General features: G+C 41.8%; 1 protein-coding gene and 1 long non-coding RNA gene across 2 annotated transcripts; one reads left to right on the top strand and one right to left on the bottom strand.

The window, feature by feature from the left end:
* The first annotated feature begins 36,911 nt into the window (after window positions 1–36,911).
* On the top strand, window positions 36,912–45,246 carry LOC127307739 (uncharacterized). Its single transcript, XR_007855803.2, has 5 exons — window positions 36,912–37,028; window positions 37,117–42,226; window positions 43,045–43,271; window positions 44,208–44,894; window positions 44,987–45,246. It is a non-coding gene; the product is annotated as an uncharacterized lncRNA (long non-coding RNA).
* LOC127307738 (U-box domain-containing protein 52) lies at window positions 39,094–43,580 on the bottom strand. Its single transcript, XM_051338498.2, has 8 exons — window positions 43,085–43,580; window positions 42,429–42,511; window positions 42,081–42,202; window positions 41,809–41,991; window positions 41,230–41,539; window positions 41,011–41,112; window positions 40,493–40,909; window positions 39,094–40,148 (listed from the first exon to the last, which is right to left on the bottom strand). The coding sequence occupies exons 1-8, from the start codon at window positions 43,275–43,277 to the stop codon at window positions 39,375–39,377; spliced, it is 2,184 nt and encodes a 727-aa protein (XP_051194458.1). The 5' UTR covers window positions 43,278–43,580; the 3' UTR covers window positions 39,094–39,374.
* Window positions 45,247–72,089: the final 26,843 nt, after the last annotated feature.

The following is a 72,089-nucleotide window of genomic DNA, read 5'->3' on the forward strand; positions in this document are numbered from 1 at the left end:
CTTAAATTTATTTATGTGTTTCAATCTATCTTCATAGATCTTGACACTAAATTTGTTTCAGTCCATATCCTTTCATTGAAATTAATTCTCAATGAAACCTTTTTAATCAAGTATATAATTACATCATTTATAACCAACTATATGTCATCTACATAAAGTATTATAAATATGTCTCAGCGCTCCCACTTAATTTCTTGCAAATGCAAGCCTCTTCATCGTCTCTGATAAAATCAAAAACTCTTTGACTATTTCATCCGGTGAAGATTCCAACTCCGTGATACTCATTTCATCCAATTGAAGTTTGTATACCTATCTAGTATTCCACGGACCAGCAAAACTCTTGGTTGTATCTTGCATACATCTTTAATACATACTTCTGTTAAGTAATATATTTTGCCATCCTACTAGCATATCTCATAAAAGAAATATGTAGTGATTACTAGAATAATCCATATAGACTATAAGCATTGCTACGGAAGATCTAATCTTATCGTAGTCAACTCTTTGAACTTTGTCGTAAACAATTTTTCGACAAGTCGAGCTTATTCAAGGATATTCCATCCAAGTCCAACAATTTTGTAGATCCATTTACTTTCAAAAAGTATTCATCTATCTTGGATTTCATAGCGTATAGCCATTTTAACGGAGTTAGGGCCCATCATAACTTCTTTGTTCGTAGTTGGTTTATCATTGTTAAAATTCAATCCTTTGTCCACAAATCATTTATTTGATCACAAAGTAAACCATACCTACAAGGTTCAATAAGTACTTCGATCTCCATGGCTAAAACACTTTGTAGTCATGGAAGCCATGATCGTTGTGGCCGCTTCCGAAACCATTTCTGATGCTGCGCTACTCTGATCATTATGCTCAGGTTCATAAACCATATCAAGTTCTATTGTCCTCCCACTCAAATACTTCGCTAGAAAACAATTTCTTTGAAATAAGAAACATTGACAAACACTTTTGTCTTTTATTTCATAGTGGAAAGAATTCCCAATCAATTCTTTGGGATAACCAACAAAGACATTTATCCGTTTTTGGTTGTAAACTCTTAGACCAAAAATTAAAGAAAGGACTATTAGGGTTTATACCCATGCCATAACTTGTATGGTGTCATTTCAACAGATCATGATGATGCTCTATTTAGTGTAAAAGCGGTAGTCTCTAAAGCATATTCCACAAAAATTATAATGGCATTAATCTTTTATCTCATCATTGACCCAACAAGGTTTGGATACATCTCTTGGATACTTCATCATCACTATGATACTTCAAGAAATGTGAGTTGTAGAACAATTTCATAACTCTCTTAGATGTTCGCTAAAATATTTCCACTATGATCCAATCATAGATATTTGACTTTTCTATTACGATGATTTCCACTTCATGCCAAAATTTATTTGAATCCATTCAAATGTTTCAAACTTCTTCCTTATCGAATATATCCACATATATATACTCAATTCATTGTTTGAAGTTTTCATGAAGTAGAAGAATCTCCCGCACACAACTATTCCCAGTGAACCATATACATCATCATGTATGTTTCCACTAAGTTAGTTGCCTGTTCAAAACTTGGCCTATGAACGAAATTTCAGTCATTCCTTTTAGAAGAGATTTGCAAGCGCCAAATGATTCATAAATCAAATGACTCCAATAATCCATTTGCATGGAGTTTCTTCATGCGTTCCTTTCCAACATGACCTAAATGGCGGTTCCACAAATAAGTGGAATTCAAATCATTTGCCTTACGGCATTTTAGCGTCAGTGTTATGTATGTGTGTTTCACCATTAAAATTTATAATAACTTATCCATCGTACATGGAGTAATGTCATAATTTGAACAACTCATTGTTTTTATTTGACAAGAGCAAAATAACAATTATTAAGTTCTTTATTATAAATTCTAAGGGCTAGATAGAATGCCAACGATGAACATAATAACACTTTATTTTTGTTCCAGACGTGCATTCCTATCATATTCCTTGTCAGTCACTTAGGCCATTGTATTCTTGTATTGCGTTGTTTTGTATGACACTTCATACCAACCAATATAGTACAAATACCCAAGAATTTGATTGTGTGACCAAACGAGGAATACATCCATAACATGTATATCTTTTATATACACCTGAGCTAGACTTTCTAGTCTTTTCTTTCTTTCTGCCAATAGTCTTTTGTAGTTTCTCTTTTAGCTTTCCTCATTATTCAGAAAGACACTTCAACATCAATAACTTCTAGGTTTGTTGGTCAAATACCAATAACTTTGAGGTTCTTACTTTGAAGTTAATCATCATATGACAAGTGTTCTGGATTTCACTATTAGTAACCTTGTAATATGATGAACAATTTCACTCATAATTTTATCCATTGTATCATGATGACTTTCCGAGACCATGTCTGTACATGCTAGACTCGTAAAGTTTTAACCTTAGTATTCGCATGTGCAAATCTGGCTTGCACCCGTTGTATGCACACGTAGAATCTATAACACCCGATCATCACGTGATGCTTCGATACGACGAGTCTTAGCAACGGTGCATACTAAGGACGATTACTTCATGGATATGCGAATATTGTTAGTGCCCCAATAGTTGGAGGATTGGGACGCCTTGCGTCTTCAACCTTCATACATTCCCATAAAACTTATGAGTTTATGTAGTCTCACCAAATTATATTCTATTATCTTGCAATGAAGTCTTAGATATCACATATATCTCATACCTTGATTATTTCTGAAAACTAAATTTTCAGCTCCTTACTTTTCAAACAAATTTGAACTTCAAGTTTCACGGAGACAAGATAACTTTAGGTACTAATTGAAACCATAGTTCTATGAATCAACAATGTGAGGTTTACTAAAAGTTTGCAATAGGACTTAATCATTTCTTGATTCTTAATCAATACGGTACCAGTCCGTAAAGTTTCTTGTCAGATTTTAACAGTATTTCTATCTCAATTACAAGACTAGCGCATGTTAGAAAAACGGATGCCAATACTACAAAATTAATTCAAAATACTACTCAGACTATGTTTATGATAATTAGTTCATGTTTTAATCTAATTGCTAATGAACTCTCACTTAATACAACATCCCTCATAGTTGTTAAGTGGTACACGATCCAAATCCACTACACCAAAACTGATCATCACGTGAGATGATGTAGCTTCAATGGTGAACATCAACATGTTGATCATATCATCCATATGACTCGTGTTCAACCTTTCGGTTTCCGTTGTCCCGAGGCCATGTCTGTACATGCTAGGCTCGTCAAGCAAACCCAAGTATTCCGCGTGTGCAACATGGCTTACACCCGTTGTATGTGAACGTTGAGTCTATCACATCCGATCATCACGAGATACTTTGAAACGACGAACTATATCAACGGTGCATACGAGGGGAGAACACTTTATTATCTTGATATTAATGTGAGGGATCATCTTATAATGCTACCGCCTTGCTCTAAGCAAAATAAGATGCATAAAGGATTAACATCACATGCAATTCATATGTGATAAGATATGGCCCTTTTGTCTTTGCGCCTTTGATCTTCATCTCCAAAGCACGGACATGATCTCCATCATCAACGGGCATGATCTCCATCATCGTCGGCGTAGCGTCAAGGTCCATGGCGCCGTCTTCATGGTTGTTCACCTCACGTAGCAACTATTACAACTACTTTGAAATACTACTCAACATGAAATTTAAAAACAACCATAAGGCTCATGCCGGTTGCCACAATACAATAATGATCATCTCATACATATTCATCATCACATTATGGTCATATCACATCACCAAACCCTGCAAAAACAAGTTAGACGTCTCTAATTTGGTTTGCATATTTTACGTGGTTTAGGGTTTTCGAGAGAGATCTAATCTACCTACGAACATGAACCAAAACGTTGATACTAGTGTTTTCAATAGAAGAGTAAATTGAATCTTCACTATAGTAGGAGAGACAGACGCCCGCAAAGCCTCTTATGCAATACAAGTTGCATGTCGAACGAGGAACAAGTCTCATGAACGCGGTCATGTAAAGTTAGTCCGAGCCGCTTCATCCCACTATGCCACAAAGATGCAAAGTACTCAAACTAAAGATAACAAGAGCATCAACGCCCACAAAACCATTGTGTTCTACTCGTGCAACCATCTATGCATAGACACGGCTCTGATACCACTGTAGGGATACGTTGCATAGAAAACAAAAAATTCCTACCGCGAACACGCAATCCAAGCCAAGATGCAATCTAGAAGATGGTAGCAACGAGGGGATTATCGAGTCTCACCCTTGAAGAGATTCCAAAGCCTACAAGATGAGGCTCTTGTTGCTGCGGTAGACATTCACTTGCCGCTTGCAAAAGCGCGTAGAAGATCTTGATCACGGCGCCACGAACGGGCAGCACCTCCGTACTCAGTCACACGTTCGGTTGTTGATGAAGACGACGTCCACCTCTCCGTTCCAGCGGGCAGCGGAAGTAGTAGCTCCTCTTGAATCCGGCAGCACGACGGCGTGGTGTCGGTGGTGGTGGAGAATCCCGGCGGAGCTTCGCTAAGCGTGCGGGGAAGAAGGAGGAGTGGGGCGGCTAGTTTTTGGGGAGAGGGGGGCGCCGGCCACTTGAGGGGTGCGGCCACCTTGTGGTTGTTGGGGTGGCCGGCCCCCTCCCCTTGGCCCTCATTATATAGGTGGAAGCCCCAAGTGTTGGACTACAAGTCTCCGAATAAGACCCGAACCCAAAACCTTCCATGTGATAGGGAAACCTACCCAAGGTGGGAATCCCACTTGGGGTGGGATTCCCCCCTTCCATGTGGGGGGTGGCCGGCCCCCTTAGGGGGAGTCCACTTGGGACTCCTCCCCCTCTAGGGTTGGCCGGCCATGGAGGTGGAGTCCCTTTGGGACTCCGCCTTCCAAAGTGGTTTCTTCCGGACTTTTCTAGAACCTTCTAGAACCTTCCATAGAACCTTCCGGATCATTTTAAATCTTATAAAATGACTTCCTATGTATGAATCTTATTCTCCGGACCATTCCGGAACTCCTCGTGATGTCCGGGATCTCATCCGGGACTCCGAAAAAATATTCGAACTCCATTCCATATTCAAGTTCTACCATTTCAACATCCAACTTTAAGTGTGTCACCGTACGGTTCGCGAACTATGCGGACATGGTTGAGTACTCACTCCGACCAATAACCAATAGCGGGATCTGGAGATCCATAATGGCTCCCACATATTCAACGATGACTTTAGTGATCGAATGAACCATTCACATACGATACCAATTCCCTTTGTCACGCGATATTTTACTTGTCCGAGGTTTGATCATCGGTATCACTCTATACCTTGTTCAACCTCGTCTCCTGACAAGTACTCTTTACTCATACCGTGGTATGTGGTCTCTTATGAACTCATTCATATGCTTGCAAGACATTAGACGACATTCCACCGAGAGGGCCCAGAGTATATCTATCCGTCATCGGGATGGACAAATCCCACTGTTGATCCATATGCCTCAACTCATACTTTCCGGATACTTAATACCACCTTTATAACCACCCATTTACGCAGTGGCGTTTGATGTAATCAAAGTACCTTTCCGGTATAAGTGATTTACATGATCTCATGGTCATAAGGACTAGGTAACTATGTATCGAAAGCTTATAGCAAATAACTTAATGACGTGATCTTATGCTACGCTTAATTGGGTGTGTCCATTACATCATTCATACAATGATATAACCTTGTTATTAATAACATCCAATGTTCATGATTATGAAATTAATCATCCATTAATCAACAAGCTAGTTAAGAGGCATGCTAGGGACTCTTTGTTGTTCACATAACACACATGTATCAATGTTTCGGTTAATACAATTGTAGCATGGTATGTAAACATTATCATAAACACAAAGATATATTATAATAACCATTTTATTATTGCCTCTTGGGCATATCTCCAACATGTCAATCTCACCGGCTTGCTGTAACAAAGGATTAGATTTATAGTGTGGATGATGATGTTTGTAGAGAACAGTAAGAACAAGTATTGCAGTAGATTGTATTCGATGTAAAGAATGGACCGGGGTCCACAGTTCACTAGTGGTGTCTCTCCGATAAGAAATAGCATGTTGGGTGAACAAATTACAGCTGGGCAATTGACAAATAAAGATGGCATGACAATGCACATACATGTTATGATGAGTAGTGTGAAATTCAATTGGGCATTACGACAAAGTACATAGACCGCTATACAGCATGCATCTATGCCTAAAAAGTCCACCTTCAGGTTATCATCCGAACCCCTTCTAGTATTAAGTTGCAAACAACAGACAATTGCATTAAGTATGGTGTGTAATGTAATCAACACAAATATCCTTAGACATAGCATTGATGTTTTACCCATAGTGGCAACAGCACATCCACAACCTTAGAACTTTCTGTCACTGTCCCAGATTTAATGGAGGCATGAACCCACTATCGAGCATAAATACTCCCTCTTGGAGTTACAAGTAACAACTTGGCCAGAGCCTCTACTAATAACGGAGAGCATGCAAGATCATAAACAACACATAGATGATAGATTGATAATCAACATAACATAGCATTCCATATTCATCGGATCCCAAAAAACGCAACATGTAGCATTACAAATAGATGATCTTGATCATGTTAGGCAGCTCACAAGATCCAACAATGATAGCACAATGAGGAGAAGACAACCATCTAGCTACTGCTATGGACCCATAGTACTGGGGGGAACTACTCACACATCACTCCGGAGGCGACCATGGCGGTGAAGAGTCCTCCGGGAGATGATTCCCCTCTCCGGCAGGGTGCCGGAGGCGATCTCCTGAATCCCCCGAGATGGGATTGGCGGCGGCGGCGTCTCTGGAAGGTTTTCCGTATCGTGGCTCTCGGTACTGGAGTTATTATCGACGAAGGCTTCTTATAGGCAGAAGGGTAGGTTTAGGGGCGACGCGAGGGGCCCACACAATAGGGCCGCGCGGCCAGGGGGTGGGCCGCGCCGCCCTGGCGTGTCGCCGCCTCGTCGCCCCACTTTGTTTCCCTTTCGGACTTCTGGAAGCTTCGTGGAAAAATAAGATCCTGGGCGTTGATTTCGTCCAATTCCGAGAATATTTTCTTACTAGGATTCCTGAAACCAAAAACAGCAGAAAACAACAACTTGCTCTTCGGCATCTTGTTAATATGTTAGTGCCGGAAAATGCATAAATATGACATAAAGTATGTATAAAACATGTGTATATTGTCATAAAACAAGCATGGAACATAAGAAATTATCGATACGTTGGAGACGTATCAGCATCCCCAAGCTTAGTTCCTACTCTCCCGGAGTAGGTAAACGATAACAAAGATAATTTCTGAAGTGACATGCTATCATAATCTTGATCAATACTATTGTAAGCACATGTAATGAATGCAGCGATTCGAAGCAATGGTAAAGACAATGGTTAAACAACTGAATCATATAGCAAAGACTTTTCATGAATAGTACTTTCAAGACAAGCATCAATAAGTCTTGCATAAGAGTTAACTCATAAAGCAATAAATTCAAAGTAAAGGCATTGAAACAACACAAAGGAAGATTTAAGTTTCAGTGGTTCCTTTCAACTTGTAACATGTATATCTCATGGATATTGTCAATACAAAGTAATATAACAAGTGCAATAGGTAAATATGTACGAATCAATGCACAGTTAACACAAGTGTTTGCTTCTAAGATGGAAGGAAATAGGTAAACTGACTCAACATAAAAGTAAAAGAATGGCCCTTCACAGAGGGAAGCATTGATTGCTATATTTGTGCTAGAGCTTTTATTTTGAAAACAAGAAACAATTTTGTCAACGGTAGTAATAAAGCATATGTATTATGTATAAGATATCCTACAAGTTGCAAGCCTCATGCATAGATTACCAATAGTGCCCGCACCTTGTCCTAATTAGCTCGGATTTACATGGATTATCATCGCAATACATATGTTTTAACCAAGTATCACAAAGGGGTACCTCTATGCCGCCTGTACAAAGGTCTAAGGAGAAAGCTCGCATTGGATTTCTCGCTTTTGATTATTCTCAACTTAGACATCCATACCGGGACAACATAGACAACAGATAATGGACTCCTCTTTAATGCATAAGCATTCAACAACAAATAATATTCTCATAAGAGATTGAGGATTGTTGTCCAAAACTGAAACTTCCACCATGGATCATGGCTTTAGTTAGCGGCCCAATGTTCTTCTCTAACAATATGCATACTCAAACCATTCAACTCATGATAAATCACCCTTACTTCAGACAAGACGAACATGCATAGCAACTCACATGATATTCAACAAAGATAGTTGATGGCGTCCCCAGGAACATGGTTATCGCTCAACAAGCAACTTAATAAGAAATAAGATACATAAGTACATATTCAATACCACAATAGTTTTTAAGCTATTTTTTCCATGAGCTATATATTGCAAAGACAAAGGATAGAAATTTAAAGGTAGCACTCAAGTAATTTATTTTGGAATGGTAGAGAAATACCATGTAGTAGGTAGGTATGGTGGACACAAATGGCATAGTTTTTGGCTCAAGGTTTTTGGATGCACGAGAAGTAATCCCTCTCAATACAAGGCTTAGGCTAGCAAGGTTGTTTGAAGCAAACACAAGTATGAACCGGTACAGCAAAACTCACATAAAAACATATTGCAAGCATTATAAGACTCTACACTGTCTTCCTTGTTGCTCAAACCCTTACTAGAAAATATCTAGACCTTAGAGAGACCAATCATGCAAACCAAATTTTAGCAAGCTCTATGTATTTCTTCACTAATAGGTGCAAAGTATATGATGAAAGAGCTTAAACATGATCCATATGAGCACAACAATTGCCAAGTATCAAATTATTCAAGACATTATACCAATTACCACATGTAGCATTTCCCGTTTCCAACAATATAACAATTAACGAAGCAGTTTCAACCTTCGCCATGAACATTATGAGTAAAGCCAAGAACATATATGTTCATATGCAATAGCGGAGCGTGTCTTTCTCCCACACAATGAATGCTAGGATCCAATTTATTCAAACAAAAACAAAAACAAAAGCAAACAGACGCTCCAAGTAAAGCACATAAGATGTGATGGAATAAAAATATAGTTTCACTAGAGGAACCTGATAATGTTGTCGATAAAGAAGGGGATGCCTTGGGCATCCCCAAGCTTAGATGCTTGAGTCTTCTTGAAATATGCAGGGATGAACCACCGGGGCATCCCCAAGCTTAGAGCTTTCACTCTCCTTGATCATATTGTATCATCCTCCTCTCTTGATCCTTGAAAACTTCCTCCACACCAAACTCAAAACAAACTCATTAGAGGGTTAGTGCATGATCAAAATTCACAAGTGCAGAGGTGACATAATCATTCTTAACACTTCTGGACATTGCACAAAGCTACTGAATGTTAATGGAATAAAGAAATCCATCAAGCATAGCAAAACAAGCAATGCGAAATAAAAGGCAGAATCTGTCAAAACAGAATAGTCCGTAAAGACGGAATTTTTAGGTGCACCAGACTTGCTCAAATGAAAATGCTCAAATTGAATGAAAGTTGCGTACATATCTGAGGATTACTCAAGTAAATTGGCAGATTTTTCTGAGTTACCTACAGAGAATACTACTTAAATTCGTGACAGAAAGAAATCTATTTCTGCGCAGTAATCCAAATCTAGTATGAACCTTACTATCAAAGACTTTACTTGGCACAACAATGCAATAAAATAAAGAAAAGGAGAGGTTGCTACAGTAGTAACAACTTCCAAGACTCAAATATAAAACAAAAGTGCAGAAGTAAAATCATGGGTTGTCTCCCATAAGCGCTTTTCTTTAACGCATTTCAGTTAGGCGCAGAAAGTGTGTATCAAGTATTATCAAGAGACGAAGCATCAACATCATATTTTGTTCTAATAATAGAATCAAAAGGTAACTTCATTCTCTTTCTAGGGAAGTGTTCCATACCTTTCTTGAGAGGAAATTGATATTTAATATTACCTTCCTTCATATCAATAATAGCACCAACAGTTCGAAGAAAAGGTCTTCCCAATATAATGGGACAAGATGCATTGCATTCAATATCCAAGACAACAAAATCAACGGGGACAAGGTTATTGTTAACCGTAATGCGAACATTATCAATCCTCCCCAAAGGTTTCTTTGTAGAGTTATCAGCAAGATTAACATCCAAATAACAATTTTTCAATGGTGGCAAGTCAAGCATATTATAGATTTTCCTAGGCATAACGGAAATACTTGCACCAAGATCACATAAAGCATTACAATCAAAATCATTGACCTTCATCTTAATGATGGGCTCCCAACCATCTTCTAACTTTCTAGGAATAGAAGTTTCACGATTTAGTTTCTCTTCTCTAGCTTTAATGAGAGCATTTGTAATATGTTTTGTAAAGGCCAAATTTATAGCACTAGCATTAGGGCTTTTAGCAAGTTTTTGTAAGAAATTTATAACTTCAGAGATGTGAAAATCATCAAAATATAAACCATTATGATCTAAAGCAATGGGATCATTGTCCCCAATATTTGAAAAAAATTCAGCAGTTTTATCACAAGTAGTTTCGGCAGTTTTAGCAGGTTCAGGCAGTTTTGCAAGCTTTGCATTAGGAGTGGAAACATTGCCAACACCAATTATTTCACCATTGATAGTAGGAGGTGTAGCAACATGTGAAGCATTTTCATTGCTAGTGGTGGTAATAGTCCAAACTTTAGCTATAATATTTTCTTTAGCATTTTCTTCTTTTTCCCACCTAGCACGCAATTCGGCCATCAATCTTATATTCTCATTAATTTTAACTTGGATGGCATTTTCTGTAGCAAATGACTTAATATCTTTATTTTCATTAGGCATAACTTTCGATTTCAAAAGATCAACATCAGCAGCAAGACTATCAACTTTAGAAGCAAGTATATCAATTTTCCCAAGCTTTTCTTCAACAGATTTGTTAAAAGCGGTTTGTGTACTAATAAATTATTTAAGCATGGCTTCAAGTCCAGGGGGTGTATTCCTATTATTGTTGTAATAATTCACATAAGAATTACCATAACCGTTACCATTATTATAAGGATATGGCCTATAGTTGTTACTAGAATTATTCCGATAAGCATTGTTGTTGAAATTATTATTTTTAATGAAGTTCACATCAACATGCTCTTCTTGAGCAACCAATGAAGCTAACGGAACATTATTAGGATCAACATTAGTCCTACCATTCACAAGCATAGACATAATAGCATCAATCTTATCACTCAAGGAGGAGGTTTCTTCGACAGAATTTACCTTCTTACCTTGTGGAGCTCTTTCCGTGTGCCATTCAGAGTAATTAATCATCATATTATCAAGAAGCTTTGTTGCGGCGCCTAGAGTGATGGACATAAAAGTACCTCCAGCAGCTGAATCCAATAAGTTCCTTGAAGAAAAATTCAATCCTGCATAAAAGGTTTGGATGATCATCCAAGTAGTCAGTCCATGGGTTGGGCAATTTTTAACCAAAGATTTCATTCTTTCCCATGCTTGGGCAACATGCTCATTATCCAATTGTTTAAAATTCATTATGCTACTTCTCAAAGATATAATTTTAGCAGGAGGATAATATCTACCAATGAAAACATCCTTACATTTAGTCCATGAATCAATACTATTCTTAGGCAAAGATAGCAACCAATCTTTAGCTCTTCCTCTTAAGGAGAAAGGAAACAATTTTAATTTTATAATGTCACCATCTACATCTTTATACTTTTGCATTTCACATAGTTCAACAAAATTATTAAGATGGGCAGCAACATCATCAGAACTAACACCAGAAAATTGCTCTCTCATAACAAGATTTAGTAAAACAGGTTTAATTTTAAAGAATTCTGCTGTAGTAGCAGGTGGAGCAATAGGTGTGCATAAGAAATCATTATTATTTGTGGTTGTGAAGTCACACAACTTAGTATTTTCAGGAGTACCTATTTTAGCAATAGTAAATAAAGCAAACTAGATAAAGTAAATGCAAGTAACTAATTTTTTTTTGTGTTTTTAATATTGAGAACGCAAACAAGATAATAAATAAAGTAATGCAAGTAACTAATTTTTTTGTATTTTGATATAATGCAGCAAACAAAATAGCAAATAAAATAAATCAAGACAAAAACAAAGTAAAGAGATTGGAAGTGGAGACTCCCCTTGCAGCGTGTCTTGATCTCCCCGGCAATGACGCCAGAAAAAGAGCTTGATACGCGTACAACACGCGTCCGTTGGGAACCCCAAGAGGAAGGTGTGATGCGTACAGCAGCAAGTTTTCCCTCAGTAAGAAACCAAGGTTTATCGAACCATTAGGAGCCAAGAAGCACGTTGAAGGTTGATGGCGGCGGAGTGTAGTGCGGCGCAACACCAGGGATTCCGGCGCCAACGTGGAACCTGCACAACACAACCAAAATACTTTGCCCCAACGTGACAGTGAGGTTGTCAATCTCACCGGCTTGCTGTAACAAAGGATTAGATGTATAGTGTGGATGATGATGTTTGTAGAGAACAGTAAGAACAAGTATTGCAGTAGATTGTATTCGATGTAAAGAATGGACCGGGGTCCACAGTTCACTAGTGTTGTCTCTCCGATAAGAAATAGCATGTTGGGTGAACAAATTACAGTTGGGCAATTGACAAATAAAGATGGCATGACAATGCACATACATGTTATGATGAGTGATGTCTACTCACGCTTCTTTTCCTGTAGACAGTGTTGTGCCTCCAAGAGCAGAGGTTTGTAGAACAGCAGCAAGTTTTCCCTTAAGTGGATCACCCAAGGTTTATCGAACTCAGGGAGGAAGAGGTCAAAGATATCCCTCTCAAGCAACCCTGCAACCACAATACAAGAAGTCTCTTGTGTCCCCAACACACCTAATACACTTGTCAGATGTATAGGTGCACTAGTTCGGCGAAGAGATAGTGAAATACAAGTGGTATGAATGAATATGAGTAGTAGTAACGGCGCCAGAAAATAGTTGATGTCTACAACTGGCGTGCATTCAATGGTGGCAATATTGCAGGAAGTACAAATGCAATAGAACAGTAAACAAGCGATGATTGCAGTATTTGGAAACAAGGCCTAGGGATCATACTTTCACTAGTGGACACTCTCAACATTGATCACATAATAAAACCACTCTACACTCTCTTGTTGGATGATGAACACCACTAATTGTGTAGGGCTACAAGAGCACCTCAATGCCGGAGTTAACAAGCTCCACAACATTCGATATTCATATTTAAATAACCTTAGAGTGCATGATAGATCAACACAACTATACCAAGTACTAACATAGCATGCACACCGTCACCACAGACTATGAAAGGAGGAATAGATTGCATCAATACCATCATAGTAATAGTTAACTTCATAATCTACAAGAGATCACAATCATAGCATATACCAAGTACTTCATGATGCACACACTGTCAACATTACATCATGGAGGAGGAATAAACTACTTTAATAACATCACTAGAGTAGCACATAGATGAATAGTGATACAAAGCTCATATGAATCTCAATCATGTAAGGCAGCTCATGAGATCATTGTATTGAAGTACATGGGAGAGAGACTAACCACATAGCTACCGGTACAGCCCTTAGCCTCGAGGGAGAACTACTCCCTCCTCATGGGAGACAGCAGCGGTGATGAAGATGGCGGTGGTGTCGATGGAGATGCCTTCCGGGGGCACTTCCCCGTCCCGGCGGCGTGCCGGAACAGAGACTTCTGTCCCCTAGATCTTGGCTTCGCGATGGCGGCGGTTCTGGAAGGTTTCTCGTACCGTGGCTTTTCCGTCTCGAAGATTTAGGTCAGGGGGCTTCTTATAGGCGAAGAGGCGGAGTCGGAAGGCTGACGGGGGCACCACACAGTAGGGCAGCGCGCCTGGCTCCTTGGCCGCGCCACCCACACGTGTGGGCCCCCTGTGGCCCTCCTCTGGTCCCTCTCGGGTGTTCTGGAAGCTTCGTGGAATTATAAGATGCTGGGCGTTGATTTCGTCCAATTCCGAGAATATTTACTTACTAGGATTTCTGAAACCAAAAACAGCAGAAAACAGGAACTGACACTTCGGCATCTCGTCAATAGGTTAGTTCCGGAAAACACACAAAATCATCATAAAGTGTGAACAAAACATGTAGGTATTGTCATAAAACAAGCATAGAACATCAGAAATTATAGATACGTTGGAGACGTATCAGCATCCCCAAGCTTAGTTCCTACTCGTCCTCGAGTAGGTAAACGATAAAAGATAATTTCTGAAGTGACATGCTACCAACATAATCTTGATCATACTATTGTAAAGCATATGAGATGAATGAAGTGATTCAAAGCAATGATAAAGACAATGATTAAACAACTGAATCATATAGCAAAGACTTTTCATGAATAGTACTTTCAAGACAAGCATCGATAAGTCTTGCATAAGAGTTAACTCATGAAGCAATAGATTCATAGTAAAGGCATTGAAGCAACACAAAGGAAGATTAAGTTTCAGCGGTTGCTTTCAACTTGTAACATGTATATCTCATGGATATTGTCAACATAAAGTAATATAACAAGTGCAATATGCAAGTATGTAGGAATCAATGCACAGTTAACACAAGTGTTTGTTTCTAAGACAGAAGGAAGTAGGTACACTGACTCAACATAAAAGTAGAAGAAAGGCCCTTCGCAGAGGGAAGCATTGATTGCTATATTTGTGCTAGAGCTTTTATTTTGAAAACAAGAAACAATTTTGTCAACGGTAGTAATAAAGCATATGTATTATGTAAATTATATCCTACAAGTTGCAAGCCTCATGCATAGATTACCAATAGTGCCCGCACCTTGTCCTAATTAGCTCGGATTACCTGGATTATCATTGCAATACATATGTTTTAACCAAGTATCACAAAGGGGTACCTCTATGCCGCCTGTACAAAGGTCTAAGGAGAAAGCTCGCATTGGATTTCTCGCTTTTGATTATTCTCAACTTAGACATCCATACCGGGACAACATAGACAACAGATAATGGACTCCTCTTTAATGCATAAGCATTCAGCAACAAATAATATTCTCATAAGAGATTGAGGATTGTTGTCCAAAACGGAAACTTCCACCATGGATCATGGCTTTAGTTAGCGGCCCAATGTTCTTCTCTAACAATATGCATGCTCAAACCATTCAACTCATGGTAAATCGCCCTTACTTCAGACAAGATGAACATGCATAGCAACTCACATGATATTCAACAAAGGGTAGTTGATGGCGTCCCCAGGAACATGGTTATCGCTCAACAAGCAACTTATAAGAGATAAGATACATAAGTACATATTCAATACCACAATAGTTTTTAGGCTATTTGTCCCATGAGCTATATATTGCAAAGACAAAGAATAGAAGTTTTAAAGGTAGCACTCAAGCAATTTACTTTGGAATGGTGGAGAAATACCATGTAGTAGGTAGGTATGGTGGACACAAGTGGCATAGTGTTTGGCTTAAGGGTTTGGATGCATGAGAAGTATTCCCTCTCAATACAAGGCTTAGGCTAGCAAGGCTATTTGAAACAAACACAAGTATGAACCGGTACAGCAAAACTCACATAAAAGACATTTTGCAAGCATTATAAGACTCTACACCGTCTTCCTTGTTGTTCGATCCTTACTAGAAAATATCTAGACCTTAGAGAGACCAATCATGCAAACCAAATTTTAGCAAGCTCTATGTATTTCTTCACTAATAGGTACATAGTATATGATGCAAGAGCTTAAACATGAGCACAACAATTGCCAAGTATCAAATTATTCAAGACATTATACCAATTACCACATGAAGCATTTTCCGTTTCCAACCATATAACAATTAACGAAGCAGTTTCAACCTTTGCCATGAACATTAAGAATAAAGCTAAGAACACATGTGTTCATCTGCAACAGCGGAGCGTGTCTCTCTCCCACACAATAAATGCTATGATCCAATTTATTCAAACAAAAGCAAAAACAAAAGCAAACAGACGCTCCAAGTAAAACACATAAGATGTGACGGAATAAAAATATAGTTTCACTAGAGGTGACCTGATAATTTGTCGATGAAGAAGGGGATGCCTTGGGCATCCCCAAGCTTAGATGCTTGAGTCTTCTTGAAATATGCAGGGATGAACCACCGGGGCATCTCCAAGCTTAGAGCTTTCACTCTTCTTGATCATGTTGTATCATCCTCCTCTATTGACCCTTGAAAACTTCCTCCACACCAAACTCAAAACAAACTCATTAGAGGGTTAGTGCATAATCAAAAATTCACATGTTCAGAGGTGACACAATCATTCTTAACACTTCTGAACATTTCTCAAAGCTACTGGAAGTTAATGGAACAAAGAAATCCATCCAACATAGCAAAAGAGGCAATGCGAAATAAAAGGCAGAATCTGTCAAAACAGAACAGTCTGTAAAGACGAATTTTTTAGAGGCACCAGACTTGCTCAGATGAAAATGCTCAAATTGAATGAAAGTTGCGTACATATGTGAGGATCACTCACGTAAATTGGCAGATTTTTCTGAGTTACCTACAGAGAACCCTGCCCAAATTCGTGACAGACAGAAATCTGTTTCTGCGCAGTAATCCAAATCTAGTATCAACCCTACTATCAAAGACTTCACTTGGCACAACAATGCAATAAAATAAAGATAAGGAGAGGTTGCTACAGTAGTAACAACTTCCAAGACTCAAATATAAAATAAAAGTGCTGTAGTAAAATAAACACATGGGTTATCTCCCAAGAAGTGCTTTCTTTATAGCCATTAAGATGGGCTCAGTAAATTTAATGATGCACTCGCAAGAAATAAGAGTTGAAGCAAAAGAGAGCATCAAGAAGCAAATTCAAAACACATTTAAGTCTAACCCACTTCCTATGAAAAGGAATCTTGTACACAAATGAATTCATGAAGAGCAAAGTGACAAGATTAGGAAGATAAAACAAGTGTAGCTTAAAAAAATTCAGCATATAGAGAGGTGTTTTAGTAACATGAAAATTTCTACAACCATATTTTCCTCTCTCATAATAATATCCAGTAGCATCATGAGCAAACTCAACAATATAACTATCAAATGAAATATTCTTATCATGAGTCTCATGCATAAAATTATTACTACCCACATAAGCATAGTCATTCTTATTAATTGTAGTGGGAGCAAATTCAACAAAGTAGCTATCATTATTATTCTCATCATCAAATATAGGAGGCATATTGTAATCATAATCAAATTTATCCTCCATAACAGGCGGCACCAAAAGACCACTATCATTATAATCATCATAAATAGGAGGCAAAGTATCATCAAAGAAAATTTTCTCCTCAATGCTTGGGGGACTAAAAATATCATGCTCATCAAAACCAGCTTCCCCAAGCTTAGAATTTTCCATATCATTAGCAACAATGGTGTTCAAAGCTTTCATACTAATATCATTGCTACTAGCATGCAAATAAGGCTCCATAGGTTTTTTAATTTTCGCAGCAAACAATCCATATCTTAACTCAGGAAATAGCTTCAAAAGCTCACTGTTACCTTCCATTATGCCTAACTAGTGAAAAACAAGAAACAAAAAGATGCAATTGCAGGATCTAAAGGAAATAGCTTCGAGCACTTACAACGGCGCCTGAAAATAGCTTAGTAGCCGAGATCTGGAGTGTGAGTGCCTTTTACCTTTCCTCCTCGGCAACGGTGCCAGAAAATAGCTTGCTGCCCAGGACTGGCGCGTGGTTGATGAGGGAGGAAATGGTGTAGCTTTCCTTCGTTCCCCGGCAACGGCGCCAGAAAATAGCTTGATGTCTACTCATGCTTCTTTTCCTGTAGACAGTGTTGGGCCTCCAAGAGCAGAGGTTTGTAGAACAGCAGCAAGTTTTCCCTTAAGTGGATCACCCAAGGTTTATCGAACTCAGGGAGGAAGAGGTCAAAGATATCCCTCTCAAGCAACCCTGCAACCACAATACAAGAAGTCTCTTGTGTCCCCAACAAACCTAATACACTTGTCAGATGTACAGGTGCACTAGTTCGGCGAAGAGATAGTGAAATACAAGTGGTATGAATGAATATGAGCAGTAGTAATGGCGCCAGAAAATAGTTGATGTCTACAACTGGCGTGCAGTCAATGGTGGCAATATTGCAGGAAGTACATATGCAGTAGAACAGTAAACAAGCGATGATTGCAGTATTTGGAAACAAGGCCTAGGGATCATACTTTCACTAGTGGACACTTTCAACATTGATCACATAATAAAACCACTCTACACTCTCTTGTTGGATGATGAACACCACTAATTGTGTAGGGCTACAAGTGCACCTCAATGCCGGAGTTAACAAGCTCCACAACATTCGATATTCATATTTAAATAACCTTAGAGTGCATGATAGATCAACACAACTATACCAAGTACTAACATAGCATGCACACCGTCACCGACAGACTATGAAAGGAGGAATAGATTGCATCAATACCATCATAGTAATAGTTAACTTCATAATCTACAAGAGATCACAATCATAGCATATACCAAGTACTTCATGATGCACACACTGTCAACATTACATCATGGAGGAGGAATAAACTACTTTAATAACATCACTAGAGTAGCACATAGATGAATAGTGATACAAAGCTCATATGAATCTCAATCATGTAAGGCAGCTCATGAGATCATTGTATTGAAGTACATGGGAGATAGATTAACCACATAGCTACCGGTACAGCCCTTAGCCTCGAGGGAGAACTACTCCCTCCTCATGGGAGACAGCAGCGGTGATGAAGATGGCGGTGGTGTCGATGGAGATGCCTTCCGGGGGCACTTCCCCGTCCCGGCGGCGTGACGGAACAGAGACTTCTGTCCCCCAGATCTTGGCTTCGCGATGGCGGCGGCTCTGGAAGGTTTCTCGTACCGTGGCTTTTTCGTCTCGAAGATTTAGGTCAGGGGGCTTCTTATAGGCGAAGAGGCGGAGTCGGAAGGCTGACGGGGCCACCACACAGTAGGGCGGCGCGCCTGGTGAAGGAGATATGCCCTAGAGGCAATAATAAAGTGGTTATTATTATATATCTTTATGTTTATGATAAATGTTTATATACCATGCTATAATTGTATTAACCGAAACATTAGTACATGTGTGATATGTAAACAACAAAGAGTCCCTAGTATGCCTCTTAACTAGCTTGTTGATTAATGGATGATTAGTTTCATAATCATGAACATTGGATGTTATTAATAACAAGGTTATATCATTGTATGAATGATGTAATGGACACACCCAATTAAGCGTAGCATAAGATCACGTCATTGAGTTATTTGCTATAAGCTTTCGATACATAGTTACCTAGTCCTTATGACCATGAGATCATGTAAATCACTTATACCGGAAAGGTACTTTGATTACACCAAACGCCACTGCGTAAATGGGTGGTTATAAAGGTGGGATTAAGTATCCGGAAAGTATGAGTTGAGGCATATGGATCAACAGTGGGATTTGTCCATCCCGATGACGGATAGATATACTCTGGGCCCTCTCGGTGGAATGTCGTCTAATGTCTTGCAAGCATATGAATAAGTTCATAAGAGACCACATACCACGGTACGAGTAAAGAGTACTTGTCAGAAGACGAGGTTGAACAAGGTATAGAGTGATACCGATGATCAAACCTCGGACAAGTAAAATATCGCGTGACAAAGGGAATTGGTATCGTATGTGAATGGTTCATTCGATCACTAAAGTCATCGTTGAATATGTGGGAGCCATTATGGATCTCCAGATCCCGCTATTGGTTATTGGTCGGAGTGAGTACTCAACCATGTCCGCATAGTTCGCGAACCGTAGGGTGACACACTTAAAGTTGGATGTTGAAATGGTAGAACTTGAATATGGAATGGAGTTCGAATATTTGTTCGGAGTCCCGTATGAGATCCCGGACATCACGAGGAGTTCCGGAATGGTCCGGAGAATAAGATTCATATATAGGAAGTCATTTTATATGATTTAAAATGATCCGGAAGGTTCTATGGAAGGTTCTAGAAGGTTCTAGAAAAGTCCGGAAGAAACCACTAAGGAAGGCGGAGTCCCGGTGGGACTCCACCTCCCATGGCCGGCCAACCCTAAGGGGGAGGAGTCCCAAGTGGACTCCCCAAGGGGGGCCGGCCACCCCCTCCCAAGGAAGGTGGGAATCCCACCTCTAGTGGGAGTCCTAGCTTGGGTAGGTTTCATGTGTTATGGAAGGTTTTGGTTTGGGGTCTTATTCGAAGACTTGTAGACCAACTCTTGGGTATTCCACCTATATAATGAGGGCCAAGGGGAGGGGGCCGGCCACCCCAAGCACCACAAGGTGGCTGCACCACTAGATGGCCGGCGCCCCCCTCTCCCCAAACCCTAGCCGCCCGCCTACTCCTTCTTCCCCGCACGCTTAGCGAAGCTCCGCCGGGATTCTCCACCGCCACCGACACCACGCCGTCGTGCTGTCGGATTCAAGAGGAACTACTACTTCCGCTGCCCGCTGGAACGGGGAGGTGGACGTCGTCTTCATCAACAACCGAACGTGTGACCGAGTATGGAGGTGCTGCCCGTTCGTGGCGCCGTGATCAAGATCTTCTACGCGCTTTTGCAAGCGGCAAGTGAACGTCTACCGCAGCAACAAGAGCCTCATCTTGTAGGCTTTGGAATCTCTTCAAGGGTGAGACTCGATAATCCCCTCGTTGCTATCATCTTCTAGATTGCATCTTGGCTTGGATTGCGTGTTCGCGGTAGGAAATTTTTTGTTTTCTATGCAACGTTATCCTACAGTGGTATCAGAGCTGTGTCTATGCATAGATGGTTGCACGAGTAGAACACAATGGTTTTGTGGGCGTTGATGCTCTTGTTATCTTTAGTTTGAGTACTTTGCATTTTTGCGGCATAGTGGGATGAAGCGGCTCGGACTAACTTTACATGACCGCGTTCATGAGACTTGTTCCTCGTTCGACATGCAACTTGTATTGCATAAGAGGCTTTGCGGGTGTCTGTCTCTCCTACTATAGTGAAGATTCAATTTACTCTTCTATTGACAACATTAGTATCAACGTTGTGGTTCATGTTCGTAGGTAGATTAGATCTCTATCGAAAACCCTAAACCACGTAAAATATGCAAACCAAATTAGAGACGTCTAACTTGTTTTTGCAGGGTTTGGTGATGTGATATGACCATAATGTGATGATGAATATGTATGAGATGATCATTATTGTATTGTGGCAACCGGCAGGAGCCTTATGGTTGTCTTTAAATTTCATGTTGAGTAGTATTTCAAAGTAGTTGTAATAGTTGCTACATGGAGGACAATCATGAAGACGGCGCCATTGACCTTGATGCTACGCCGACGATGATGGAGATCATGCCCGAAGATGATGGAGATCATGTCCGTGCTTTGGAGATGAAGATCAAAGGCGGAAAGACAAAAGGGCCATATCATATCACATATGAACTGCATGTGATGTTAATCCTTTTATGCATCTTATTTTGCTTAGATCGCGACGGTAGCATTATAAGATGATCCCTCACTAAAATCTCAAGATAATAAAGTGTTCATCCTTAGTAGCACCGTTGCCAAGACTTGTCGTTTTGAAGCATCTCGTGATGATCGGGTGTGATAGAATCAACACGTGCATACAACGGGTGCAAGAAAGTTTTGCACATGCGGATACTAAGGTGGCCTTGACGAGCCTAGCATGTACAGACATGGTCTTGGAACACGTGATACCGAAAGGTAGAGCATGAATCATATGGTTGATATGATGAACACTTTGAGTGTTCGCCATTGAAATCACACCTTGTCTCGTGATGATCGGACTTAGGTGCGGTGGATTTGGTTCGTGTGATCACTAAGACAATGCGAGGGATATTGTTTTGAGTGGGAGTTCACTGATACGTCTCCGACGTATCGATAATTTCTTATTTTCCATGCCACATTATTGATGATATAAACATGTTTTATGCATACTTTATGTCATATTTATGCATTTTCTGGAACTAACCTATTAACGAGATGCCGAAGAGCCAGTTGCTGTTTTCTGCTGTTTTTGGTTTCAGAAATCCTAGTAAGGAAATATTCTCGGAATTGGACGAAATCAACGCCCAGGGGCCTATTTTCACACGAAGCTTCCAGAAGACCGGAGAGCTAACGAAGTGGGGCCACGAGGCGGCCAGATGATAGGGCAGCGCGGCCCAAGCCCTGGCCGCGCCACCCTATGGTGTGGGCCCCTCGTGACGCCCCTTGACCTGCCCTTCCGCCTACAAATAGCCTTCGTCGCGAAACCCCCAGTACCGAGAGCCACGATACGGAAAACCTTCCAGAGACGCCGCCGCCGCCGATCCCATCTCGGGGGATTCAGGAGATCGCCTCCGGCACCCTGCCGGAGAGGGGATTCATCTCCCGGAGGACTCTACACCGCCATGGTCGCCTCCGGAGTGATGAGTGAGTAGTCTACCCCTGGACTATGGGTCCATAGCAGTAGCTAGATGGTTGTCTTCTCCTTATGTGCTTCATTGTCGAATCTTGTGAGCTGCCGAACATGATCAAGATCATCTATCTGTAATGCTATATGTTGTGTTTGTTGGGATCCGATGAATAGAGAATACTATGTTATGTTGATTATCAATTTATATCTATGTGTTGTTTATGATCTTGCATGCTCTCCGTTATTAGTAGAGGCTCTGGCCAAGTTTTTGCTAGTAACTCCAAGAGGGGGTATTTATGCTCGATAGTGGGTTCATGTCTCCGTGAATCTGGGGGAGTGACAGAAACCTCTAAGGTTATGGATGTGATGTTGCCACTAGGGATAAAACATTGATGCTATGTCCGAGGATGTAGTTATTGATTACATTACGCACCATACTTAATGCAATTGTCTGTTGTTTTCAACTTAATACTGGAAGGAGTTCGGATGATAACCTGAAGGTGGACTTTTTAGGCATAGATGCATGCTGGATAGCGGTCTATGTACTTTGTCGTAATGCCCAATTAAATCTCACTATACTCATCATATCATGTATGTGCATGGTCATGCCCTCTCTATTTGTCAATTGCCCAACTGTAATTTGTTCACCCAACATGCTATTTATCTTATGGGAGAGACACCTCTAGTGAACTGTGGACCCCGGTCCTATTCTTTACATCTGAAATACAATCTACTGCAATTGTTCTACTGTTCTCTGCAAACAATCATCATCCACACTATACATCTAATCCTTTGTTACAGCAAGCCGGTGAGATTGACAACCTCACTATTTCGTTGGGGCAAAGTACTTTGTTTGTGTTGTGCAGGTTCTACGTTGGCGCCGGAATCCCTGGTGTTGCGCCGCACTACATCTCGCCGCCATCAACCTTCAACGTGATTCTTGGCTCCTACTGGTTCGATAAACCTTGGTTTCATACTGAGGGAAAACTTGCCGCTGTACGCATCACACCTTCCTCTTGGGGTTCCCAACGGACGCGTGCTGTACGCGTATCAAGCTCTTTTTCTGGCGCCGTTGCCGGGGAGATCAAGACACGCTGCAAGGGGAGTCTCCACATCGCAATCTCTCTACTTTGTTTTTGTCTTGCTTTATTTTATTTACTACTTTGTTTGCTGCACTAAATCAAAATACAAAAAAATCAGTTGCTAATTTTACTTTATTTACTATCTTGTTTGCCATATTAAAAACACAAAAAAATTAGTTACTTGCATTTTATTTAGTTACTTGCATTTTACTTTTGTTACCATGTCTAGTTCTGCACTTGTTACTTCTTCACCTGAAGAATTAGTCTTCACTTTTAAACAAGGGGATGAGGAGAGTTTTAAAGATGCTTGGTCCATAATTTTTACTTCTTATCGTAAAGCTGAACCTCAAATGACTCTAAGTTTGCTCCTTAGTAATTTTTATTTTGGTCTTATGATTCGCTATAGATATGCCTTGGATGCTTTAGTGGGAGGAGATTTCCTTCATTGCAATGGGGATCAAGCTTTTAATGCCATAAAGAAGTTGGTTGCATCGCATGATTCAGCTAATAACTTTGATTCAACCCTTATTAGCATTTATAATAGATTAAACAATCTTGAGACAAGTGCATCTCGCTTGAATGACAACTATCGCTATGTTCGTAACCGTCTTGAACAAGTTTTAGTGAACTCTGAACCTTCATTATGGGATCCTACTGTTAAAATTGTTATCGGTGATCAAACTCTTCATGCCAATTGTGATATTATGTCTGAATTTTGCCTTATGCCTAAGAGTATTCATGAATCTTTGCAACTTTGGGGATTCGTTGAAGGAGGAGAAGAAATAACTCTTATTGATAACTCTGTTATAATTCCTAAGGGAATAGCCGCAGGTGTGCATACAACCATTCTTGGAAGAACAATATCCATTGATTATCTTGTTATTGAATGTGTAGGAACAGGACAAATCACACTCGGAAGATCCCTGCTGAAACTATTGGGAGCAGTCATAGATATGGGAGAAGGCACCCTGAAATTCACCTCTACACCGGGGGGAAGACATGTATTCCCTAAATCAAAGAGTAAGAAAAAGAACAAGAAAGGTAAGGGTAAAGCCCAAGGTAATGTTGATACACCATCTCTCGATAATACTTGATACACACTTTCTGCTCCTAGCTGAAAGGCGTTAAAGAAAAGCGCTTATGGGAGACAACCCATATTTTTACTACAGTACTTTGTTTTATATTTGTGTCTTGGAAGTTGTTTACTACTGTAGCAACCTCTTCTTATCTTAGTTTTGTGCATTGTTGTGCCAAGTAAAGTCGTTGATAGTAAGGTTCATACTAGATTTGGATTACTGCGCAGAAACAGATTTCTTTGCTGTCAAGAATCTGGGCAAAATTCTCTGTAGGTAACTCAGAAAATTATGCCAATTTACGTGAGTAATCCTCAGATATGTACGCAACTTTCATTCAATTTGAGCATTTTCATTTGAGCAAGTCTGGTTCCTCAATAAAATTCGTCTTTACGAACTGTTCTGTTTTGACAGATTCTGCCTTTTATTTCGTATTGCCTGTTTTGCTATGCTTGATGGATTTTTCGATTCCATTGACTTTCAGTAGCTTTGTGCAATGTCCAGAAGTGTTAAGAATGATTATGTCACCTCTGAACATGTATATTTTGATTATGCACTAACTCTCTAATGAGTTGTTTTGAGTTTGGCGTGGAGGAAGTTTTCAAGGATCAAGAGAGGGAGATGATACAACATGATCAAGGAGAGTGAAAGCTCTAAGCTTGGGGATGCCCCGGTGGTTCACCCCTGCATATATCAAGAAGACTCAAGCGTCTAAGCTTGGGGATGCCCAAGGCATCCCCTTCTTCATCGACAACATTATCAGGTTCCTCCCCTGAAACTATATTTTTATTCCATCACATCTTATGTGCTTTGCTTGGAGCGTCGGTTTGTTTTTGTTTTTGTTTTGTTTGAATAAAATGGATCCTAGCATTCATTGTGTGGGAGAGAGACACGCTCCGCTGTTGCATATGGACAAGTATGTCCTTAGGCTTTACTCATAGTATTCATGGCGAAGTTTCTTCTTCGTTAAATTATTATATGGTTGGAATTGGAAAATGATACATGTAGTAATTTGCTATAATGTCTTGGATAATGTGATACTTGGCAATTGTTGTGCTCATGTTTAAGCTCTTGCATCATATACTTTGCACCCATTAATGAAGAAATACATAGAGCTTGCTAAAATTTGGTTTGCATATTTGGTCTCTCTAAAGTCTAGATAATTTCTAGTATTGAGTTTGAACAACAAGGAAGACGGTGTAGAGTCTTATAATGTTTACAATATGTCTTTTATGTGAGTTTTGCTGCACCGCTTCATCCTTGTGTTTGTTTCAAATAAGCCTTGCTAGCCTAAACCTTGTATCGAGAGGGAATACTTCTCATGCATCCAAAATACTTTAGCCAACCACTATGCCATCTGTGTCCACCATACCTACCTACTACATGGTATTTATTCGCCATTCCAAAGTAAATTGCTTGAGTGCTACCTTTAAAATTTCCATTCTTCACCTTTACAATATATAGCTCATGGGACAAATAGCCTAAAAACTATTGTGGTATTGAATATGTACTTATGCACTTTATCTCTTATTAAGTTGCTTGTTGTGCGATAACCATGTCCCTGGGGACGCCATCAACTACTCTTTGTTGAATATCATGTGAGTTGCTATGCATGTTCGTCTTGTCTGAAGTAAGGGAGATTTACCGCTAAAATGGTTAGAGCATTGCATAATGTTAGAGAAGAACATTGGGCCGCTAACTAAAGCCAGGATCCATGGTGGAAGTTTCAGTTTTGGACAAATATCCTCAATCTCATATGAGAAAATTAATTGTTGCTACATGCTTATGCATAAAAGAGGAGTCCATTATCTGTTGTCTATGTTGTTCCGGTATGGATGTCTAAGTTGAGAATAATCAATAGCGAAAAATCCGATGCGAGCTTTCTCCTTAGACCTTTGTACAGGCGGCATAGAGGTACCCCTTTGTGACACTTGGTTAAAACATGTGCATTGTGATGATAATCCAGGTAATCCGAGCTAATTAGGACAAGGTGCGGGCACTATTAGTATACTATGCATGAGGCTTGCAGCTTGTAAGATATAATTTACATAACACATATGCTTTATTACTACCGTTGACAAAATTGTTTCTTGTTTTCAAAACCAAAGCTCTAGCACAAATATAGCAATCGATGCTTTCCTCTTTGAAGGACCTTTCTTTTACTTTTATTGTTGAGTCAGTTCACCTATCTCTCTCCACCTCAAGAAGCAAACACTTGTGTGAAATGTGCATTGATTCCTACATACTTGCATATTGCACTTGTTATATTACTTTACATTGACAATATCCATGAGATATACATGTTATAAGTTGAAAGCAACCGCTGAAACTTCATCTTCCTTTGTGTTGCTTCAATACCCCTACTTTGAATTATTGCTTTATGAGTTAACTCTTATGCAAGACTTATTGATGCTTGTCTTGAAAGTACTATTCATGAAAAGTCTTTGCTATATGATTCATTTGTTTACTCATGTCATTTACATTGTTTGGATCGCTGCATTCATTACATATGCTTACAATAGTATGATCAAGGTTATGATGGCATGTCACTCCAGAAATTATCTTTGTTATCATTTACCTGCTCGGGACGAGCAGAAACTAAGCTTGGGGATGCTGATACGTCTCCGACGTATCGATAATTTCTTATGTTCCATGCCACATTATTGATGATATCTACATGTTTTATGCATACTTTATGTCATATTTATGCATTTTCTGGAACTAACCTATTAACGAGATGCCGAAGAGCCGATTCTTTGTTTTCTGCTGTTTTTGGTTTCAGAAATCCTAGTAAGGAAATATTCTCGGAATTGGACGAAATCAACGCCCAGGGGCCTATTTTCACACGAAGCTTCCAGAAGACCGGAGAGCTAACGAAGTGGGGCCACGAGGCGGCCAGATGATAGGGCGGCGCGGCCCAAGCCCTGGCCGCGCCACCCTATGGTGTGGGCCCCTCATGACGCCCCTTGACCTGCCCTTCCGCCTACAAATAGCCTTCCTCGCGAAACCCCCAGTACCGAGAGCCACGATACGGAAAACCTTCCAGAGACGCCGCCGCCGCCGATCCCATCTCGGGGGATTCAGGAGATCGCCTCCGGCACCCTGCCGGAGAGGGGATTCATCTCCCGGAGGACTCTACACCGCCATGGTCGCCTCCGGAGTGATGAGTGAGTAGTCTACCCCTGGACTATGGGTCCATAGCAGTAGCTAGATGGTTGTCTTCTCCTTATGTGCTTCATTGTCGAATCTTGTGAGCTGCCGAACATGATCAAGATCATCTATCTGTAATGCTATATGTTGTGTTTGTTGGGATCCGATGAATAGAGAATACTATGTTATGTTGATTATCAATTTATATCTATGTGTTGTTTATGATCTTGCATGCTCTCCGTTATTAGTAGAGGCTCTGGCCAAGTTTTTGCTAGTAACTCCAAGAGGGGGTATTTATGCTCGATAGTGGGTTCATGTCTCCGTGAATCTGGGGGAGTGACAGAAACCTCTAAGGTTATGGATGTGCTGTTGCCACTAGGGATAAAACATTGGTGCTATGTCCGAGGATGTAGTTATTGATTACATTACGCACCATACTTAATGCAATTGTCTGTTGTTTTCAACTTAATACTGGAAGGGGTTCGGATGATAACCTGAAGGTGGACTTTTTAGGCATAGATGCATGCTGGTTAGCGGTCTATGTACTTTGTCGTAATGCCCAATTAAATCTCACTATACTCATCATATCATGTATGTGCATGGTCATGCCCTCTCTATTTGTCAATTGCCCAACTGTAATTTGTTCACCCAACATGCTATTTATCTTATGGGAGAGACACCTCTAGTGAACTGTGGACCCCGGTCCTATTCTTTACATCTGAAATACAATCTACTGCAATTGTTCTACTGTTCTCTGCAAACAATCATCATCCACACTATACATCTAATCCTTTGTTACAGCAAGCTGGTGAGATTGACAACCTCACTGTTTCGTTGGGGCAAAGTACTTTGTTTGTGTTGTGCAGGTTCCACGTTGGCGCCGGAATCCCTGGTGTTGCGCCGCACTACATCTCGCCGCCATCAACCTTCAACATGCTTCTTGGCTCCTACTGGTTCGATAAACCTTGGTTTCATACTGAGGGAAAACTTGCCGCTTTACGCATCACACCTTCCTCTTGGGGTTCCCAACGGACGCGTGCTGTACGCGTATCATTCACCTAGATTTTTAATTATGTTGAATTAAAATTTGAACTCAATTTGTCATAAACTTAGTCTAAACTTTTGCAAATATATGTTGTAGAGATGGCGTCCCCAATCAATTTTAACCAGTTCCTAGAGAAAGAAAAACTTAAGAGCAACGGTAGCAACTTGACCGACTGGTTCCGTCATGTGAGGATCTTCCTCTCTGGCGGAAATCTGCAATATGTGCTTGATGCACCGCTAGGTGACTCTCCTGCAGAAACTGAAACCGATGAAGTAAAAGCTGTTTACGAGACTCGGAAAACTCGATACTCTCAAGTTCAGTGTGCCATCCTGTGCAGTCTGGAATCCGATCTTCAAAAACGTTTTGAGCACCACGATCCTCATGAGTTGATGAAAGAGCTGAAAGCTATTTTTGAGACTCATGCGGCCGTGGAATGCTATGAAGCATCGAAACATTTCTTCAGCTGCATGATGGAAGAAGGCAGCTCCGTTAGTGAGCACATGCTCGCCATGACCGGGCATGCGAAGAAACTCAGTGACTTGGGAATAGTGATTCCTAATAGACTGGGGATTAATCGTGTCCTTCAATCACTGCCACAAAGTTACTTGACTACAATATGCAGAACATGAACAAGGAGTTACCTAAACTCTTTGGCATGCTAAAAGCTGCTGAGATTGAGATCAAGAAAGAGCACCAAGTGTTGATGGTCAACAAGACCACCAGTTTCAAGAAACAGGGCAAGTCTAAGGGAAAATTCAAGAAGGGTGGCAAGAAAGCTGCCACGCCTCCTATGAAACCTAAGAACGGCCCTAAGCCAAATGCTGAGTGCTATTACTGCAAGGAGAAGGGACACTGGAAGCGTAATTGCTCCAAGTATCTGGCTGATCTGAAGAGCGGCCTTGTAAAGAAGAAGAAAGAAGGTATATCTGATATACATGTTATAGATGTTTATCTCACTGGTTCTCGTTCTAGTACCTGGATATTTGATACTGGTTCGGTTGCTCATATATGTAACTCGAAACAGGAACTAAAGAATAAACGAAGACTACTGAAAGATGAAGTGACGATGCACGTTGGAAACGGATCCAAAGTCGATGTGATCGCAGTCGGCACACTTCCTCTACATCTACCTTCGGGATTAGTTTTAAGCCTAAATAATTGTTATTTTGTATCCGCGTTGAGCATGAACATTATATCTGGATCTTGTTTAATGCAAGACGGTTATTCATTCAAGTCTGAGAATAATGGTTGTTCTATTTTTATGAATAATATCTTTTATGGTCGAGCACCAGAAAAGAATGGCTTATTTCTATTAGATCTCGATAGTAGTGATACGCATATACATAACATTGATGCTAAGTGAATTAAATTGAATGATAATTCTACTTATATGTGGCAATCGCTGCCTTGGTCATATTGGAGTGAAACGCATGAAGAAACTCCATACTGATGGATTACTTGAATCACTTGACTTTGAGTCACTTGATAGATGCGAAGCATGTCTAATGGGAAAAATGACTAAGACTCCATTTTCTGGTATGATGGAGCAAGCTACTGACTTATTGGAAATCATACATACCGATGTGTGCGGACCAATGAGCGTAGCATCGCGCGGTGGTTATCGTTATGTTGTAACCTTCACAGATGATCTGAGTAGATATGGGTATATCTATTTCATGAAACATAAATCCGAAACTTTCGAGAAGTTTAAGGAATTTCAAAGTGAAGTAGAAAATCAACGTAACAAGAAGATTAAATTTCTACGATCTGATCGTGGAGGTGAATATCTGAGTTATGAGTTTGGCATGCATTTAAAGAAATGCGGAATACTTTCACAATTGACACCACCGGGAACACCACAACGAAACGGTGTGTCCGAACGTCGTAATCGAACTCTCTTAGATATGGTTCGTTCTATGATGTCTCTTACTGATTTGCCGTTATCATTTTGGAGTTATGCATTAGAGACAGCCGCATTCACTTTAAATAGAGCACCATCAAAATCCGTAGAAACGACACCGTATGAATTATGGTTTAATAAGAAACCTAAGCTGTCGTTCCTGAAAGTTTGGGGTTGCGAAGCCTATGTAAAGAAGTTACAACCGGACAAGCTAGAACCCAAAGCGGAGAAATGCGTCTTCATAGGATACCTTAAGGAAACAATAGGGTACACTTTCTATCACAAATCCGAAGGCAAAATCTTTGTTGCTAAGAACGGAACCTTTCTTGAGAAAGAATTTCTCACTAAAGAAGTGACTGGAAGAAAAGTAGAACTCGATGAGATTGATGAATCTATACTCGTTGATCGAGTAGCGCGATCGGAAGTTGTACTGTACCGCCTACACCGGCAACAGAGGAAGCTAATGATAATGATCATGAAACTTCGAACGAGGAAACTATTGAACCACGCAGATCGACAAGGGAGCGAGCCACTACAGAATGGTAAGATCCTTGTCTAAATGTCATGATTGTGGATAACAATGATGAGGACCCTGCGACGTATGAAGAAGCGATGATGAGCCCAGATTCCAACAAATGGCAAGAATCCATGAAATCCGAAATGGGATCCATGTATGATAACAAAGTATGGACTTTGGTAGACTTACCTGATAGCCGAAAGGCTGTCGAGAATAAATGGATCTTCAAGAGAAAAACAGATGCTGATGGTAATATTACTGTCTATAAAGCTCGACTTGTCGCAAAGGGTTTCCGATAAATTCAAGGAGTTGACTATGATGAGACTTTCTCACCTGTAGCGAAGCTAAAATCTGTGAGGATTTTGTTAGCAATAGCTGCATTTTTCGATTATGAGATTTGGCAGATGGATGTCAAAACGGCGTTCCTTAATGGAGACATTGAGGAAGAGTTGTATATGGTACAACCCAAAGGTTTTGTCGATCCTAAAAATGCTGACAAAGTATGCAAACTCCAGCATTCAATCTATGGACTGAAGCAAGCATCAAGAAGTTGGAACCGACGCTTTGATAAGGTGATCAAAGACTTCAGATTTATACAGTGTCATGGAGAGGCCTGTATTTACAAGAAAGTGAGTGGGAGCTCTGTAGCATTCCTGATATTATATGTAGATGACATATTATTGATTGGGAATGATATAGAACTATTAAGCAGTGTAAAAGGTTATTTGAATAATAGTTTTTCAATGAAAGACCTTGGTGAAGCATCGTATATATTAGGCATCAAGATTTATAGAGATAGATCAAGACGCCTAATAGGGCTATCACAGAGTACATACCTGGACAAGATTCTAAAGAAGTTTAGAATGGACGAAAGCAAGAAAGGGTTCTTACCTATGTTACCAGGCAAGGTCTTGAGTAAGACTCAAGGACCGGCTACGGCAGAAGAAAGAGAAAGGATGAGTAATATCCCATATGCCTCGGTAGTAGGATCTATCATGTATGCCATGCTATGTACTAGACCGGATATAGCGCATGCTGTTAGTTTGACTAGCAGATATCAAAGTGATCCAGGATTGGAACACTGGACAGCGGTCAAGAATATCCTGAAGTACTTGAAAAGAACTAAGGATATGTTTCTTTGCTATGGAGGTGACCAAGAGCTCGTTGTAAATGGTTACACCGATGCAAGTTGGAACACTGATCCTGATGACTCTAATTCACAGTCTGGGTACGTGTTTATATTGAATGGTGCTGCAGTAAGCTGGGCAAGCTCGAAGCAGTGCACGGTGGCGAAGTCTTCAACAGAATCAGAGTACATAGCGGCTTCAGAGGCTTCATTAGAAGCGGTATGGATGAAGAGGTTCATTGTAGAGCTCGGTGTGGTTCCTAGTGCATTGGACCCATTAATCATTTACTGTGATAACATGGGTGCCATCGCCAATGCACAAGAACCAAGGTCACACAAGAGGCTAAAGCATATCAAGCTGCGTTACCACTCGATTCGCGAGTACATCGAAGATGGAGAAGTAAAGATTTGCAAAGTACACACTGATCTGAATGTAGCAGATCCGTTGACTAAAGCTCTCCCTAGGGCAAAGCATGACCAACACCAGAATGCCATGGGTGTTAGGTATATTACAATGTAATCTAGATTATTGACTCTAGTGCAAGTGGGAGACTGAAGGAGATATGCCCTAGAGGCAATAATAAAGTGGTTATTATTATATATCTTTATGTTTATGATAAATGTTTATATACCATGCTATAATTGTATTAACCAAAACATTAGTACATGTGTGATATGTAAACAACAAAGAGTCCCTAGTATGCCTCTTACTAGCTTGTTGATTAATGGATGATTAGTTTCATAATCATGAACATTGGATGTTATTAATAACAAGGTTATATCATTGTATGAATGATGTAATGGACACACCCAATTAAGCGTAGCATAAGATCACGTCATTGAGTTATTTGCTATAAGCTTTCGATACATAGTTACCTAGTCCTTATGACCATGAGATCATGTAAATCACTTATACCGGAAAGGTACTTTGATTACACCAAACGCCACTGCGTAAATGGGTGGTTATAAAGGTGGGATTAAGTATCCGGAAAGTATGAGTTGAGGCATATGGATCAACAGTGGGATTTGTCCATCCCGATGACGGATAGATATACTCTGGGCCCTCTCGGTGGAATGTCGTCTAATGTCTTGCAAGCATATGAATAAGTTCATAAGAGACCACATACCACGGTACGAGTAAAGAGTACTTGTCAGGAGACGAGGTTGAACAAGGTATAGAGTGATACCGATGATCAAACCTCGGACAAGTAAAATATCGCGTGACAAAGGGAATTGGTATCGTATGTGAATGGTTCATTCGATCACTAAAGTCATCGTTGAATATGTGGGAGCCATTATGGATCTCCAGATCCCGCTATTGGTTATTGGTCGGAGTGAGTACTCAACCATGTCCGCATAGTTTGCGAACCGTAGGGTGACACACTTAAAGTTGGATGTTGAAATGGTAGAACTTGAATATGGAATGGAGTTCGAATATTTGTTCGGAGTCCCGGATGAGATCCCGGACATCACGAGTAGTTCCGGAATGGTCCGGAGAATAAGATTCATATATAGGAAGTCATTTTATAAGATTTAAAATGATCCGGAAGGTTCTATGGAAGGTTCTAGAAGGTTCTAGAAAAGTCCGGAAGAAACCACTAAGGAAGGCGGAGTCCCGGTGGGACTCCACCTCCCATGGCCGGCCAACCCTAAGGGGGAGGAGTCCCAAGTGGACTCCCCAAGGGGGGCCGGCCACCCCCTCCCAAGGAAGGTGGGAATCCCACCTCTAGTGGGAGTCCTAGCTTGGGTAGGTTTCATGTGTTATGGAAGGTTTTGGTTTGGGGTCTTATTCGAAGACTTGTAGACCAACTCTTGGGTGTTCCACCTATATAATGAGGGCCAAGGGGAGGGGGCCGGCCACCCCAAGCACCACAAGGTGGCTGCACCACTAGATGGCCGGCGCCCCCCTCTCCCCAAACCCTAGCCGCCCCACTACTCCTTCTTCCCCGCACGCTTAGCGAAGCTCCGCCGGGATTCTCCACCGCCACCGACACCACGCCGTCGTGCTGTCGGATTCAAGAGGAACTACTACTTCCGCTGCCCGCTGGAACGGGGAGGTGGACGTCGTCTTCATCAACAACCGAACGTGTGACCGAGTACGGAGGTGCTGCCCGTTCGTGGCGCCGTGATCAAGATCTTCTACGCGCTTTTGCAAGCGGCAAGTGAACGTCTACCGCAGCAACAAGAGCCTCATCTTGTAGGCTTTGGAATCTCTTCAAGGGTGAGACTCGATAATCCCCTCGTTGCTACCGTCTTCTAGATTGCATCTTGGCTTGCATTGCGTGTTCGCGGTAGGAAATTTTTTGTTTTCTATGCAACGTTATCCTACACCTGGCTCCTTGGCCGCGCCGCCCACACGTGTGGGCCCCCTGTGGCCCTCCTCTGGTCCCTCTCGGGTGTTCTGGAAGCTTCGTGGAATTATAAGATGCTGGGCGTTGATTTCGTCCAATTCCGAGAATATTTTCTTACTAGGATTTCTGAAACCAAAAACAGCAGAAAACAGGAACTGGCACTTCGGCATCTCGTCAATAGGTTAGTTCCGGAAAACACACAAAATCATCATAAAGTGTGAACAAAACATGTAGGTATTGTCATAAAACAAGCATAGAACATCAGAAATTATAGATACGTTGGAGACGTATCAGCATCCCCAAGCTTAGTTCCTACTCGTCCTCGAGTAGGTAAACGATAAAAGATAATTTCTGAAGTGACATGCTACCAACATAATCTTGATCATACTATTGGGTGAACACCTGGTGGATGCTCCTGCCCTCGTCGGGGAAGAGGTGGCGGGGAAGGCCGGTGCCGTCTGTCACGTGGCCGTAGCATGTACATACATGACCTTTGAACACGGAATACCAAAAGGTAAAGCATGAGTCATATAAATGATATGATGAAGATATTGATTGTTCGCCTTGAAGCCTCATCTTCTCTCGTGAAGATCGGACTTGGTGTAGTAGATTTGGTTCGTGTAATCACTAAGGCAACATGAGGGATGTTGTTTTGAGTGGGAGTTCACCTAGTTAATTTAAGAATTAAAACATAACTCAATTTATCATAAACGTAGTCTAAATTCTTTGCAAATATGTGATAGATCATGGCGGCCCCTACCATCAACTTTAATTTGCTCCTAGAGAAAGTAAAACTGAAAAACAACGGAAGCAACTTTACAGACTGGTTCCGTAACATGAGGATTATCCTCACTGCTGGACAGCTGACCTATGTCGATGCGCAGCTAGGTGACCCACCTGCAGAAACTGCTCCCGATGAGGTAAAAAATGTTTACCTCACTCGGAAGAATCAGTACTCCACAATTCAGTGTGCCATCCTGTACGGTTTAGAATCAGAGCTTCAGAAGCGCTTTGAGAACCATGACCCTCATGATATAATCACTGAGCTAAACTCATGCGGACGTGGAAAGCTATGAAACCTCCCGGTGTAGCTTCTTGAGTTTTGTCCCTTGGTGGCGTTTGGCTTCATGCCTGTTTGTTGCTTAGCTCTCATGCTTGTGAGAAGCATGAGTGGAGCTCCGGTCCATTCCTTCTGTGCCCTTCCGAGGTGGAAGGTGACTGGGGGTGGTGGATCTTTGGATTGCAGCCTAAATAAGCTCACTTCTCTCCTTCCTTGTGTTCTGAATCGTGAGGTGCTTGGGGGCTTCTTGCTTCTGGTATATCATTCTCGAGGTCACTGTGGTGGTGAAGAAGAGGAAAAAAAAGAAGCAACTTCTAGGCAGATCTGAAGGAAATCTGGTGAAGCTTCAACTTTCAGGTCTTGTGATTATAATTTTCGAGTTGGATTTCCAGTCTGTTGTTGAGTCTGCAGTTGGAGGTGCTAATCAGCAATGGTTCTTCGTGGGAAGCTAGGCCGGGCGGTCTCCTCCAGGAGCTACGCCGCCCACCAGTTTGGTCGATTGGCGGTCTTCTTACCACCGTTGCTTCTTCTGGTTGAATGGCAACCTTCTTTCCTCCCGGCTAGTGTGCCTATAGGGAGGCAGCAGTCCTTCCTCTCAGCGTTCGTGGAGTTTTTCCATGGAAACTTCATCGTCCCAAGTGGCGTCATCCCCGGTGGCGGCGAGGTGCTCGTGCAGGATCGACTTTGGTTCCGATGGCGTTCTCCATCAGATGTTCGGGGTCTTCTCTGCAAAAGACAGGGACCACTTTGTAATTTCTTGTTTCCTTTGGATCAGTATGTAAGGTGTACTCTTTCTATATTAATATAAATGGTTCTGTCGGGGTCCTTCGAGACCCCTCTTGTGTTAAAAAAAAAAAACGTACCTATTGCATGGACGCGAGAAAGAGCAACGTTGCGTTACCTCGCCAAAGTCCAAAGTCATAGCCTGGCTATAACGGTACTGCTTGCCCGGGGCAAACGCACAGCCTGTTTAGTCCACTGCCGGGCCAGGCCCGTTACAGGCCGAAAACGCGTGCTCCCGTTCTGGCCTACAAAATATTGGGCCCGTTGGCATCCACTCTGGTGCAAGTGCAACGTTCAGGTGGCTGAAAGCAGTGGACCCAGAAAGTCTTGTCGGAGCCATAGACAGCCAAGCGGCCGCCGCTCCCGGCCTTCGGCCGCCGCCCCCTTGGATCTCCGGCCTCCGGTTCCGGTAGGTCCCTCCTCTTCCCAGTCGCTCCCCTTCCCTTCGTCAACTACTATTCGCTCCTCTTCCATAGCACTCACCTCTGTCCCGTCAGTTGGTTTTCGTCGAGGCGCCGGAAGAAGCCAAACGGCGTGGCCTGGCGCCACCACCGGTCTGGGCATGCGGTGGGGAAAGTGAGCGTATGGATCGATCCACTGATGCCGAGGCTATGGGGCTTTGGTCTCTGGTTCCAATCTTGTTATAGACTCATAGGCAACTAGATTAGATGGTGTTTATACGGACTAGTACGTCAGTTTAATGCTCTTCATAGTCGATTTAATCCGCTATGATAGCTCCTGCTTGATGAAAGTGAGTTAACCTTTCTCTCTATTTATGTGCGCGCTTCGTAGTTGATCTAATTACCCGGTGCATGATTTAGTGAAAATTATTACTACTACAGTTTCTCAATTATGTGGACTTTGACAAGATGACACTCCTTTCCTTTGCCTTTGCCCCATAATCACCACTTCCTTTTTCTTGGTAAAAATGATCACATTTTTTTATCGGCAACACATGATGCACTACTAGGTTTTGATTGGCTAACTTCATAAGTCAACTGGTTTTATCCATCTCACTAGATGGGCCCATGAGTCTATCGACTAGTCTAGACTAGTTGCTCGGCTAGTCTATGAGTTTTAACTTCACTGTTGACTAGCTTGTTCGACTTGACTAGTTCGTAGAGTCGAGTTGTCGAGCGACTAGTCATGGACTGATCTAGATTAGTCGTTGTATTTGAGTCGATCGACTCACTTTGGGCATAAATAAGTGAGGCGCTCAGCCTGCAGATGGAAAGTTAGAACAACAGCTATTTTCAGGCTTGCACTAGAACGAGCCGCCTCACCTAGAACCAGGCCGCCGCCGCCATCCGCCATCCGCTGAGCATCCGCGGCCGGTGGTGGCTAGAAGCATTGCGGCGCCCTCCCTGGTTGCCATATGTGTACTAGCTACTGCTGAAGTACATGTCGACTAGTCGAGTAGTAGTCTAGACTAGTCACGACTCACGACTAGTCTATAAGTTGGTACCCTGACGACTCGACTCGGCTTGACTCGTCGACTCGTAATCCTTGGGTGGGATAATTTCAGAGCATGATAAGGTTGTACCACCCTCCGCTACTTCACGTCTTCACCTAAAACAAACAACTATTTCTCTTTCCATCCATCAAGAAAGAAGGCCGGAAAACTGCCAACAGGTACTACTTCTCAACGTTTGGGTATTTTTCTTAGATAATTAGGTTTTGTTACCAATCCATCCAGAGCTGCGCCCTCCGGCTTCATGGTGCACTCTGCCTACCCAAACACGCTAGTGCTCCTCCTCTACTCTCATCTAATGACCATAGTCTAGGGTTTGTAAGTGCATTAGCGATGGAGTTAGAGAGAGTGGGAGGAAAATAAGAGAGAAACTGACCTAGATGCGGTGGGAAGGATGCGACGTGGTCCGGTGGTGATGCGAGCTCGAAGGGGATGGGCATGACATGGCAGTGGTCTTCTCTCTTTCTGTTACTCAGTACATGAGCGAGTGGCTCAAGCTTGTGACTTATGTGACCCAAATCGATCTATTGAATTGGCCAGAACTAGAGGCTAGGAGTGTGTCACTTTGTCAAATTGCTTTATTAGCTGTAACACGGCCGTATTGTTGGCAATGAGTAACACTTAGTAGAACACGACTGCGTTGATGGGTCAATGAGGTAGTCCTGCACATACAGGTTACCTTTGGTTGTCAATTCCATAACATGGACCCAACGGCCAACAAAGTTAATATTACTCCTAGCCTCTAGTTTCATTACTAATATCTCTAGCATTTTTTTCTCTCAATATAATTCGACATTTTGTTGAGATTGTATGCATATCTCATTTACATATCCAAGAGTACGTGCTGAAAGAATTAATAAATAACTTCTTCAATTTTTTTGATTACCTAAGAATGTAACTATTCATCATATTTGTTAATTGTGGTAACTAACTGGTACAATCAAAAAATAAAATTATGAAGAACCTTCTGCGGTGGCCTGGTGATAAAAACAGAGGCAAACCGTAGTGAAAACCTGATGCTGCCATTACAATTTACATTTTTGGTATGTTACATGCATGCATTGCCTTAAGTTTCCCTCATATGGTCCTCTTCCCTACATGCTAATAGCCTCTTCTGATTCGCCGATAGCCCAAAACTATGTGGCCTCATCATCACCTGCTGCTATCCATGTTCATCTCATCCGACCCAGGATCTGAGTAGAGCAAAGGCATCAGTGGCTTTTCCAGGTCCAGATCATAACTCTCCTGTTACTTGACTTGTTTTGTTACAACCATGGAAGATTCCTATGGTGTTGATACATCATCATTGTTGAAACTGTATGGTGCGGAGCTCGAGCAGGTTGTGCTCGTGCTGCTGACCTGGGCGGCTTCATACTCCTGTCCAAGACTCCGCAGCCTGCTCAGCTCGGGCAAGATCTCTTTCCCAAGATCTGGCCTGTCCTTCTTCCGTAGCTCTGCGCACTTCAAAGCTAGCTGTGTGAATGCCAGGGCCTCTTCCACTGGCCAGTCCGTCACCGTCGGGTCAAGTACCTCTTGGAAAGCTCCTTTCTCGATGGCATGCTCGACTTGGTGCGTGAGGCCCATGGGTGACCTGGCCGTGATGATTTGGAGCAGCAGGATACCGAACGAGTATATGTCGGACTTGGTGGTGAGCATGCCTGTCTGCTGGTACTCAGGGTCAATGTAGCAGAATGTGCCGGCTGTGGATGTCATCCTGTACTGTGTGACTTCAGCTATGGACTGTGGCACCAGCCTTGCGAGGCCGACGTCTGCAATCTTGCTGACAAAGTTGTGGTCCAGGAGGATGTTACCAGGCTTCAGATCTCGGTGGACAAGTGGTTCTGGCTTTGCTTGGTGGAGGAAGAGAAGGCCGGTAGCGATGTCAGCAGCGATCCTGAAGCGGATGTTCCATGGGATTGGTTTGGTGTTGCCTTTTCTACAGAGCCGATCTTCTAGGCTTCCGTAGTCCATGTACTCGTACACCAGGCAGCCATACTCTGGGCAAGCTCCAAGCAATAGGACCATGTTTGGATGCCGCATACTGCTAAGTATTTCAATCTGTAAAGTATTAATTAGCATGCAATTAGATTAATCATGGCTTCATTTACATAATTAAATTGCAGCTAAAGACTGAATTGGTAAATAAGGACCAGTACAAGGATATTGTGTCCCCCTAAACACGGGAAAGAAAACCTACTTTCTGATAGTGAACATAACTGTTTCCTGTAAAATAAACGATAATTGCGTGGCGTAAATGCAATGGTTTTTTTTATAGTTATAGTAATAGCCAGGTACTCAAAGTAGTGCTGAATAGACTGAAAAGTAAAAACTTAATAGGTATAACTGCATAAATATGAAGGATATCACAATATCTGGTTGCTGCAATGCTGTATCTTATATACCTCTTGCTGAAATTGTTGCCTCCCCTGTGATGCGTCTGGTCTTAGGATTTTAATAGCGACATTAGTGTGATCCAACACGGCTTTATAAACTGGTCCATATCCACCTTCGCCTATCTTGAGTGCCCTGTCAAACTTATGTGTGGCAGCTTCAATATCATCAATGGAATACCTCCTGTACCGGAGATCTGTGTTCGTTGCTCTCCTTCTCTCCTCCGACTCACGCTTTGCCTTCCATTCTGCTCTCAATCTCTTTTGCGCTTCAAGCTCTGCAATTTTTTGGGCAGCTTCAGCTGCCTCCAGCGCGGCTCTGCACTTTGCCTTCTCCATTTCAACAAGTGCAAGAGCTTCTTCTTCTGAACTCCTTAGTTCCTGGTACATTTTAGACTCTTCCACCTTTATCTGGGACAGCTGAGCCGCCTGCAGTTAGATTATTATTAATTACTATCGCGAGAGTTTAGTTGTCTCAGGAAGTGCTTGGTGCTTATAGTTTAGTCTATTTATGTAGAAGTAAACAGTACCTTCTGTTTAGCATCAATTGCTTCCTTACAGGCAGTGTTATACATTTCCATTGTCTGCTTCAACTCTAGTCTCAGTCGTCTCATCTCAGCTTCTACATCCTTCTGTGTTCAAGTGAAACAAAATATGAATTAATGATCTAATACTTCATGAGTTCAAATCAATGTCCAGGTGCAAAGTTTTTGTTGATTCTAGAAACTAGATGTTTACAATGCTCTTACCCCGGTTGAGCTTAGGCTTTCCATGGATACATACGATGATAGTTCCATCGAATCAGCGTAGTCCATGGAATTCAACTCCATGCTCATGGGAAAATCAACGTCATCTGAAAAAGAGCTGCGAGTAACAGAAGGCCTCGGTGGTGCGATGAAGTCTATGTAGTCGTCGAAATCCTTCTGGGGTGCTTGCCTTCCAGACAGGAGATGCCTATCTCTCGTTGGAGCTTTTGCATAGGCAGATAGTCGGTCCACCGATGTTCTACTTGTTCTTGGTGATGATGGATTAGAAAATTTCCTCCAGTCTCTTGACGATCTATTTTACAAAACAAGATTGTTGATTATAATTACGTTAACAAGACACATGTTTCTGAGCGTGTTCGAAAAAAGTTGCATTAACAAGCTATTCAGTTAAAACATGGGTGTTAACACTTAACAAGTTCTGGTAAGCAGACACATCTGACCGATCAGATAAAAGATTTATTATCTATAAGTATGTAAGTGTTTACATTGTTGCTACCCATTTAGCTTCAGGAACCTGCAGTGTACTTATTGAAGTGCTATTTTTCTTCTTTACAAACTTACCTTGCAAATGCATCGGATTCTATGTTTGGTTGGGAGGTTTGCTTCGGAGGAAGAGTAGTAAAGGGTGCTGGACCTTTGGCTGCCTTGACTTGGATGGCCTTCCCTTTATGTATTACATGTACCGTGCAGTAATCAGGCGCCATCTTTATCAAGCATGTTGGTACATCAGGATTTCTAAATCTTCTGCACGGTGTAAAGGTCATGCCTGTGTTCAGTATAGGTATCAAAGGAATGTAATGTGGCACAGCCATGGAGAATTTATGAGTATGTACCTGATGAATGTGTTCCTTGTTGATGCCCCAACTACGATATCTGTGATGGCGTTACCAGTAGCATAATCAATTATTGCTTTGGAGATATCAGTACCATCCAAGATCACCTCATTCAGATGCATCTGCGATTTGCAATGGCAGCCTAAGTGAGTGTTACTTATGCTATTTGATTCTGTTGCTTGTTATCACATCTTCCTGTTGCAGGACCAAAACTTTTTATGCCAAAAATGCTTGGTATTTATCACCTAATTAGATGTAGTTAACTCTAGTGTTTTTTTATGTCTGCTGATAGAGGCACATCTACCGATATGTGAGATGGTAGAATAATAGCATTCAATTGGCACTCACCCCTTTACGAGCACAGTAGCCTCTGTATGAAATAAACATCTGTGACATCTCTGCATCCATGTCAACCCCACGGCCTGCTTCCACTGTAATATATCCATACCAAAATAAAACAGAATAAGTGTTGATGAATTAAATCAAGTTAAATAGGAGAATGAAATGTTTATTGGTGTCCTTATGGAGTCAATAGCGATGGAGACAAGTTAATACGCAAAAGTGATACAACTATAGTCAGCCGCATTCATTTTGGAACAAAGCAATCTGCATTGTCCTACAAGGCTATGTGTTTATTCTCGTGTTCAGTACTTCTACAAAATTTATTGGAAAAATTAATTGTGTAGCATTATCTGTTCATCACATGATAACATTATGAACATCACATTCTAAGAGAATCGCGTCAATCTTGGAAATCAAATATTTATTTTTCATCTATAAATTACTAACTAATCCCAAACCTGCTAATTTTCAGTAAATTTGTTTCTCTGATGTAATGATGAACAGGTTACGACAATATGGGTGAAACTGCGGACCCTTATGATAATGGATTCAGCCTGATTCGGATGGTGTTAAAATGTTAGAGGAATGTTTTTTCTAATTTTCAGTTCCTCTTTCCATGCAGGTACTTTTCAGCATATAATGAGAAGGAGAAATGTACCAACCGTTCTGGGTACTTTGGTTGGTCCTGACATGGACCAACTGGAGGGTGCTGCCCCTTGCCAGTAGCCGATCTACCGCCCATTTCGCCGCCTGCTGGCTGTTCTTGTCCCTGTCAACGGCCACGATGGTCGCGCTGTCCTTCCCATCCTCAGGTTCCCCGCTGTGCGACGCTGTCGAGAAGGCCGAGAGGTACATTTCTAAGCTCTCCGACCAACAAATGAAGTAACAGATGACACAAATCGGGACAGTGGAGGGGAGAGAGAGACAAAAGGGGAATTTTGTCCCTCCTCCTCTCCCTTTGCTTATTTCTCCTTGGATCTCTCGTCGTTCCTTACTGCTGCGACCAAACTGGCTGAAACTGCAATGTTGTTTTAGGAAGTTTGTGTTGTTTTTCCAAGTTTGGGCGCAGCGTTGTCGTGAGAATCTTCTTAATTTTGTGTGGCTCCTGTTTCCCTGGTTGTTATGTAAGGGGGGTGTGTAGGTGGAGGACGACCTGTTCAATGCCACCTTGTTGCTTGTTGCTAAGAATAGCAGCTGATGGCGCTAGCTGAATTCCTTCTGAGTTGTTTGTCGACACAACTATTTTGAATGTAGTTTACCTTATGCATCTGAAATATATCAGGTGGTCGTTGCTGCAAAAATTGTTTGCAGTATCTATCTATGGCAGGTTGGGCGATGCATAAATATTTGGTAATAGTTTCTATATACTCCAGTATGTACCTTATGGCAATGAATATTTGAGATGACATGGCCGCAACAGAAACTGAGATTTGATAGCTCTACTTGGAGTTAGTAGGATCACTTGTTCAGATACTATCATATATAATCGAGGTTTGTAGATAGCTGGTCACGCCTGCCGCGGCAATTGTCTAGATAGTAACCGAAAGACACCGAATAATAGAGGTGATGTGGGGCTGGAGAGTAGAAAATCAGTATTGGTTACAATTACAGGTGTAACCTCAAGTTACATAGGTCCCACTTGGGATATTTTTCAATAAGTTTGACACGGCCTGTTGGAAAAAAATGAGTAAGAGCTTTCCTGTCCCTTCTGTAATTTGACTAACTTTTAGAACATTTTATGTGTTTCCTGTGTGAAATTTGACCAATTTTTCTCATTCTTTGCAGGCACACGGTGGTCTCTCCTGTGAATTTCTGTAGTGTGGATGCATCGTCTTTTCATGCTCTAATCTCGTGTAAACATGCATGCTCATGCAACTTGGGAGGTGATGCCTTCAGAGTGGAATCTGCCATCTAATGATAAGTTGATAGATACAGGAGAAAATTATTTGTTCACCATTATAAAGGAATGTATTCATCTGGAAATATCTGCAAAGGAAACTAAACTATTCATCCGAAAATTAGGAGCTCATTCCACAAGTAATGTTATTTTATGAGGATTGCAGTTTATTACGGTTTTGTGTGGCTCCTGCTTCCCTGGTTGTGTTAAGTAAGGGGTGTCTAGGTGGAGGACGACTTGTTCAATGCCACCTTGTTGCTAAGAATAGCAGGTGACAAGGTATCACTGGGCCACTAGCTAAATTCCTTCGAATTTGTTTGTCAACATGGCTACTTTGAATGTAGTTACCTCATGCATCTGCAAAATGCCAGATGTGGTTGCACGAATTGTTGCAGTGTCTATCTATGGCAGGTTTATGCGTACATTTGGTAATAGCTGCCATATTGGAAATTACCTGTATCTACCAAATGTGTACCTTATGACAATGAATAATTGAGATGGCATGGCTGAAATAGATACTGAGTTTTTTTTATAGCAAAATCAGATACTCGCTGGTTGAGTCGGTGTCTCAACAGGTCCTGTCCCTTTCTGTGATTTGACCAATTTTTACAACATTTTATTCGTTTTGAGCGTGAAATTACCATGCTGCATTTTTTTTCTTTTGCAGGCATGTGGAGGTCTGTCCGTCGCGTGGAGTGCAGAACAAATCGTGTTTTCATGCTATGGTCTCGTGTAACCATGCTGGTGAAGGATCATGCTCGTGCAACTTGCGAGGTGATGCATTCAGAGTAGAATCAGTTGGCATCTAATGACAAGTTGATAGTGATGATTGTTCAACATATTATCACATGCCATTATAGAGAAATGTATTGCGGTGATGATGCTCATCTGAAAATATCTCCAAATAAAATAAAATTAAACGATTCATGTGAAGAATAGGAGCTCATTCCACAACAAATGTTTATGTGCATTATTACAAATAATTAAGCAGGCAACAACACAAGCACAATCTACTAAACAACCATCTTATTCTTTCATACTAAAAAACTCATATCTTATTCTTTCATACTAAAAAACCCCATATTATTCTCTCTGCCTGGGAACAAGTGTTGCGTTGTCCTCCTCCTTTTGAGTACCATGCCATTGTAGAAGATTTAACCGCTGATTAAAATCTTGTTCTTAGCTTTGCTGTGGGAGCTCATATGATTGTGATGTGTAAAACGTGACCTCACAACATCTGCATCTGTACTCGGGCAATTTTCTTTGTTCACGCACTGCCAAGCTGGTACTCGATAAGAGTTATATGAGTTTATGAGCACAATCTTATGGAGTTTCCAATCCACAACCAATGTTTATGAGCATTATTACAAATAACTAAGCAGGCAACAACACAAGCACAATCTAGTAAACAATCATTACATATCTCTTATTCTTTCATACTAAAAAACCATATTATTCTCTCTGCTTGGGACAAGAGTTGTGCCGTCCCCTTTTGACTACCATGTCGTTGTAGAAGATTTAATCGTCGAGTGGAATCTTGTGCTTATTTTTGCTGTGGCCGCTCATATGCCCACCATATGCTTGTGATGTGTCGAACGTGGCATCACAATATCTGCATTTGTACTCTGGCAATTTTCTTGGTTCACGCACTGCCGAGCTGTTACAGGGTGCAAAGTTTCTACGATAGGTAACATCTGGGACACCCATCATCCTTTCTTGCATCCCCAGTTGTGCTTGTGTGGATTTTGGGAATGGAGAAACATGAGTTGCGTTAACAGGTGGAGCAGTGCTTCTATGATAGGTAACATCTGGGACACCCATCATCTTTTCTTGCATCCCCAGTTGTGCTTGTGTGGATTTTGGGAATGGAGAAACATGAGTTGCGTTAACAGGTGGAGCAGTGCCATTAAGTTCTTCATAGGATGATGATCTCCGGATTGTGTTTAGCTTCTGGTCCAGCAAAGAATTCGACGTGAAAAACAGTTGGGTTTGCATGTAAGTATGAATTAAGAGGGCAATCAATGTTAGTGAATTTACCCCATATTCGGAGACCGGGGAAGGATTGAAACCTCCATGAGAGTTATTAAGGCTTCCATCCATAATTGCAAGGGGATTTCCTTGGATCGTGGAAGTGGCCTGCATGGAAAAGATCTAGTAAGTCTAACAGACCAATTATTTAAGGAATTACTCAACGAGGAATTCCTGATCCAGTACTGCCTCCGTCCCTAAATAGGTGATGTATAAACTTTGATAAAAAATCATTTTTTTTTGCAAAGTTTGACTACAAATATATACCAAAGTATTGAGATACATAGTACCAAATCAATATTAATAGATTCATCATCACATATATTGTCATAATATATTGATTTAAATTATAATTGTTGATATTTTCTTCAATATATTTGGTCAAAGTTTGAAAACATTAATTTTTTTGACTAAGCTTATGCGTCAACTCCTATGGGATAGAGGGAGATATTAGAACACCATGTTTATATCTAATGTACTAACCCTGAAGTTGGCCACACATGAACTTGTGCTATCCATGGGGTACGGCAATGGGGAATGTTTGTTGTTGGCTGGAAACGTGGCTTGTTCTTGGGGTTCTGGGGTGATAGAAATATTGCTCATAAACGGAGCTGAAATTGGCACCGAGGTGTTATACTTCTGAAACTGGTCCAATGTTGGCATGGCCGTTGTTCCCTCAAACGCTTCGTGCGAGATGTAGTCCTCGATGCCTAGGGGATTTTCCTGGATCGGGGAAAGGGCCTACATGGAGAAGATCTATATTATAGTACTAGTAGACTAAATAGTTAAAGCATGTATTTACTCACCGAAGAATGCAGAGTAATGTGGTACACTCACCGTGAAGTCAGACAAAAATGGACTTGTACTACCTGCTGGTGCAGCAAGAGTGGACATACTATTCATAGAAATTGGTTTCGAGCTGTTAAACTGCTGAAACTCTTCCAAAGTTGGCATCGCCGTTGTTCCTCTAAGTGCTTCGTGCAAAGGGGAAACATCGCAGATGTAGTCCTCACTTGTGTAACTTCCATTTGGATCCATGGAAGGCGCTAATCTAAATTGAGAATGATATATTCTGTGTGTACCTACTTTTGCTAGCGCACGTGTGATTTCCTAGTTAGAGTAGCCAGGCTCTTTTATAGCAATCATTTTGCAATGCAAACTTATTTTTCTGTGTGCTGAAAATAATTAGTCATATCTAGAATTTATGATACAAAATATTACATGGGTATTCTCATTTAATGATAGATATGGTCGCAATATTTATAAAATCTTATTTATCATATCTTTTTAATTCGTGCATTGATTAAAATATATGCTACTACAACTTTATAATCCGAAAAAAGGATTTTCATTAATCTCTGTACAGCTGGAGATTTAATGTGCTACAAGCATTTTTTTTGGGAACAAAATGGAAAACATTGCCTCATTTTATTTAAAAAAGAGAGAATTAGCCGGTTAATTAGCCGAAAACGGACCAAAAACCAATGCACACATCCTCACAAACCGTAATGGAACACAACAGCCTCGAGGGCACAAATAAACAATCTACATACCAACACAAACTGCAAACACACATGAAAAACGAGGACCATCACCGAGATTGCCCATCGTTGTAATCGCCATCACTCCTCCGCGCGCCAGGGATTCCAATATTACCAAAGAACTACCATGTAAGAAGCCTGCCCCGCAACAACCTCGTGGATCCCATGTCAGACAAAGCAAAGCAATCAATATTTCGCACAAAACACGGGAAACTCTGGTTCAAATGAAGAGATCTAAAGAGGAAATATGAAAGACTCACGCCGACAAAGACCTACGCGATAGGGCCTCCCATCGCAGGTCATCGTAACTGCTCGAACAACGCAACAAAAGCTCCGATGTGGTAACATGGGAAGTCCCACAACAAGACCATCAAACAACACCAGGAAGATGAGTAACTAAGTCTTGCTATGATCAAAACTTCACTCATCATCGCCATCGTTGCCGAGCTAGCCACGACTTGGATCTCACGAATCCTTGGCTGAACACCTGCCAAAAATCCACCTTCACCAACCATGGGACACTCCAACCAGAACCAACTCCAAGACGATGCCCCAAGAGGGAAACATGACACTGACGCTGCCATTATCCGATCTGACAAATACTAGACGTAGGATTTCTCCAAGAGTGTCACGGGCGGGTACACAACAACTGCATAAACGCCGCCTCCAATGACGCAATACGCCCATTGGCGCCTTTGTCATCGGCCCCAACGACAGCCGAGCTTGGATTTCGCCGTGAGTCTGACCTCTGAACCACTTCCGGTTGGCCCACCTTGCTTACCACTGATCGCAACCGCTCCACCAAAACAGAGCTTGACCGAGGCACACCGGCCTACTGTCATACCGTCGCGCCGCCAGGAGAGGTGGGACATGCGCGGACTAGGTCCCGATGCTAGGGGATGCCGCAGAATCTATGGGAATGAAGGCCCGATGTGTCTGTATGCGGCATAGGCTTAAAAGAACGCATATTCTTGCAGCGGCGACATGGGGGTGGGGGGGGGGGGCTGTAATATGGTAACTAGGGTTTCCCCTTTGTCGCCCTAGAGCGACGCCGGGATTGGGCTATGTGTGGTTCAGGTAGTCTTTTTTACTACATATATAGGATTATCATTTTCCATTAATCATATTTAAATTGTACCATTTTTTTAATGTGGTCACCCGAACTTTCGGACAAAGGACGGTGTCTGCTCATTTCAGTTATATTTTTGGCAAACAAATAAAATAGGTGTATCTATTTGTCAGGTGATGAAATTTTGAAAGATCTCCTTTTCTTGCGAGGAATTTTTAAATACCTCGGCCAATTCTTTATAAGACTTAGGATTTGCATTAAGCTATTGGAGCTTGCTTTCATGTCTCTAGCTGGATATTGCTGGGTATTGGACTTTCTAATATGGGTCTTTTCTTACAATGTGTTTATGATTCTTTGTATGAACAATTGAGCTAACATTGCTAACTATATGAGTCCACAATTTAAAACTCTTACTTTATGAATGATCCTGGCACGCATCCGAGGCTCGTCAACTTTACACCAGTGAACTCACTACTTTATGTGTGACAGTGAACCCTCTTAGTAACACAGCCTAATGGAACACATACAAAAGGTTTGACTGCATAACCTAATAACATTATTTTGGACAAGCAGTAACACAACGTTGTTCTACCAATGCTCTGTCATGTTGTAGTGTCTAAAACGTCGACATATGTATATATTGACCCGCCATGTAAGATCCTCGCCGACTTTCAGCGAGGCTAGCCCATCATGGCGTGTGCACCATCTCGCTCGCCATGATAGTGTCACTGGACACAAGCCAGCATTACTACCAATAGTCTAATTTAACCTGGATCGGACCGGCGGAAACATTGAGAACACGTGTGGCAGATGGATCAGCGTGTTTGTCGACGCACATTATCAATTTCTAGCGATATTGACCCCTGTTTAGTTGTTTGTCTTACTTAGGCCTAATGTTGAAAAAGGTAATGTCTAGACATTAGACAATGGAAAAATGTGTCGCTTAGGCCATACGTGAAAGTCTAGGCGGAACAACTAACAAATTGCCATCTCCAATAAGAGACCGTGTCATATTTCACTGAAAAGTCAGATGCGTTATATTGCAATGGTAGTTTTTGGTGTTTTACTCATTTATATACTCTAAATTAATGTGTTTTCACATATAATAAACCATATACACATTTGATGTTAAAATCTATACCCTCCTAGGCCACACCTAGGACGCTTAAGCACTGCCTAGACACTAGGCGAATGCCAACCGCCTCATTTACGGCTAGCGCTTTTTCAATAAGCCAAAGGTAGTGATACCTTGCTTAATTCATATGCAAATCAACAATTCCCACTTTGAAATCTGCAACATATAGTACTCTTGATGTATAGGACCCTCACTCATCTTCACCTCCAGTGCTCTTCTCTCCTCTCTCCATTGAAGCTAGTTGATCCCCCCCTTCAAAAAACACTAATTGATCTTCCCGTTGTTGCACCAAACAAAACATTACATAAAAAGAAGTGAGCCTACCTTACTTGGTTAGGAAAGTGGATGTACAACCCAACCACCCAGGTTCAAGTCCTTAGGGATGCGAATTTGGATTCTTATTATTAAAAAAAAACAAAAATCACAGTAGGGGCTTCCCTCCTTTCAAAAAAAAAACATTACATAAAAAGATGGCTTCTCCAAGAAACCGAAACTCCATAAGGAAACCATGCATGGAGCTCGATTGTCCCTACTTCTCTGCTGTCTCTATCAGGAAAAGCGTTCGACCAATCATACATATTTTGCGAGCTGCGTGGGCACTTATGGTCTGGTGCCTGCATTAGAGGGAAAAATCACAACTTTAAGTTAATGGATGGACATGTAATTAGAGGAGGCCGGCTGGCCGCTGTATTAACCTGGACGATGCGACCTAATCGCTTGGCCAGCCTCGCATCGAGCGGGAGGAGCCGCTCCAATGGAGCATAAGGAGCGCCCAACCTCAGGTTGCAGATTTGTTTTAAGAAAGCCGGCGACCACGGGAAAAAATAGGGATAAGATAGAAGCACGTTTTGTTTATCATTGGCATTGGCGGGTAATTTACTTGAAGTTCAATCTAACATACATAGTATTCTATTTCGCTATATTAAAGGCCAGATGTTTCTAGTTTTTTTTTGGGAATTTCTACATAATTCGCTAATTTCAGGTTAGCCCGTAATTTACTTTTATTAAACAATAGAATAATAGATAAATGTATGTATGATGGTGATGATGCTAGCTCATCTGAGAATAACTCCAAATAAAATAAAATAAAATGATTCATCTGAAAATTCGGAGCTCATTCCACAACCAATGTTTATGAGCATTATTACAAATAGTTAAGCAAGCGACAACACAAGCACAATCTAGTAAACAACCATTACCTATCTCTTATTCTTTCATACTAAAAAACCATATTATTCTCTCTGCTTGGGACAAGAGTTACGCCGTCCCCTTTTGACTACCATGTCTTTGTAGAATATTTAATCGTCGAGTGGAATCTTGTGCTTATTTTTGCTGTGGCCGCTCATATGCCCACCATATGCTTGTGATGTGTCGAACTTGGCATCACAATATCTGCAGATGTACTCGCGCGCTTTTCTTGGTTCACACACTGTCAAGCTGGTAGAGGGTGCACAGTTTCTATGATAGGTAACATCTGGGACATCCATCATCTGTTGTTGCATCCCCAGTTGTGCTTGTGTGGATTTTTGGAATGGAGAAACATGAGTTGCGTTAGCAGGTGGAGCAGTGCCATGAAGTTCTTCGTAGGGTGACGATCTCCGGATTGTGTTTGACTTCTGATCCAACAAAGAATTAGACGTGAAGAACAGTTGGGTTTGCATGTAATCTATGAATTAAGAGGACAATCAATGTTAGTGAATTTACCTCATAGACTGACCCTCCACTCCTAGGATATTCGGAGACCGGGGAATGATTGAAACCTCCATAAGAGTTATTAAGGCTTCCGTCCATAATTGCAAGGGGATTTCCTTGGATCGTGGAATTGGCCTGCATGGAAAAGATCTAGTAAGTCTAACAGATCAATAAGTTAAGGAATTACTCAACCAACAATACCAGATCTAGTACTCCCTCCGTCCCTAAATAGGTGACTATAAACTTAGATAAAAAGTCATTTTTTCAAAGTTTTACTAAGAATATATACCAAAGTATTGACATATGTAGTACCATATCAATATTAATAGATATTTCCATAATATACTTATTAAATATTAAAATTGTTTATATTTTCTTCCATATGTTTGGTCAAATTTTAAAAATATTAACTTTTTGACTAAGTTTATGCGCCATCTCCTACGGGGCAGAGGGAGTATATTAGAACACTATGTTTATCTCTAATGTACTAACCGTGAAGTTGGCCACAAATGAACTTGAGCTACCCATGTGGTACGGCAACTGGGAATGTTCGTTGTTGGCTGGAAACATGGCTTGTTCTTGGGGTTCTGGGGTGATAGAAATATTGTTCATAAACGGAGCTGAAATTGGCACTGAGGTGTTATACTTCTGAAACTGGTCCCATGTTGGCATGGCCGTTGTTCCCTTAAATGCTTCGTGCAAGGGAGATACATGCGAGATGTAGTCCTCAATGCGTAGGTTATTTTCCTGGATCAGGGAAGGGGCCTGCAGAATGGAATAGATCTATATTATAGTAGACTAAATAGTTAAAGCATTACTCACAGTAGGCTGCAGAGTGTGGTGTTACCATAACACCATGTATATCTCTAACACACTCACCGTGAAGTCGGCCAAAAATGTACTTGATGTGTTATCGGCTGGCGCAGCAAGAATGCAACTAGATGAGAGTATTGGTGGAGGAAACGCTACATCCATGTGATATGGGAATGTGGAATATTCGGCGGAAAGCATGGCTTCCTTTTCAGGTCCTGGGGTGATGGAAATACTGTTCATAAACGTAGTAGGAAATGGCATTGAGTTCTGAAATTGTTCTAATGTCGGCATCGCGGTAGTTCCTCTAAGCGCTTCATGCAAAGGGGAAACATAGCAGATGTAGTCCTCACTTGTGTAGCTTCCATTTGGATCCATTCTGTGTGTATCTATTTCTGCTAGCACACGTGATTTCTTAGCTAGAGTAGCCAGCTCTTTTATAGCCGCCATTTTGCAATACAAACTTATTTTTCTGTATATTGAAAATAATTAGCCATATCTAGAATATATTATACAAAATATTATGGGTATCTTATTTAATAGAAGATAAGATTAAAATATTTATAAAATATTTTTGTCTAATCTTTTTTATTTGGTGCATTTATAAAAAAAATATACTACTACTGATTTATAATCTGAAAATGGATTTTCATTAACTCCTGTACAATTTGAGATTGCATGTGCTACAACCATTTTTTTTTGGAAAAAGGGAAACATTGCCTAATTTTATTTAAAAAGAAGGAGAGAATTAACCGATTAATTAGTGGGAAACTAGTTGAACATCAACGCACACATCCTAAAAAAGCGTCACGGAACACAACAACATGGAGGGCACAAATTTGGCTACCAACACAGGTAGAGAGTAGGTCTTGGGATGATCCCCCAGATTTCTTAAAAAACAGTCTTAGGACTGATTGTAATCCAGACCAATAGCAACAGGTTTTCAGACGCAAATTTTTTTTTTGGCTACCAACACAAACTGCAAACACACCGCAGAAATGAGAACCATGGCTGAGATTTCCCATCATTGTCATTGGTATCACTCCTTCCCGAGCTAGCAACCCAAACTTTACGGAAGAACGACCATCTAAGAAGCCTTCGTCACAACGGCCTCTTTCGCATAGAAGACTTGTAAGTCTGATTCTTATGATGAGATCTAGATAGGAAATATGCAAGGTTCGCGCTGACAAAACCCTTCATGATAGGACCTCCCACCGTAGGTCATCTTAACCGCTCGAGCAACACAACAATAGCTCTAAGTTGGCAGCAGGGGAAGTCCAACATGAAGACCATCAAACATACCGGGAAGATGACTTAACAAGTCTTGCTGCGACCAAAACTTCACTCATCATTGGCATCGTTGACGCGTTGGCCGCTACTCAGAATTCACACATCACCGACTAATCACTTGCCAAAAAACCACCTTCACCAACCACGAGACCATTCAACCGGAACCGGATCTCCAAAACGATGAACCAAGAGGAAAACACACGACTGGCGCCACCATCGTCTGCTCTGGGGAACCCTCAAACTAGGATTTCCCCCGAAGTGTAATAGGCGGGAAGAATGAGCTGCATAGATGCTGCCTCAAATGAGGCAACGACACATGTGGGCGCAGCCATCGTCGGCCCCAACCACTTTCGAGCTTGGCCTTCACCGTTAGACCCACCTCCCAACTAGGATCGGTTGTCCCACCTTGTTTACCATTGTTGTCAACCACTTTGCCAGAGAGAATTCGACAAAGGTGCATCGGACCAATGTCATGAACAAATGGATGTGGAGACAAAGAAACCCTTGTGCCTTGTTCCAATTATGCCCAAAACTTGCCAAGGCAGGTGGAAATAGGCATCACAAGGACTGTGTCACCACCACGGACCGAGCGCTGCTAGTGTAGAGTTGAACCAACAGGACCCACGTGACCGATGGAACCCGAAACGTCCTGAGAGACTTGTCACACCACCGCACCTCTAGGAGAGGGGGCACATGCACCATCGTTAGTGAAGAACATGACCGCTTCTTCATGCTCACCACCATCAGCGAATGCCACGAGATCTATGGGAATGAAATTCTACCGCCTCAGTATGACACAACTACATATTCTTGCCGGAGGTGGGGGGGGGGGGGTGAGGACGAGAGGCAACGTTGCAACATAGCTGGTAGGGTTTCATGCAATCTTTGTACTACATATATAGTATTGTGATTTTGTCCCACCCATATGTCTTCTATAGAGAATAAGTATAAAAAAGAAAGAAAAAACTAGCCCGAGTTAGGTTTATCCCACCCTAGCAAAATGGGTTTAATTCGCCACTAAGACTAAGGATTTGCATCTATGTGTTGGTTCTTGTTTTCATGATTATATTTTGTCTCTCGCTGGATATTGGTTGGTATTGGGTTTTATGATGTGGGCCTTTTATTACAATGTGTTTATGATTCTTGGTATGAACGATCGAGCCAATGGTTTCTTGCTATATGAGTCCACAATTTAAAACTCTTACCTTATGAATGTTTCTTGCATGCATGAGAAGCTCATCAACGTTACCTCGGTGAACTTGATGGGTTAGATTGCATGTGGACTCATCAAATATGAGTGACTTTATTTGGATTGTTTATAGATTGTAATCCGATAGGACACATTTTCATTACTACTTCTTTGGGATTTCTCTCTTCTCTCGTATTCAATAAACACTATCCCCTAGCTTTGCAATGCTACTCAATTTCCCTACCTCTACTAAACAAAACCCCGCAAAAAACAATACAGAGCGTTTCCGTCCATTTACCTCTTTGTATGTGCCTAGCTGAGATCCTGACATGAGTGATACCGACTAATAAACGTACTTGTTGGACCATGAGATGTGAAGATGAGCGAGAGTGATTGAAAGCTTGGTAGGAGAGACCGACAGAATCTTATAGGTGGGACCAAGATAACATACATGAGTGAGACTGACTAAACTTTACATGTGGGACCATGAATATGAACATGGGTGGGACCGAAAATAAGTTTTCGAGAAAATCCTTGTGCGAAAATGATTAACATTAAAGAAATGGACGTGGGAGTTAGTAAGATAGTAATATGATATATCTCGAAACTTGAACCACCACAGTGCATTAAATAAAGCCAGACCTTTTTCCATCTAGGGTGAACACCCACCATAGCCAAGAAATTATCTGTCCCTCTTCTATTTAATTTGTAACTTTTCCATCCATGCTACATAAGAGGTCTTACAACCACTTGGCTCAAAATACCTCCATCAACTAGTTGAATGCACACACTAATAAAAATATAAGTCTTTCCCACGACGAGTCCTCCAATAGCAGGATGTCCTAGCCTCTATCGTCTCCCTTGATCCATGAGGACCCCGACCACATCGAGTTCATGGAATGGAAGGCATTATCGAACAAGAGCGAAAACAATGGCAAAGATAGGGAAGATAATGACGAGGAAAATCCCTTTTTCATTGAGGGGGAATGGACGATGGCAATGGAATCATTTACTTTGTAAAAACTTCACTCATTAATTGTATGGAAAAGTGTGCCAAGATTAAGATTTAACATGTGTAGAAGAAACGGAAGAAGCCGCTCAGATTTAACGCAGAACATGTATTTTAAGAAATTGTAAGTTGTGCTTTGTGGACTATTCAATGAACTATGTATTTGGTGTTTTATATGGGTTAGGTGTTGTAACATCCCAAATTTTAGAACAAAGAGAAAATGAATTTCCCTTTTTCCAAAAATGAGAACCAACAAAAACTTTTATGAAATAAGGTGCTATGCATAGTGCTTATACTTGATAATTGTGTTGTTGCCAAAATTCTTATGTGAAATACTTTGAAATGTTCCTAAACCCTAACACCTCACCCTTCTTTCTCATCCTACAAGAGAAAACCAAAATAAAAAGAATTTTAAATTAAGAAGAGAGGCCTATGTAAGCCTATGGCTATTTTTGCAAATGATAAACTTTGCCATGGCTACCTTGTGTAGATGATTTGAAATTACTCAACAAACCTAACCTAGTGCTTACCAACCTAATTCAAGGTGAAACCAAAAATAAAATAACAAAGTGCATAGAGGCATATGTGGCACCTAGCCATAATGTCAAATCTTGCCCTGTGCCCTCATACCTTACCCAAATTGTTTGAAACCATCACTAAACCTAATCTAACCCTAAATGGACACTATACCATGCCTAAGTAAAGCAAAGAAAAAGAAAAGAAGAAAATAAGAAAAAAAATGCATTTTATCACATGCATGTGTTTATGGCCATTTTGCAAAACTTTGATCTAGGCCAATTTAGCTTGTGCCATTGTTTGTAGAATGTTACTACACACTTATAAACACTTTGTGAACCAAAGAAACCCAAATCAACTCAAGAGAAAATAAAAAACCAAGTCACATATGATAATGGTCATATGTGACACTTTTAACATCTTACCCACTTTCAGCCTCTTTATTAAGAGTTTTCCAAACCAAACTTTTTCAACTCTTTGCGCCTCATCCAAGACCACATCAAGGTGAACAACTTTGCTCAAAAACTCCACTACAAATTCCTTTCCAATTTCAAACTAGGATCAAGCAAAGTAGAGACATCAAATCAGATTCTAGTTTCTTCCCTTTTTGAAATTTTGCAAAACCATTCTATTTTGAACACCACCACCACCTTTGTGTGTCCTTGATCAATTGAAGCAAGTCCATCAAGTTTCATTTCAAAATTTTCAAAATTTGTTTCATGTGGCCATTTTGACAAATACCTTGTGATCAAATCTAACCCAAATCAATTTTTACTATTTCCAAATAGTGTCTAGCCCAATTCTGGCCACCACTTGATCTCACCTTGTTCCCTGGTCCCCTCTCACCCAAACCACTACATAGCAACCCTAGGAAACTAGGCAGCATGGCCATGCCAATGGCATGCCGGCTATGCACCATGGCACCATGCCCTAGCTCACCCCTCTCCTCTCCAACCCTGGCCACCTTGCCAAACATCTCCACCTCACCCTACTGGACCAGCCTAGCCTCTCCAATGTCGGAGAAAATCGCCACAGCAGCGGGAACAGAGCGCGTCCACGACGCCCAGAACATGCCAGGACGCGCGCCAGACACACCCTGGACACGACAGAGCGTCGACGCGCGCCATCGACACAGCCCCACTCTCACCCTCTCCCGCCTCACACGTGCTTACCTGGACGACAGCAACCCGCCAGACACGCCCCCGTGCCCGCGCGAGCGCCATGGTCGTCGCCACCGTCGACACCTTCCGCCACGGCCGCGCAGTACACCACTTGCCCCCGGCGGAATTAGGCACCGTCCCGCCCCGCAGTTGCTGCCAGGAGGTCCACCAGGAACCGCAGCACAGTGCCGCGCCCTCGCCTAGCTCCCTACGCCAGCGTAACCCTCGCGCCCTTGTCGACCTCGCCGCACCCCCGCAGACCTCCTCGCCTCTATAAATAGAGCATGCCCCATCACAAATCACACACACCCCTCGCTTCCCCTCTTCCTACTGAGCATCCTCCACTCCTCTCCCATCCACATTGAGCACCAGAGCCCGCCAATTCGTCACCGGAGCCCCGCCAGAACACCTGCAAGCCGCCGTCGATTGCGACCACCCCAGGCGCTCCCACGACCACCACTGAACCCGCCGTCATCGACAACCTCGAGCACCGTCGACGCCCTGCCTCGCCGACCGCCAGTGAGCTCGCCCGCACCAAACCCTCGCCACCAGTGAGCCCTCTCTCACCGGAGAAGACGATGCTTCTCGCTCGTCCGATCCCGTTCTAATCCAACGGCCCTCGTTGAAACGTACCGATTCGGCTGTTAAGTGCCACTGACAGCAGGGTCCCACCCTAGCAGTTGGCCCGCGTGCCCCATGGGCATAGTTGGGCCAGCCCAGTTCCTTTTCCCTCTCTGTGGCCCGTTTAGTTTCCCGCGCGGCCCTTTAATTCCAATTCAAATTTAGGTTTAATTCAAACAATTGCTTGCAGATGCTTTTTCAATTTTAAATAGTATTAGTTTGGCTCAACCAAATTTGATGAATTACATACCGTTGGAAAGCTTATGAAATTTCCTAACTAACTACACTGGTCTCATCATGAGATTCGTTGTAGAAATAATGTGACAAAAATAACAAGGCATGGACTTTTGGAACTTCAAACATTATTAAAAAATCAACCAAAAATACTTTTGAGTTGATTTCAACTCTCATAGATCACATTTCACATACTCTAATTGTTTATGTAAAAATATGGCATGGTTACTTTGTGTGATCATGGCCTATTTGAAATAAAGGACTATATGGCTATTTCTAGTCAAGTGATATTGTCCAAAACTATATAATAAAGCATATGGGGTGTTGTCCCTCGTTTAAAACTTGTCCCAAGTAACTTAATACGAGGTAGTGACCCTGGTTTACATAATCCCATATTGAGTTAGTTGGTGATATTAAATCACAAGTATGGTAGTGTTAAATTGCAAGAGATACTCTACCTCATTTAAATCATTTTCCCAAATGGTGATTATGAATGATTGACCTTGGTCAACATGAGTTCATACATTACTTATTTGAGGAAATTAAATCTTAACAAGATTCAATGAGAGGAAATTACTTCCTCAAAGAACAAAAGAGAAGCATTAATTAATAAGTGTAATGAGAGGAAATTATTTTTTTCTTAAGAAGAAAACAAATTCAACCAACATGTTATGTGTATAATGATGCTAAGATAGTTTGTGTGAATCCATGGTGTGCTTAGTCTAGCCCTTGAACCTTGTTTGGTGATTGTATCTCGTATCCGTTTTTAGACGCTAGTAGCGAGGAGTACCAGGAGGAGGAGGTCTACTTCCAGGAAGAGGAAGACCACTTTGATCAGTACACCAACCAAGGCAAGCTAATATTCTTGCAAGTGAAAAAGCTCTATTGAGCAAGGCAACATTACCATTTACTTTATATGCAATGATCCCATCCCAAGTTTTACCCTGCAATCTTTTACTTTGTTTATCAAAGATTACTTTTATAGTTAACTTTGGTCTAAGTATAGAGTGTTACAAGAGTAGTAAATCTAGATGGGAACTTGTGAATTGAAGTCGAAAACCTTGGAATGATGAGTCATTCTATGGAAAGATCTTTGAAGGTGAATATGACTTGAATGACGTGGTGAATTTGATAAAAACTGATGTTGGTTTGGATGCGATACCTTTCCAATTATTTAGTACCCCCACAATACCTGATTATGGGTAGGGCTTAACTGGAAGTTTATGCATCTTAGTATAAGTTCCCTCTGAACAAGCATCATAGGGGTTATGCCGAGAGGCTACCTCCGTCGAAAGTGAAATGATGTGAAATGAGGTGAATTGTCCGGCCCAAGCCCTATGCAGTTCCCAGACTGACGGTTTGTCTACACTGGGAGGCCAAACTCATGGGGAGAGGTTCCTATACTAGGGTATGTAAGTGAAAGGTTATGGTTGATGATCCACGTACTGAGTTACGATGATTCAGGGTTATCCCCTGACGGATGTAATCAAATGTTGTGGCACAAGTGTACAACCTCTGCAGAGTGTAAATCTATTCGAATAGCCGTGTCCACGGTTACGGACGGTTGGAAAGGGCATACTGTTTCCGGTATCAGATGTTTTCTTGAAAAGAAAGGATGAATTGAATGGTGACCTGACTTGAATCACAATTGAGTTGTGGGAATGACACTAATGTTCCCACTAGAGTTAGTTAGCACATGAAGAGTCTTTTATGCAATACTTGTGAACTAAAATTGGCTTTATGCAAATAAAACTAGAGCTTAGCACCCCCTTACTAGAATTGATAGTACTTACTCTAGTATTAGTTTGCGAGTACTTTAAAGTACTCACGGCTGTGTCCCTGGCTATTCCAATGGCTAGACTATGAGGAGGAGCAGCAGTACCAAGGTGACGATCAGCAGGACGCCTACGACAACTAGGAGTTCTTCTAACGTCAAGCGTTGGCCTGTGGATTAGATAGTCCACTTCTATTACGCTTCCGCTATGTAATGTGTTTGTTGATCATTAGATCAACTATTTGTGTAATATTGGATCATGTGATCTGAATTTGTAAGACGACTATGGTTTGTAATGAATGATGACTTATGATATCAACTATTATGTCTCGCAACAATAATCTTCCTGGGATTGCGATGTATGGCATGATAGGCATCTGGACTTAAAAATCCGGGTGTTGACAGGTGCCACCCATGGAGTTTTATCAAAAATAAATATTTCACATATACCATGATAGGATGACATCAACTGGAAATGGTCATCAAGGTTTCAAAGAGCAAGTTAAAAATAAGAATCTTGTGTATCATATTATGGAAGACGGGTGTCCATTTGGTGTTAACACTTATGTGAACATGTTCCTAACTAGGGCTTGCCATATCGCAATATGGGATCCATTTATGAGTCTACACAAAGCGATCATGATCAAGAAATTATTCCTACTTAAGACAATCATTAGCAACGTCATGTGCTCGAATGAAATGTTCAAAGATTAGTACACATTTTCTAGGTTTCCCTAGTTCTACTAGTCCCAAGGTGCTTGGGAGGAGACCGAGTTCCGGGTATGACAAATGTACTATCAAGAGGGGCTATCGGATGGGTAGCTTGAACACGTAGTCTGTTTTTTAGTCAATCTTTGGTGTTAGCTTCAGAACAATTAAAAGAATCATCGAAAATGAAGTCTGCATGAGAAACATATCATGTTTCCTGTGTGAGTGGCTTTGCTTGTGTTGGTCAATCTGGATTTTGGTGTAAGTCTAGAGATATTTTAGGGAAAACTAGTAACTTAGGTTTTGCATCGAGACTGAAACCAAAGGTTCCGTCTTGGTCCATTGAAATGACCCTAAGTCTCCCCGCGGGAAGATCCGTTTTTTCCTATAAAGAGGGGTATTTTTCTTCATGAGTCGAGTGCTCGTAGATATTCAATTTTTAAAAATATTTGGAGCTCTCTCCTCCCCTAATTCTAGACCACAAATATAAGTCAGATAAAAAAGAATCCCCCCTGCTTATAGGAGTCATTTGTTGGCAACCCCATTGTTCATCCCCTGTCCCATCTCTCCATATATATATATCATTATTTGCTATGGGTGTTATTGGAGAGAGAGAGAGGCATTTGATCTTTAGTGTTTTCTTGATTTGCATTAGTTGCATTTTTTTTGAGATTTCTATGTTGATTTGTTCAAGATATGGCTAGTGATAGCTTGTTAATCCTGGAGGCAACAATCTTACAGATGACTTGGAGGTCCTTTCCCTCATGACCTCTTCATGTAGTTTGTGAAATAAGCCTAGGTTCCTCCTTCGTGGGGATTGTGAAGTGGTTATGGAGAATCCATCCATATAGTGGAGGAAGAACCTAGACATACGGTGCAGACTCAAGGAAAATAAGGTGATCCTAGCTTCGTTTGCTTTCGTGGTCTTTCAGTCGATGGTATCTCCTCCTCTCTTCAACGAGAATTAGATTCCTGGCGAGGAAGTGAGTATCATGATAAATCCTTGTCTCCTTGTGTCTTGGTTATTTATATATTTGAGAACTTTCACTTGTGCTTTTATCTTTTTGTATCCATCGTACTTGAAATTATTTATCTTCCTATATACAAGTTCCTTTCAAAAAGCATTTTATATCTCGTACTCAACTTGTTTAGCTTATGTTCTTGGTACACATAGTTGATCCTAGCATATTTAGGATTTGTCCTAGAAAATTCATCTAGTTTATTTCTGCATTCATTCAATCCATAGTATTAATAAAACGCCAATTCACTCCTTCCCACTTTTGGTCACATCTAGGTCCTTTTAGTTGGCTATGAAAAATCAAGTTTGCACCATGTTGTGTTTCAGTTTGTGCCTTTAGTATGATAAATGTTCATTTGATAGGCGGGTTTCATTATAGGTGCAGAACCATTGAGCATAAAACTTTGGTATCTCTTAGGTAGAACTGCACATCTTTTTACTCACAGTTTTTGCGGAAATTCAATTTGGCTCCCGGGTGCGTATGCTCCCTCTACCAAGACATCATATTTCGAAATGTCGAAAATTTTGGATAAAACATTCTACATGCACATCTCCATAATATACGTGTGTTCGTCAAGTTTCACGAAAAACCAATATTTTGTGTGATCTATATAAAAAAGAGAAAGTTTATCTTGTGAAAAACATTATTTTTAGCACTGAATTTTGTCTTTTTTACACACGTCATATGGTAAATCGATTTTTTATGAAACGACTTTGTGAGCACGTAACACGTGAAGATGTACGTGCGAACTTTTAGTTTCAATTTTTTTTTAAAATAAAAATGTATGTAAAATACATTTCGAAATATAGGGAGCATATGCACCCATGTTCCAAAACACCGCTCCACAGTTTTTGATGCTAGTTTATTCGGTCCGATATCTCTGGATGAGATCTTTTTAAACCTCTGGGCAGTATGTTTTTGTGTCGACAGAAGACTACAATTTTGATCTAGAGCATCTGAGTATTTAAGCCTTGTACCTCCAATGTAATGTGATTCTTGATGCATTCTAGACTACGCGGTGCCTCGAAGTACTTAGCTACTTCTTTCTTAGAAAGTACCTTTCATGCGCCGACCACTCATATTTTGAACTTGTCCAATTGCTCTAGGGACATTCTCCAGAACATATAGGCATGTTGATATTCTGTTTAACAACCTGAATTATAAAGTATGTACATACTGCTTGTTGTTATCCCTTGACAGGCTAAGAAAAGTTGTGTGAGTTGAAAGATTTGAACCCCCGACCCTTTGCATCCTACTTGAAAAATTAAATCTAATATTTGTTTGAGATACTTAGTTCTTTGACCAATTCCCTCCAGATATTTTCCATGGTTCAAGCTCCAAGTGAACACAATATATTTTTATCTTTTGTAGGGTGTGTGCTTCCTAGATGCCCAGATGTCACTTAGCCTTAGGACTTCTGAATCTAAGAAGTTCGTGAAGGCTGACGATCTTCTACTGTGTGTGAAGATCTAGCATTACACTAGCACGAAACTGCATTTCTATGGCGCACATTTTGGACTTTATGTGGGGTATACCCCATGAGCTAGAAAAGTCACAACCCTAAATTTTATTTTCGTGGCACATATCTAAATGCGCCACATAATTCTCACATTTCTGTGACGCATCCACACGATATGCGAAGAAATCTCAAAAAAATCAAAAATTAATTAATTAAGGAAAAATAAAATAATCCGGAAAAACCAGATATTTGAATTTTTTAACATCTAGTTACACTACGAAAATATCTCAAATGATATTGAAACTAGTTGAATGCCCGTGCGTTGCTACGGCTATATTTTTTCTTGCAACATATCAATACAATACAAGCAAAAAATTCACATGCATGAAAAAGCCACAATATATTCTCAAAATCCAAAAGATTGCACCTCATTTCAAGTAAATTTTGATAACTGATATAATTAGCGTCGTTTCAATATGAAATAAAACATTCACTAATTATTGTGTATTAACAAATATCTACTCATCGATGCTTCTTAGATATTGTTGTACAATGTTAAGGATATTTTATTCTGCTTCATTTTCATGGTACTTGAGCAAGCGTACCGAAAAACTCCTCTATTCGTGAACATCCTGCAAAATAATGCTTTTTATTAGCATGTATATATAATTCACATGAAAATAAATGCATTGTAGGATACCCATCGTGCATATTGGATTAACCACTACTTTACAATCCCATTAGAGCATACTGTAAAAAATAACATGACCGTGCATTCCCATAGATGAATGCTTCATCGTTATCTTTAAAGGAACCAAGTAAAATGTTTATGTCTACCTTTAGAGATATTCACATGTCTGGGAAAATATATCTAAGATGTTATGGTGAAGAGTTTGGAGGAAAATGTGAGAAGTTACTTAGCTCTCCTCTCTCATCTGAGAAATCATCCTAATTCACGCATACTTTGGTGGACTGCAGATCAAGTTCACAAGACCTTTATCGTAAAATAAAGCTTAAATGCAACTGCATAAGAAAATCATGCTACACATGTAAAACCCTCCCGATTGGAGCATCTGGCTCCTCCCAGCCTACTGGCTATGGGTACCAGGATGGTTGACAGTTAGAGAGAAGTCACATTCACACAGCAGGAAAATGATTTGCTAATTCGTCTGTGGCATTCCAGAAGCAATTCAATTATGCGCTAGCCTATGGGTCCATTGACAATTGGCTTGATTAAGCAATGTAAGAGACGTCAACTTGTTTTAGATAAATGGAAGCAGGACCTACCCAATGATTTTTTGAACAAGTTGTTTTGTTACATGCCCGCATACACATCGTGGCCGATGAACAACCAATGAGCGTTTTCTAGGACATGTAACATGTTAATGGGTTTAAGGCGTAGTTTTTGGGACATGGTCTTGTATAGTCATCTATGGATCAGGCCAGAGGGACATCATAGTAAGCGCGCTTCTATCTTGTCAGAAAGTATTCCCTGTCTCAAGTGTAGCACAAAATGTTGCACGATGCGAATTCTGTTGTTGACAAGTGGAGAGCTCTCTCGATCGATCATCGGTGTCTTGATCAGTTCGTTCTTGTGAAATAGTTATGATAAGGGAGAGACCCACTGGATTCTCCTTGGTTGATGCCCGATCTTTCACATCGAGAACCTGGGGTAGAGAATCCTCCAACAACGCGATGAACGCAGCCTGGAGAAGAGGGAACGAATCCAGCAAGCAACGGATCGATGAACGATACGCCTCAAACCAAAAGCTAGACAATCCTTGATGAACACAAGAACCTTCGCAGCGGATATAATAGATAACGGCAGCGCCGTACCCCTGGAGGGATGATACACGTGATCGCACGCAATAAGGAAACCCTAATATTTTAGACTGAACTTGAACTACCCTAAACCCTAGCCGCACCTCCACCTTATATGAGGGGGTGGGGTGGCCGGCCAGCCCTTATTGGGCCTAACCTAATTCGACTTGGACAGGCCCAAGTCAAATGACACAACTTAAAACCCTAATTGGCCCACATCATGACATGGCTACATTATTATTTCCTAATAACAAGACTATAATAAGAATACTGGTACAACCTTAGACCCAAATATCATATCAATGGCTGTCCTAGAGTACCAGACCTGGATATCCATATCATCTCTCCCCTTCTTCAAGAAGTGTTGTCCCCAACGCGTGAGGGTCTTCTGGAAAAAGGTGACGTGATATGAACATGACACGTCCTCGCCGTCCACAAGTCTTGCTTGCCTTCCACACCACATCCTCCCTCGCGGCCTTCTCGACTTGATACAGCACTTGGCGCCTCCTTTCTTCTCCACATGAGCTTGGACTTCGGCGCCAATTCCTTCTTCTTGTGAGGTTTTGATGGACCCTTGTGTCGCTGCACATGACCCTGCACAAGATGTGTAATTCCTGGGCCACATAGATGTCTCACACGTCCATCCTTGCCTCGATGCATCCGCGGTGTCGTGGAAAACTGGATTACAGTACGCTTAGCACGGTAGTGCCGCTGCCCACTATCTCCACTGACGCGCTCGCCTCCCACACCTCCCACGCGCATCTGCGCCATATGTACTGACACACCATCAGCACCAACATCATCAGTCTGTATACTGGCATCAACACAAACTGGAACTGTAGCACATGCTACAACATCCACATCAACAAGTGTAGCTTCATCCGGCTTGTCACCGACAAGAACTGGCTTATCATCTACAAGCATGGCTGAAACATCACCAACATCAATGCTCGAAACATCATGCACCTCTAGCTGCACTGTAGGATTGTGCAACTTCTCCTTACGCACCACTAAATCCACATCGGACTTGATATGATCATCACCCATAGGTTTCAAAGTCCGCTATTTGCCACCATGCATAAACGTATATGTATTTGCTCGTCCATCATGTGTCACATTGCGATCATACTGTCATGGACGCTCAAGTAGCAATCCACACACCTCCAATGGAAACACATCACACTCTATCTCATCAACATAATCATCAACTGTAAATGGCACACGCACCTTGTGAGTAATCTTCAGCATACCACATCTATTCAACCACTCAAGACGCTTAGGTTCAGAAAGACGCCATGTAGACAACCCCAATGCTGCCACCATGGCCTTGCTAATGCCATTAGTACAGCTAGCACCATCAATCATCAACTTGCAAGCCTTGCCCTTGATAATGCACTGAGTCTGAAACAAACTCCACCGCTGAACCTTGTCAATTGCCTTGCAAGCATCATCTTGTACCTTCTTGAGTTGCATATTCAGCCCGCTCAATGGTACATCCTCCTCAACAGTCACAGTAGTGCCCTTGGTATTAGAGCCAGGTTTCTTCTTCTCTGAAGATATCACATCATCCTCAGTGACTGTTGGTAGTGGAACAATCTCCTGAATAGGAACTATGCACTTGTCCACTTCCTATGTTACATGTACAACTCGGGACGGCTGCGCACTCTCCTCCATATATGGTACCACGAAACCATTACGAAGAATTTTTTTATAGTCCTCCCAAGTATAAGCAAATTCACCTCTTTGAACTGCATCATCCCAGTAGAGTTCTAATGCCTCGTCCACACGCCGTTGAGCAAGATAACATGCATAAGATTCTTTGAGCTTCCGATTGTATGTGCGACATCGCGCCAAACCCAACTCCATGTTCCTCTCCCAATCTTCATATTCCTCAACTGTCACAAGACGGTGTAGATACCAACGAAGACGGGACGGCGAACGCTGTTCTCCCTTCAAGCAATCCAGATAGTCATTGAAAACCTTACTCGATTTCATGTTACGCGAACACCGTATGCCAAGCTTATCGTCGGAAGACAAAGCAAGAACAACGATAGCATTAGCTAACCCTTTTGTAGACGGAACAACATCAGCAGCAGCCAGCTTCGCCGGAGAAACAACCGTAGCAACAGGCGCCTGCCCGGCCCAGCGCCCGGTTGAACCGGCTTGGAGACCGGATGGTCCGGCCCAGGGCCTGGTTGGACCGGCCTGGGCGCCGGCACGGCCGGCCTGGAGCCCGGTCCGACCGGCCAGGTGACCGGCCGCGCAGCTGGGCGGCACAGTAGTGGCGCCGGTTGGCGTCAACCCCTGGTCCGGTCCAGGCCGGCTGGGTCCGGCCTGTAGCCCGGTTGACCGGATGGTTGACCAGCCCGGCCGGTCCAGGGTCCGGTCGGCCGGCCGTGGAACCACATGATAAGATTGTCGCAATCCTCGTACTGCTCAATTGGAACCACATCGTTGGAAACCCAATTCCATGTACTTCTCCCAATCCTCGTACTGCTCAATTGTCACGTAATGGCGTAAATACCACTTCAGTTCTGACACGGGACGCGTTACTCCCTTCCGGATGTCAAGGAAATCATCGAAGATATAACCGGACTTCATGCCACGCGAACACCGTATGCCCAATACATCGTCTGAAAATGAAGCAACAACAGCAGTATCATCAAGTAGCATCGTCGGAGATGAAACAGAAGCAGCAGTAGCTAGTACTGACGGAGAATCATCAGAAACAGCCACAGCCTGCCCGGCCCAGAGCCCTGCTGAACCGGCCAGGGAACCGGTCGGTCCGGCCTGGGACCCGGTCAAACCGGCCTGGGGACCAGTCGGTCCGGCCAGGGACCCGGTCAGACCGGCCTGGTGACCGGCCGCGTGGTTTGGCGGCTCAGTATGGCGCCCGGTTGGCGTCAGCCCCTGGTCCGGTCTAGGCCGGCTGGGCCCGGTCTGGAGCCCGGTTGACCGGCCGGTCGTGGGTCCGGTCGGCCGGCCCTGGCACCGGGGCGCGACGCGAATCTTCGTCTTCTTCCCGATTCCAGACGCGATTTTTCGCGATTTTGACCTCCGAAACAGCCATGGATGATCTCCAAACTGCACCAAACAACGCCAAACTTCCTCCAACCAACCTCCTTCGACCAAGAGCCAAACTCCTCCGATCTAGAGCCAATATTCTCCGATGCAAACCGATCCAAAGAGATCGATCAACAACACCTCGCCATGAGCAACCCAGAAAGCTGATACCACATGATATGGGAGAGACCCACTGGAGCCCCCTTGGTTGATGCCCGATCTTTCACAGCGAGAACCTGGGGTAGAGAATCCTCCCAACAACGCGATGAACGCAGCCTGGAGAAGAGGGAACAAATCCAGCAAGCAACGGATCGATGAACGATACGCCTCAAACCAAAAGCTAGACAATCCTTGATGAACACAAGAACCTTCGCAGCAGATATAATAGATAATGGCAGCGCCGTACCCCCGGAGGGATGATACATGTGATCACACGTAATAGGGAAACCCTAATCTTTTAGACTGAACTTGAACTACCCTAAACCCTAGCCGCACCTCCACCTTATATGAGGGGGTGGGGTGGCCGGCCAGCCCTTATTGGGCCTAATCTAATTCGACTTGGACAAGCCCAAGTCAAATAGACACAACTTAAAACCCTAATTGGCCCACAGCATGACCTGGCTACATTATTACTTCCTAATAACAAGACTATAATAAGAATACTGGTACAACCTTAGACCCAAATATCATATCAATGGCTGTCCTAGAGTACCAGGCCTGGATATCCATATCAAGTTACAAGAGGTAGCTACAAGAGGTTTTGTGTATACTTCACGTAACTACTGCAGTATGTACATTGAAATACCATAAATGAAATCAACCGAAACGAAAGGTTGTGCATTTTTGTTACCTGGAGGGACGACCATCCCTTGAGGATGTCGGCGCGCTCGCTGTCGAACTCCCCGATGCATGCCTAGAGAATGCGCCGCTGACACACGGGGTCATAGAACGTAGAACTTGTCATAGTTGTAGCGGAGCGTGATCCCCACATGGATTGCCGCATCGTTTAGCATCCACCTATCGGCCCCGGCGTCGTAGGTGCTGAGGGCGTATTAGTCTTTCCGGTCATTGTCGAGGGTGGTCTTGAGCAGGTGCATCACTCCGGCCCCGACGCTGGCTCGGCCAGGAGCTGCACCTGTACGTCGTCCTTCGTGGAGCCAGTATAGAGCATCACGATCCTGTCGTCGGGAAGGTGAGTGATACGTCTCCAACGTATCCATAATTTCTGATGTTCCATGCTTGTTTTATGACAATACTTACATGTTTTGCTTGCACTTTATGATGATTTTATGCGTTTTCCGGAACTAACCTATTAACAAGATGCCATAGTGCCAGTTCCTGTTTTTTGCTGTTTTTGGTTCCAGAAAGGCTGTTCGGGCAATATTCTCGGAATTGGACGAAATCAACGCCAAACATCTTATTTTTCCCGGAAGCATCCATAACACCGAAGGAGAGTCGGAGGGGAACCAGGGGGGCCCCACCACACAGGGCGGCGCGGACAAGGGGGGGGCGCACCCCCTACTGTGTGGGCCCCCCAGAAACCCTTTTGCGCCGCCTCTTCGCCTATTTAACCCCTCGCGACCTAAATCTTTGATACCTTTTGACGAAACTCTAGAAAGACTCCAGGGGCGCCGCCGCCATCGCGAAACTCTAATTCGGGAGACAGAAGTCTCTGTTTCGGCACCCTGCCGGGACGGGGAAGTGCCCCCGGAAGCCATCTCCATCAACGCCACCGCCTCCATCATGCTCCGTGAGTAGTTCCCCCATGGACTACGGGTTCTAGCAGTAGCTAGTTGGTATTCTCTCCTCCATGTACTTCAATACAATGATCTCATGAGCTGCCTTACATGATTGAGATCCATCTGATGTAATCGGTGTTGTGTTTGTTGGGATCCCGATGGATGATACATTATGATTAGTCTATCTATAAAGTTTGTGAAGTTATTGTTGCTGCAATCTTGTTATGCTTAATGCTTGTCACTAGGGCCCGAGTGGCATGATCTTAGATTTAAGCTCTATACTTATTGCTTAGATTGTATCTACAAGTTGTATGCACATGTCACTGTCCGGAACCAAAGGCCCCGAAGTGACAGAAATCGGGACAACCGGAGGGGATGGCGGTGATGTGAGGATCACATGTTTTCACCAAGTGTTAATGCTTTGCTCCGGTACTTTATTAAAAGGAGTACCTTAATATCCAGTAGATTCCCTTGAGGCCCGGCTGCCACCGGCTGGTAGGACAAAAGATGTTGTGCAAGTTTCTCATTGCGAGCACGTACGACTATATATGGAAAACATGCCTACATGATTAATAATCTCGATGTTCTGTCTTAATGCTTTGAATCCTATCAATTGCCCAACTGTAATTTGTTCACCCAACACTTGTTACTTGTTATTGGAGAGTTACCACTAGTGTAGATCGCTGGGAACCCCGGTCCATCTCTCATCATTATATACTCGTTCTATATGTCATTGGCAGTAGTATCAACTATTTTCCGGTGCCATCGTCTCTGTGTTATTGCTACTGCTGCTGTGTTACTGTTACTATTGCTCTCATATTACTGTTGCTTTCACATCACCCCTGTTACTAGTGCTTTTCCAGGTGCAGCTGAATTGACAACTCAATTGTTAAGGCTTATAAGTATTCTTTACCTCCCCTTGTGTCGAATCAATAAATTTGGGTTTTACTTCCCTCGAAGACTGCCGCTTTCCCCTATACTTGTGGGTTATCAAGACTGTTTTCTGGCGCCGTTGCCGGGGAGGCATAGCTCTACTCATAAGTTCACCTGGGGAGTACACTCTACCTCTCTCTCTGTTTTTATTTTGTTTTATTTTGTTTTGCTTAGTTTACTTTTGCCTAGTTTATTTGTGCTTAGTTTATTTCTGTCTAGTATTATTTTGCTTAGTTTACTTTTGCTTAGTTTCTTTTTGTCTTGTTTTACTTTTCTCATATACCCAAAAATCCATAAAAATTTGAAAAACCAAAAAATTAAAAAACTGCTGTTATGGGAGAACCCACAACCTACTTGGAGCTTATAGAATATTATAATAATTATAGAGAATCAAGAACTGGTAAAGTAATGAGTGCAATGATAGAAAAATTGAATACAATTGCTAAAATTTTGCTTAAACGCCATGATATAAATTGTTGCTCTTAAGAGGATACTAAACATCTGAAATTTCAATGTGGCTTTAGTGAAGAAGTTTTAATTAAGAACTATAATTGGAATAACTATATTCATCTTGGGTTCGAAGAGGTAGAACAATTTGTCTTATTTATGGGAGCCTCTGAGATAGAATCCTTCATGGCTAAAAATTATGAAACTTGTGTTGTTTGTAAGGACCTTAAAGATCATGTCTCTTCTATCCTTAATTTTTGCAATGAAAGTTACACTGATAATCCTTATATCATTGATTATAAAGAGAGACTCATTAATGCACAAGAATGCACTCACAATTTGCAGGAACCTGTGGAAGAAGAAATTGATGAACCTGAAAGCTCATTGGATGAAAAAGAGGAGGAAATTGATGAACCGGAAAGCTCATTGGATGAAAAAGAAGAGGAGAGTGATGAACAAAAGGAGGAAGAATGGATTAGCTACCCATGCCAACCTTCTAATGAGAGTAACTCT

This window comes from Lolium perenne, chromosome 6, assembly GCF_019359855.2.
Source record: "Lolium perenne isolate Kyuss_39 chromosome 6, Kyuss_2.0, whole genome shotgun sequence".
Classification (NCBI taxonomy): domain Eukaryota; kingdom Viridiplantae; phylum Streptophyta; class Magnoliopsida; order Poales; family Poaceae; genus Lolium; species Lolium perenne.

What these genes read in the sequence shown, in the direction of transcription:
- LOC127307738 (XM_051338498.2), bottom strand. Translation starts at nt 43,277, where the DNA reads ATGTACCTCTCGGCCTTCTCGACAGCGTCGCACAGCGGGGAACCTGAG. An exon ending in ACAAGGAACACATTCATCAG is followed by an intron (nt 41,992 to 42,080) that starts GTACATACTCAT and finishes TACACCGTGCAG; the next exon opens with AAGATTTAGAAATCCTGATG. An exon ending in GGCAACAATTTCAGCAAGAG is followed by an intron (nt 40,149 to 40,492) that starts GTATATAAGATA and finishes AATACTTTACAG; the next exon opens with ATTGAAATACTTAGCAGTAT.